The sequence below is a fragment of the Phyllobates terribilis genome, unplaced genomic scaffold (assembly GCF_046119375.1).
Source record: "Phyllobates terribilis strain yellow unplaced genomic scaffold, ASM4611937v1 Scaffold_11__3_contigs__length_659146591, whole genome shotgun sequence".
Lineage (NCBI taxonomy): Eukaryota > Metazoa > Chordata > Amphibia > Anura > Dendrobatidae > Phyllobates > Phyllobates terribilis.
In genome coordinates, this window is record NW_027362771.1 from 225999523 (window position 1) to 226071611 (window position 72089).

Consider the following 72089-nt stretch of genomic DNA (forward strand, 5'->3'; position numbering starts at 1 on the left):
TGCTGAGAGAGTACCTTGCCAACCGTATTAACGTCCTCTGTGATTTCTCTGTGCCTTTTAATTATTGGGTATCCAAGTTGGATACGTGTAATGAACTTGCTCTCTATGCCTTGGAGGTCCTGGGCTGCCCTGCCGCTAGCGTTTTATCAGAGCGAGTTTTTAGTGCCGCTGGTGAAATTATAACTGATAAGCGCATCCGCCTGTCAACTGAAAATGCTGACAGGCTGACTCTTATAAAAATGAACAAGGGTTGGATTGGGCCAGACTTCTCAACACCACCGAATGATAGCAGCTTAACATAAACTCAAATCCAGTGTCTTTTTTCGGAGGTTTATTCCCATGCACCTCTTCACACCCACACATGGGTATACGCTTCCTGATTTTGGCTATTTGCTCTTGTCCTCCTCCTTCTCCTCATCCTCATCCTCCACCACCATATCACCAGGCTCACCGGGGTCCGAGATTCAACACCCACATCATTTTTTAAAGAGTGTTTATGATGCCGGTAAAAAAAAAAAAAAATTATACAGTTTGTTCATGTATACCCCCCGTGGTAAATGTTTGTCAGCCCATACACTTAGTGCTTGGGCATTCCAAGTTTAGGAGACCCGCTCCTTTCTAATGGGAACATTTTTTTATGAGACCCTCTAAGTCTCTTCCAAGGGACATTGGAGTGCCCCCTAATTTTTGGCAGCCCTTGCATTCACAGCATAAGCCAACACTATGGGAGACCCTCTCCTTTCTAATGAGAATTTATCTTTACTGTGGCCCTGCTCTAAGTGTCTTTAAATTCTTAGTGGGGTTTTTCCTAAAATTGGTCAGCCGTTGGACTCACTGCATACCCTATAACTGTATAGCAGACCCTCTCCTTTCTAATGGGAACATGTCGTACCTTGTTACTGTGGCCCTGCTCTATGTGTCTTTAAATTCTTAGTGGGGTTTTTCCTAAAATTGGTCAGCCGTTGGACTCACTGCATACCCTATAACTGTATAGCAGACTCTCTCCTTTCTAATGGGAATTTGTTGTTACTGTGGCTCAGCTCTATGTGTCTTTAAATTCTTAGTGGGGTTTTTTCTAAAATTGGTCAGCCATTGGACTCACTGCATACCCTATAACTGTATAGCAGACTCTCTCCTTTCTAATGGGAATTTGTCGTTACTGTTGCTCTGCTCTATGTGTCTTTAATTTCTTAGTGGGGTTTTTCCTAAAATTGGTCAGCCATTCGACTCACTGCATACCCTATAACTGTATAGCTGACCCTCTCCTTTCTAATGGGAACATGTTGTACTTGTTACTGTGGCCCTGCTCTTTGTGTCTTTAAATTCTTAGTGGGGTTTTTCCTAAAATTGGTCAGCCGTTGGACTCACTGCATACCCTATAACTGTATAGCAGACCCTCTCGTTTCTAATGGGAACATGTTGTACTTTTTACTGTGACCCTTCTCTATGTGTCTTTAAATTCATAGTGGGGTTTTTCCTAAAATTGGTCAGCCGCTGGACTCACTGCATACCCTATAACTGTATAGCTGACTCTCTCCTTTCTAATGGGAACATGTCGAACTTGTACTGTGGCCCTGCTCCTTTATAATGGGAACATTTTTTTTTACTGAGACCCTCCTCTATGTCTCTTCAAAGAGGTATTGGGTTGCGTCCAAATTTTTGGCAGCCCTTACAGTCACTGGATACGCATTAACAGTATAGGAGACCCACTTGTTAATAACAAGCAACAATGGGAACAACAAAGCATAGCCGGCTGATCTGATGGCTCTCTAACAATAGCGAGGGCCGACTGCTGGCCTTTTAAGAATAGTAAAGGCCGTCTGATGTCCCTTTAAAAATAGGCTTTATGACTTTCAGAGTCCCTCCATCATGAATAAAACAGGATCTGTCTGATGATGTGTCACACACCACATTGCCAGATAAGGTTGTAAAATGCTAAAATGACATTTCCCTTTAAATGCATTTGTCTTAAAAAATAACGTAAAAAACCCCAAAACAATAGGATCTTTCTGTAGTATAAAAAACAGCATCACCAATTTAACCTCAATGTAATCACATTGTTCAGCTCCTGCACCTCCTCCTCCATCTCCGAAATTACCACATCAGTCACAAGCTGACAGCACTGCAGCACTGCCTTGGCCAAGTGGAAACAGGCTGTGCTGAAGATACCATGCTTAATGCTTAGGTGACAAACCGCCTAGCGCTGCAGAATTGTTGAAAGCTGTAACACCGCAGCCTGATTTGTGGCTCTCACCGCTGAACATACAGCCAGGCATGGTCGTGTGTGACAATGGGTGGAACCTGGTGACGGAGAAATGACAGCCGGAGTAGATACGGTTTCCCTCTTTGCCAGTCCTTTCACCGAGCTAAAGAATATGGTTGTGGTGAAATACAACTTCCACTGAGAAGCTGTTTCAGATTGAAAAACATTGTGTCCACCAGAGGATTTGATTCTGAGGGCTCACCTTTCTCCCCCACTCAAGAGCCCCATAGCAGCTGCAAATTTAGCGCTATCATGAACTCTCCTGAGGTAGAAGCCAAGGCACACCAGAGGATTCTCTGGTGGGACCGTCCAGCCCTGCCGAGATGCAGTCCTTGCTAAGAAAAGTGTGTGGGAAGGTTCCCGGACACTCTATGGCTGCTTTTTTAATGCGGATCGGACGTGCTTATGACTCACCCCCTGGGCCGTGGGGCACTCGGATCCGGGCAATTAGGGAAACGATGGGAGTAGTAGTGGCAACCCGGTTCCGTGGCTCAGGGTGGTCAGGCCAGTGATAGTCCGTTATGTGTTATTGACAATGTCCGACTACGCCACCCGTGGATTGCGGTTATTAGGAACCGCCGCTGCATGCAGACCGCTGGGGCTGATGAGGTGTGCAGCTATGGTAGTGTGACTCCCCACGGGAAGAGTGCGGCCCCAGGGCAGTATAGTGGATGGTGGGAGTGATGGTAGTGCTGGAGGAGCAAGGAGCACACAGACAACAGGTTGCAGTCCAGGGTCTTTACTAAACAGGCAAACTGACCCACAAACAGTCCCAGCTAGGAGGGGACCTGGATGTCTGAGAGCAACGGGGAAATTGGCCCTGGTCAGGGTGAGGGTGTAGGCCTACCGTGCTTTCTGCGCTCCTTCTGACTATCTCCTCCTGATAGGATAACAGCCCACGTTTCCGAGCTTCCGTGCTTTCTCGCCTGTATGGCCTGCGACGTGGGTTCCTTTCTGCTCCCAGCCTTGTACGGCTTTACTGGTCCCTTCGGTTGTGGCAGGGCCTCCAGGCTTCTTAGGCCAAGGAATGTACAGTCCCTTGCGGACTGGTTCTCTGCTGGGGGATGTGGAATCCTTCCAGCCTCAGACACCAAAGTCTGGTAAAGTTAAGTCTTTTCTCTGCCAAGACAGGCTCTCTTCGCCTCTTGTCTCTGGCTTGTGGCTCTCTCCTACTGCCACACTTCCTCTTAGGTGCAATCAACTGTCTGTCCCTGCTCCACTCTGGGACACGTCTCAAAGCTGAGACAGGCAATCCAGTTCTCCCTAACCCTGCCCTCAGTACCAGCTTTTATAGGGGCAGCCAGCTCCCCCTACTGGCCTGAGACAGGAGGCATTGCATGCTAATGTTCCCCTGACTAGAGAACCTCCCCCTTGCTCTCAGACACAGCTTTAATTACACTTGTGGCATCCAGGCAGGGTGACACATTCCCCCCTAGTGAAATTTAGTACTCCGGGACTAAACAATAAACAAAGACAATATGCATAACAATAAAACATTAATAGACAGATGACGCACAAATTGAGTTCTTAAGGTCACAGTGTGGCCTGTGACCGGGTGTCCATATCACCAGAACAACGGGAGCCTTAACCAGGTGGGGGTCTGTCCTACCCCAAGTCCTTCACAGTCTTAGTTCATTCCTGGGTTAGGCTCAGAATGCAGTCCATACAAGGTCCCGGTTATAAAAAGTCCATAACCTTTGAGTCCTTACGGTAGCTGCAAGAAACTGAAACACGTATTAATAATCACGCAGGTAACTTGGCAAACATTTCAACATTTTGCAACAGGGTTATTTACAATTAGTGCTTCCTATATTCTCCAGCGAGTGGGTATCTGTCCCTTTGTGCTCCTGGTTGACCTCCTTAACCCACTGTCTGGTGGTGGACCAACCTGGCTTTCCCCACTAGCGTTTGGGGTACAGCTACCAGCTGGGTGTACAGGTAGGGCAGGCAGCTGTCTGCGGGTTCTTTGGCTTACCGCAGGCATGGCAGGCTCACTGTCAGCAGAGGGTTGACTCTCCTGGGCTGCTGGTACAGGCTCTTCTGCCTCTGGAACCGCTTGCTCCTCTTCACCTTCCGGCTCTGGTGTTGGTTGTTGCTGTGCCGGTTGCAGGAAATGCAGGACAGGTACCACTATGGCATCATTTATGCGAGTCCAGGACTGAGGGAACTCTCCGAGAACGGTGCTAATCATTTCTTCCTTGTCCTCTGCGGGTTCAAGGTCACTCTGATCCTCTTCTGCACTACGGAGTTGCTCGGGGCACCTTTTGAGGTGGTCTCTGGAGACGACACTAGTGGTTTCTCCTCCGTCCTTGGTGATTACGCACACCTTTGGGTTGTCGTGGTCAGACTGCAGTACGGTGTAGGGTTCCCTTTCCCACTGGTCGTCAAACTTATGTAGCCTTCTTTTCCGCTTCAGGACTTGCTCACCAGGTTCTAGGGGACTAGCAGGGGCGTGTTGATTGAAGAGTCTTTCTTGCTTCTCTCTCACCCTCTCACCTGGGCCAGGCTCTTCTCCACACTCTCCTGTACCTTCTTGTACTGCAGTTGCCTTTCCGTATCCCAGTTCGCATCCGGGGAGGTGTCCTCAGGTATTAGGACTCCCATCTCCAGGTCTACGGGCAGCTTACCCGGTCTGGCTCGCATCAGGTAAGCCGGGGTGCAGTTTGTAGCGTTCACCGGGATATTGTTGTACATGTCTACCAGGTCCGGCAGTTTTTCTGGCCACAGGCTGCGTTCCTCCAGGGGCAACGTCTTCAGGAGATCAATGACTATATTGTTCATCTTCTCACACATCCCGTTGGTTTGGGGGTGGTAAGGCGTTGTACGAATCTTCTTACAGCCATAGAGGTTGCAGAACTCCTGGAAGATTTCAGCTTCAAACGCTGGACCCTGGTCTGTCAGGACCTGTTCCGGATACCCGTGTGGACGGCAGAAGTATTGCTGGAAGGCACGGGCCGCTGTTTGGGCTGTCAAGTCCTTTACCGGGACCACCACTAGAAAACGGGGATAGTGGTCCACGATTGTCAGGGTGTAGATGTATCCGGACCGGCTTGGAGCCAATTTGACGTGGTCCAGTCTCTGCACCACTTTTCTACAGCTCCTCTCATGCCGACCCAAAAGAATCTTCCTCTTAGCAGGAACTCCAGTTTCTTCCAACCAAAGTGTCCCGCTCTGTCATGGTAAGCCCCCAGGACCATAGCTGCATCTCGCCTTGGGACCACGACTTGCCAGGTCAGCTCGTGCGTCCGGTGGTTGACAATCCTTCTGCACAACTTGCCTTCGTAGAGGAACAGCTTGCTCTTCTCCTTCCATAGCTGCTTGGCTTCCTCTGGGGCATCTGGATCTAGGCGGGCGTCTTCCCGGGTCAGCAGATCTTTCACCAGGCGGACTGCAGGGTCACTATTTTGGGTCTCGGCCCAGCTGTGGTGAGGTAGGGGATTCATCATCACAGTTGTTAGATCCTCCTCCTTCACGCGGTGAGAGTGTTGAGCGGCTCCATACCGGTGAAACGCGGGGAGTTCTACCTCCTCCAGCTCTTCTGGGTCTTCGTCACCTTCAGGTAAGTGAGGCATTCTTGATAGGGCGTCCGCGTTGGCGTTGGTTTTGCCTGCTCGGTACTTGATCACGAAGTCATAGTTGGAGAGACGGGCCATCCACCTCTGTTCCAGAGCACCCAGTCTTGCATTGTCCAGGTGTGTCAACGGGTTGTTGTCCGTGTACACGGTGAACTTTGCGGAGGCCAGGTAATGCTTGAAGCGTTCCGTCACGGCCCACACCACCGCCAAGAATTCTAGCTTGAAGGAGCTGTAATTCTCCGGGTTCCTCTCGGTGGGCCTCAGCTTCCGACTGGCGTATGCGATCACCCGTTCTCTGCCCTGTTGGTTTTGGGACAGTACGGCTCCCAGTCCTACATTACTGGCATCTGTGTGGAGAATGAAAGGCTGGCCGTAATCAGGGTAGGCCAGGATCTCGTCTCCTGTGAGGGCCATCTTTAGCTGGCGGAAGGACTCCTCTTCCGGTTTATCCCACTTGAAGGGTGGCTTTTGACTTCTGGACTTGGACTGTCCGATCAGGAGGTCCTGCATAGGAGCTGCCATCTTGGTGAACCCGGGGATGAACCTTCGGTAGTAGCCTACCAACCCGAGAAACTGTCTCACCTCCTTGATGTTCGAGGGGCTTGGCCAGCTCTTGATTGCCGTGACCTTGTCAGGGTCGGGGGCCACTCCTTCCGCGCTTACCACGTGCCCTAGGTACTGGACCTTTGGTTTCAGCAGGTGACACTTCGATGGTTTCACCTTCAGGCCATAGCCTGCCAGGGCTTCGAACACCTCGGCCAGGTGCTTTAGGTGGTCCTCGTAGGTCTTCGAATAGACGATCACGTCGTCCAGGTAAAGGAGGACCGTCTCGAAGTTTCGGTGCCCTAGACAGCATTCCATCAGCCGCTGGAAGGTCCCTGGTGCGTTGCAGAGCCCGAAAGGCATACAGTTGAACTCACTCAGTCCCAACGGGGTGGTGAAGGCGGTCTTCTCCTTGTCAGCCTCGGCCACAGGAACCTGCCAGTACCCGCTAGTAAGGTCCAAAGTAGAAAAGAAGTTAGCAGATTTTAGTGCGGCTAAAGACTCTTCTATTTTAGGCAGCGGATATGCGTCTTTGTGGGTGATACGGTTGATTTGTCTATAGTCCACGCACATTCTCATGGTGCCGTCTTTCTTTTTCACCAGAACCAAGGGGGCTGCCCAGGGGCTACAGCTGTCTCTAATAACCCCAGCTTCTTTCATTTCTCTTAGCATGCCCTTGGCGTTCTGATAATCTGCAGGGGGTACAGGCCTGTGTCTCTCTTTTATTGGTGGGTGGCTCCCTGTGGGGATGTGGTGTTCTATCCCCTTTACTCTGCCGAAGTCTAGCGGGTGCTTACTAAAGACTCTCTCGTACTCCTGTACCACCTGGTAGACTCCTTGTTTTTGGTGCAGGGGAGTGGAGTCAGCACCCACATGGAGTTTCTGGCACCAGTCCTCCTTTTGTTTCTGGGAGCCATTACCCTCCGCCTGAGGAGATGGAGGCAAGGGTTCCACGGCCCTGATAGCTTTGTGTTCGACGACAAACAGTTTGGCGAGTGTAGCGTACCTGGGTAAGTGTACTTCCCTCTCCCCAATGTTGAGGATGCGGACCGGCACCCTCCCATGATGGACATCAACCACCCCCCGGGCTGTCAAAATGGTGGGCCTGCTGTCTGAGTACACGGGTTCTACCATGGCTTGGTAGTCTCTACCTCTCAACCCGATTGCAGTCCGACACCAGATCATCATTTCACTTTTGGGAGGCATGGAAATGGGGAATGGATCACTGAGTCTTACGCTACCGATCTCACCACCAGACAGTTCTACCTGCTGCCGTCTCATCAGGGCTTTTATCTCCTTGTTGAGGACTCTCTGTTGGCTGGAACTAGCATTCACCGCCACCTGTTGTAGAATTACAATTACCTCTGAAAGACAATTTTCAATTATGTTAGTACCCACAGTTATTTTAGGGTGACTTTCATGATGGTTAATGTCCACAATAATCACTCCCTGTGCCGGCAGTTCAACTTTACCAATTTTAATGGTCATCTCCTTGAACCCCATCTGCGGCGCGGGTAAGCCATTACTGGCGATGATGCTCAAGTTACTGTCTGGATACCGTGTGATATCAGCATCAGTCCAATACTGCTTAAAAAGTACATAAGGGATGGTGGTTACTTGCGACCCAGTATCCAGCAAGGCGCTCATGGGGATACCGTCCAGCACCACGGGTAAAACCGGGCGCCCCCCAACGTACTTATCACGCCAATTATAAGGGCCTGGTGATCTTATGCCTGGGGGTCGGCCCTCTGCCCCAGGTTGGACCCGTTTAAATTACAGTACCTGGAAATGTGTCCGGGCTGGTTGCATCGACGGCAAATGGGCTGTCCATCCTCTGCGTAGCGGTCTGTGGGCCTCCCTCGGAAGGACGGGATCCTCCTCTGTCGACGCCACGGGACATCCTCCGGACTTGAAGCCAGCTTGATGGGTCTTGACGGGTCCACTTGCAACGCCTGGACGGTCCTGGTCAACGCCGCGACGCTCCTGGTCAGCTCCTGGACTTGGTGGTGCAGGCCTTTCGACGGGGCTTGGTTCAGGGCCTGTGCATCAGCCTCCACAGAGTCCATAGAGGAGGGCGCCGCCTCCTGGTGGTAGGTGATAGCAGGGCGCCGGGGGTTTATAGCGCCACTGGTTGCAGATTCACGGAGCACCCTTATGGCCCTGTCCTTAAATTGGGCAAAGGTCAGGTCGGGGTTCTGGAAGAACATGAGGCATAGCTGGGCCCTGTGGGCGCTGGACAGCAGACCCTCTATGAATTGTTCTGTTAGCAGCTTATCGGTTTCCTGCACACTGCCAGGGTCAGTTTGTTGAATAGCCCTCAAGGCTTCCTGCAGATTTAGGGCATAGTCTCTGATGCTGTCCTGTGCCCGCTGCTTACATCCATAGAACCTCATTTTAATTTCAGCGGAGGTACGTGTATCAAAGGTACCCCGCAGCCGGGCCAGAATACCCTTCACAGTCCCTTTCTCCTCAATGGGCCATGATTTTACCTCCCTTTGGGCTGCGCCAGTTAACTGCCCTGTCAATATGCTGACCTTCTGTTCCTCTGTCAGGGGGTAAACTTGGAACAAACTATACAGTCTTTCCTTGAAGTCAGTTAGGGCATGGGGCTCCCCTGAGTATTTGGGCAGCCAGGCCGCTCCAGGGATGTAGGGCAAGGAAAAGGGCATCACCGCTGCTGCAGCTGCGTTGGTGGTAGTGGGCGCCTCTGTATCCGACATCTTCCTCCCCCCTAGTTAAGCGTGGCCTACCTTCCGACGATCCTCTTCTGTAGGCCGCGGCTCCGCTGCTGCTGCTCTGGACGAGGACCTTGCGTCGCGTCCTGATGACGTCAGCGTCGCTCTCTCTCCCTTCCAGGACCTTGCGCAGCGTAGGTGCGTGGGGCAGAGCTTCGGATCTCGCGCGGTTTTGACGTCCACGCCCCTCTTCTTCCCGCGCGGCGTCCTGAAGATGGCGTCCGATGGCGGGAAGCAGCTGCGGATGGCGGGAAGACGGCCGAAGACGGCGGGAAACGGTCCAAGATGGCGTCTGATGGCGGGAATCGGCTCCGGATGGCGGGAAACGACTCCGGACGGCGGGAAACTTCGCCACAGGTAAGTTACAAAAGTCTTTTTCAGGCACGCAGTACCCGGTGGTTGCGGGCACGAAATCCTGCCGACTACGCCAAAGCTGACTCGCCCCCTGGGCCGTGGGGCACTCGGATCTGGGCAATTAGGTAAACGATGGGAGTAGTAGTGGCAACCCGGTTCCGTGGCTCAGGGTGGTCAGGCCAGTGGTAGTCCGTTATGTGTTATTGATAATGTCCGACTACGCCACCCGTGGATTGCGGTTATTAGGAACCGCCGCTGCATGCAGACCGCTGGGGCTGATGAGGTGTGCAGCTATGGTAGTGTGACTCCCCACGGGAAGAGTGCGGCCCCAGGGCAGTATAGTGGATGGTGGGAGTGATGGTAGTGCTGGAGGAGCAAGGAGCACACAGACAACAGGTTGCAGTCCAGGGTCTTTACTAAACAGGCAAACTGACCCACAAACAGTCCCAGCTAGGAGGGGACCTGGATGTCTGAGAGCAACGGGGAAATTGGCCCTGGTCAGGGTGAGGGTGTAGGCCTACCGTGCTTTCTGCGCTCCTTCTGACTATCTCCTCCTGATAGGATAACAGCCCACGTTTCCGAGTTTCCGTGCTTTCTCGCCTGTATGGCCTGCGACGTGGGTTCCTTTCTGCTCCCAGCCTTGTACGGCTTTACTGGTCCCTTCTGTTGTGGCAGGGCCTCCAGGCTTCTTAGGCCAAGGAATGTACAGTCCCTTGCGGACTGGTTCTCTGCTGGGGGATGTGGAATCCTTCCAGCCTCAGACACCAAAGTCTGGTAAAGTTAAGTCTTTTCTCTGCCAAGACAGGCTCTCTTCGCCTCTTGTCTCTGGCTTGTGGCTCTCTCCTACTGCCACACTTCCTCTTAGGTGCAATCAACAGTCTGTCCCTGCTCCACTCTGGGACAGGTCTCAAAGCTGAGACAGGCAATCCAGTTCTCCCTAACCCTGCCCTCAGTACCAGCTTTTATAGGGGCAGCCAGCTCCCCCTACTGGCCTGAGACAGGAGGCATTGCATGCTAATGTTCCCCTGACTAGAGAACCTCCCCCTTGCTCTCAGACACAGCTTTAATTACTCTTGTGGCATCCAGGCAGGGTGACACACTTATGCATGTTATTTCTCAAACCGCATTGGAGATCAGGCCATTGCCCAACTCTGTAGTCATAAAATTAAATGCGCAAAGAAAGATGTGTGTGTGTCAAAGCACCACGGACAAGTGCGAGTTGATGTTGGACGGGCTGCCATTGCTTCTGCAACAAGCTGCATTAGAGGACTTCCTGGGAGAAATGACACTCATAGTAGATACGGTTTCCCTCAATGCCAGTCCTTCCACCGAGCTAAGTACAACTCTCAGCAAAAAAAGCCGTGGACTGGCTCCATACTGTCCCTGGCCACATTCACCTTTCCACGTGTTTGTGGGTAGGCGGTCCTTCCTAGTAAGTGCACTGGGGAGGGCACGGGTAATGTTGTGGGACCCGTGCTTGTGGAAGGCAGAGATGATACCGGGAAAAATAGTGGCGGCTGGGGACCGAGTATGGATACCCGGTCGCCACCGCCATAAGATTGTGGACAGCTTCTGCCTCCACGAGCCTAAAAGGCCACATTTCAAGTGCAAGCAGCTGCCCAGAAATCTGACAGTTTAGTATTGCGGCCTGTGAGTGGGCGGGTGGGTGGCTGGCTGCATACTTGCACTTGCATTCCAAGTAACAGAAAACTAAGCAGATGGTGGTCTCTATCATCATCATGGCCTCACCTTGGCACTATGAACTCTCCTGGAGGAGAAGCCAGGGCCTGCCGGAGGAGTCTCCGGTTTTCTGGTAGGTCTCTCCATCCCTGCCGAGAAGCAGCCCTGGCTAAGAAATGTGTGGGGGAAGGTTCCCGGACACTATGGCTTCTTTTTTAATGTGGATCAGACGTGCTTATGCATGTTATTTCTCAAAAAGCATTGCAGATCAGGCCATTGCGCAACTCTGTAGTCAAGAAATTAAATGCGCAAAGAAAGATGTGTGTGTGTCAAAGCACCACCGACAAGAGCGAGTTGATGTTGGACAGGCTGCTATTGTTTCTGCAACAAGCTGCATTAGAGGACTTCCTGGGAGAAATGACACACAGAGTAGATACGGTTTCCCTCTATGCCATTCTTTTCACCAAGCTAAATACAACTCTCAGCAAAAAAGCTGTGGACTTGCTCCATACCGTCCCTGGCCACATTCACCTGTCCATGTGTTTGTGGTTAGGCGGTGCTTCCCAAAAAGTGCACTGGGGAGGGCATGGGTAATGTAGTGGGACCTGTGCTTGTGGAAGGCGGAGACGATACCGGGAGAAATAGTGGCGGTTGGGGACCGAGTATGGAAACCCGGCCACTGCTGGCATGAGGTTGTGAAAAGCTTCCACCTCCACAAGCCTAAAAGGCCATATTTCAAGTGCAAGCAGCTGCCCCAAAATCTGGCAGTTTAGTATTGCGGCCTGTGGGTAAATGGGTGGCTGGCTGCAGATGGTGACCTCTATCATCATCATGGCCTCACCTCGGCACTATGAACTCTCCTGAAGGAGAAGCCAGGGCCCACCGGAGGAGTCTCCTGTTCTCTGGAGGGCCCGTCCAACCCTTCCGAGAAGCAGCCCTGGCTAAGAAAAGTGTGGGGGAAGGTTCCCGGACACTCTATGGCTGCTTTTTTAATGTGGATCGATCATTTCAAGTGAAAGCAGCTTTAGAGGACTTCCTGGGAGAAATGACAGCTGGGTAGATATGGTTTCCCAAGTCCTTTCACCAAGCTAAAGAATATGGCTGTGGTGAAATACAACTCAGCATAAAAAGCTGTGGACTGTCTCCGTACCGTCCCTGGCCACATTCACCTGTCCACGTGTTTGCGGTCCTTTCCAGTAAGTGCACTGGGGAGGGCACGGGTAATGTTGTGGGACCCGTGCTTGTGAAAGGCGGAGACGATACCGAGAAAATAGTGGTGGCTGAGGACCGACTATGGATACCCGGTCGCCGCCACCATAAGATTGTGGACAGCTTCCGTCTCCACGAGCCTAAAAGGCCACATTTCAAGTGCAAGCAGCTGTCAAAAATTTGTAAGTATAATATTGCAGCCTGTGGGAGGGTGGGTGGCTGGCTGCATACTTGTGCTTGCATTCCAAAGAATGGGTTAGGGACAACTGAACGCTGCACTGGGACAAGGACATGGACGGTGATTGTTGCAAGTCTGCAATGACAGGTGCATGGTGGGAGGCATCTTCGCATGCGCCAAGGATCACTTATGATGGGCACACTTTTAGACAGTGACCTGGGAGTCAGAAATGCTTCCAGCGGTCTTCTCCATGCTGTTCCCATGTCTTTTCAGCACTGTGTGCATGTGTCTGATGATGTGTAACACACCACATGGCTAGATAAGGTTGTAAAATGTTAAAATGACATTTCCCAGTGAATGCATTTGTCTTTGTTGAAAGCAATGCAAAAGTGCAAAAACGCATCAAAAACGCTACGTGTGAAAATAGCCCAAGGTGTGGAGGAGTATGTTTGGTTTTTGTTATTTATTTTGTCTCATATACAAGTCATTACTCTGGAAAGGATGTTCCTTACATATTTCTTAGGAAAATCCATTTTGTTTTTGTTTTTGTATGTTTTATTGTGAGTCCGTAAAAGTGGCGTAATTCTCTGACAACGTTGTTGACAGCAGTGACCTGGGAGTCAGAAATACTTCCAGGGGTCTTCCCCATGCTGTTTCCATGTCATTTGAGCACTGTTCCCATCGATTTGGGCAATTTTTAAGCCCTCTGCAGACCGCCGGGGGGAGCCGCTTGAAAAATGCTCGAGTTTCCCATAGACTTACATTGAGCTCGTTGCTCGGGACGAGCATCCGAGTATTCCAATTTGCTCGACCCGAGCAATGAGTACCCGAGCATTTTAGTGCTCGCTCATCACTAATAGTAATGATTGACTACACATGGTCGGCCACCTAGTGACAGTACATATAGAAAGCCATAACTTAGGCATTATTATTTAATCTTTAAGCAGTATTCTTATGATAGAACACAAATATACTTATAAACATGCATTATTTTTAATAGAAGTAAATTGAAAAAAGGTCAAAAATACAATTTTCTTCTTAAATAAACATACATATTATCATAACACAACTCTTTTAATGCATTTTCTAATACACTATAGCACACTATATTAACTACTCACAAGCAGTCCACTCAGGACCAGTTACCAAAAGAACTGCATGCAGTAATTTAAGACTGGATATACAATTAGCAAATCAATAGAAGATCCACAATTCTTAAAGGGAACCTGTTAGTCAATTCATGCTACCAAACTGCAGGCAGCATGAATCACAGCCTGGCTGCATGATTGCACCCAGGTACATTATTCTTTTGAAGAGCATTTCAGACAAAAATATAGCTGGCTACAATCGTGCTTATAGGCTCTGATTCATGCTGCCTGCTGTTTGGGCAGCATGAGTGTCACAGGTGTATCAGGATTGATAGACAGTCGTTCTGGATCCAGCTGTAGAAGGTCACTGCGCTTGGCCTTGCAGACACCTTCTTGATCCTTTCATCATCCTTCCCTCTCTAGGACCCAGCGGTGATCTGTCCTTCTGCTGCTAATTAACACACCCTGGCTTGATCTTTAAATACCTTTAGTGTCTCCAGAGAGTCACCAGTGGTAGAGTAAAATTCCTCTGTTCAGGTCTGGTGTGCTAGCAGTTGGCTAGATTCATCTTGGAGTTCCTTTGAGGATAGTAGTTGTGATCTCTCTGGTGTCTTCTCAAAGCTAAGTGTTTCCCCTTGTATGTTTCCCTTGTCTTGTCTTTAGTTGCAGTGGGGCTTACTAGTGCTCACCCCTCCCAGGGTCAAGTTCTAAGGACAGCCAGGGTTTAGGTATCCTGCTCAGCGATAGGTGAAGAAACTATTTACTGACGATAGGAGAGCCAGGATGTTGTTAGATCTACCTAGGGCTCTCCACTCTCCCTTTCCCTAGTTGCTGGGCTTCTCCCCTTTTCCCACACACTAAACCAAGCAGCTCTTTATGGGCAAAAGCCAAGGAAGAAACCATTGCTGAAGAAAAGGCATAAAAAGGAATGACTGATCTTTGCCAAAGACAAACCACAATCCTTCTGGGAAAATGTTCTGTGGACAGATGAAACAAAAATAGAGCTTTTTGGCAATGCAAAGCAACAGTTTGTTTACAGATGGCGCAAGGAAGCTTATAAGGAAAAGAACACCTTACCAACAATTAAGCATGGTGGATGATCCATAATGCTGTGGGGTTGCTTTGCTGCATCTGGTACTGGAGCTCTTGACCATATCACAGGAATCATAAAATCAGAGAATTATCAAGAGATTTTAGAGTGAAATGTCCTTCCCAGTGTAAGAAAACTTGGTTCGAGTCGAAGATCATGGGTGCTCCAGCAAGACAATGACCCAAACCACACATCCAAAAGAACACAGGAATGGTTGAAAAAGAAAAAATTGACTGTTTTAAAATTGCCAGCAATGAGTCCTGACCTCAATCCCAGTGAAAAATTTTGGGGTGAGCTGAAATCTGCCACTGGGAAAAAGAACCCTGCAAAAATCGATTGAGCAAACTGCAAAGGAAGAGTGGGAGAAAATTCCATCTGAGAAGTGCAAGAAGCTAATAGATGGATACAAGAAACGTTTGGAGGCTGTCAGCAATGCCAAAGGGTGTGCTACCAAGCATTAATTACGAGTGCCTTTATTGCTGCACATGCTGGTTTTTCTGTTTTTTTCTTTGATATGCCAACATGGAAGTTGAAAAACAATGATTTATTGTTGTGTTACTTTCGACCACTAATTTAAAAATCCTGAGGATATAATGTTGGTACATTTCCATTTATTTCTGAAGATATTGTACAGTCTATGAAAAAAATGAAGGGGTGCCAATAGTGATGAACAGCACTGTAGGCTAGGACTTAAGACATATGGTAGTGTTTGCATTGAATGTAGGTGAAAGGTTAGGTTTCCCCAGCAACAAACTGCAGGGTCAGAGAGAGAGTTAATGTTGGGTCCAGCCCATAGGGGAAAGGCTTAGTGCTAGGGCAAGTGTCCTACTTTTTAGAGTTAGAGTCTGAAGAAGTGACAAGTGTCCAGTGCTGCCGTTTGGGTGAACTACAGCAAATGAGGTGAAGGGCCAATGAGTTAGCGTGACCGTAAACAGACGGAAGAGACAAAGTGGCCTCACACCTTAAAGCGGTCCTTCAATAGGATGACGTGTCACTAGAAACCCTGAGCTTGATAAACGCGGAATGTACAGACCTAAAGAGGACTGAGTCTGTGGGACTAGTTAGGGTCCCGAACTGTAGATTCTGGTGTACTGATAGGACACGGAGCCGCTGAACTGGTGTAGAGAAACTCGCTGAACAGGACTGTGGCGACAAGCTAGGCTGTGACGAAGTAGGGCGAAACAGTGTGCTATACTGGCCCTGAAGTAGACTACAATGGAAGGAAATGATGTCTGTGAAAAGGCTTCTTGCTTTGAATGAAACGTGCTTAAGACTGTACTAGCTATCCCTTTTACATAACCCTCATTTAGTTCAATAAAGTCCCCATGTTTGAGCAGAATTCTCCTTTATAAATTTGTGAAACTCATGGTCCTGGCCAGACAATACAATTGGCTACCGGTGGCCTGCATGGGCACAAGGCCGTCGCAACACTAACACCCAGCCAGGACCCACAATTGTCTGTAACGTGCCAGGGTGTCGGACACTCGCCTACCGCTACCACCCTGGACACCGTTACAGATTCCCAAGTCTGCAGTCACATAGAGTGACTGCAAACTTGTACCCTAAGGCCGGGCAACTGCTTTAATACAGTTTTTAAACTAACAGTAACAAGTCTTTTTTTTTCATGTCAAAGGCATCTTTAACGAATGTTCAAAAATATTTTATTTACACTGCCAGTTTGCATACAAAATACATTGTAACTCTAATCACTGTTTCGCTTTTCCTTTCTTTCCAATATGATAAATTGACTGTTTCAGGCATATACAGAATATTTTAGGCACAAGTTTTACATCTGAATAAGAATAAAGAATTTCTACCAGCTATCATAATTCAAACACAGAGGTTTCTTGTTTGTTCCCATTAGCATGCTTGGTTGCATAATAATCTATGTTCCTTCTAAACTGCACATGGAGTCTGAAGAGTAGAAAGGAAGCAGAAATTATTGATCAGATCATGATGTATTTATGAGTCAGGTGATTAGTGATTGTAGGAATAAAATTTCCACTTGTCTTTCTCCATTTCAGTCCAAGGTGCATTTAGGAGATGTGATTAAAATGTAATAATAAATTATCCAACTCTTTAACCGACTTCCTACATGTGTGCTTGTCATAGTCTGTTAACCATATGCTTATTGTCTTAAGGTGCATATACTGTACATTGGCCGATTGCAGCCATTAAATAACCACTGATCTGCTAGATGTAAGCCACTGTGGTTGTTTTTTAGCCTGTTGACACCGGCTCACTGCACTTTCATGCTCACAGAATGATAGTTAATGTGATTGTTCTTTGCTCATAGAATATCATTGTTCTTGGCATCACGTCTGGTTTACACAGAATGAAGTGCTGCCCAGAATGATAATGTTTAAGTGAGCTTCAAAATAATTTCACCCAATGAACGAGCATTTTGCTTGTTCATTGGATGATCGGCGGCCTGTTTATAAATGTTGATAATTGGGAAATGAGCATTCATAGAAACATTTGTTCCCTTATATTGACCAGGATAAATGCACCCAGTAATCCCTGATAACAGTGCAGACCCTTTGTTTCACTTTTTCTTCTGAAGTATGACTTAGGCTGGTGTCACACAATCGTATAAAAAATTGTTCCGATGTTGATCCTGAAAAGTAGGGCGAATGTCATGCGAGAGTCATGCGAGTTGTAACAATGCTACTCACTTGGGAGCAGGATGAGGTATCACAGGAACTGTTTCTATTTAAAAGTCCGGCTGGTTTATTTCACTCCTCATAAACCACAACGCAGGAATACTTAAATACAGCCCTTGTTCGGTACAAAGTGAAACATAAAGTAAAAAATACATACAATACTGCGGGTTTGCCCCCTTGGGTTAGAGTTCAGCTTCTTAGTCCTTTAGCAAAAGCACACAATCCTGGAGTTCTGTACACCTCCAAACACAGACCAAGTGTGAGACAAACTGGTCCCATTTTACAATGTGAACCACACCCAGGGGTGGAGATATGGTGAGCGGCCGTCCCGCCCCAACTCTTCAGCTGCTCACATTAAATTTGACCCTGTCATGGCCGATTAACCCCTCAAGGTTTAATTCACAGAGGACAACCACCTTTGTGATACATTTCTCCCATACACTATGGATACTTTGTCACAGTAAACAATGTTTGTGTTTGTTTTCACTCTCACCCCCTTAATCCTTCACTTCTTTCAACCACCCCTAATCCCTACACCTAGTAAGGAACTTTTCATCTCTCCCTCCATTCTCCCCACCCATCTCACCTCCTCCTCAGAGCTATTCCACAACATACAATCCTTTGTCTCCAAACACAGACAGCCACCTCATGCCCTCTCCTGCTCCCACCTACTAACGCTTTCTCTGCTCCTCCTTACTGCCGGCGACATCTCTCCAAATCCTGGCCCTCCTCACCACATCCCTACATTCACTTCCACCTCCTACCCACGATCTATCCCAAACTCTTGTAACCCTTCTAACCTTATACCCATCCACCCAGCCCCCGCTTCCCCAGTTCCACTAACAGGAGCTCTATGGAACGCTCGCACTGTCTGCAATAAACTTTCCTACATTCACGATCTCTTCATCACTAACAAGCTTTCCTTCCTCGGCATCACTGAAACCTGGCTCACCCCCTCCGATACAGCCTCTCCTGCTGCACTTTCATATGGCGGATTCCACCTCTCCCATACTCCCCACCCCACCGGCAAGCACGGTGGAGGAATAGGTTTCCTCCTCTCAGATAACTGCTCCGTCACCCATATCCCACTGCCGCCCTCAATTACTCTCCCCTCTTTTGAAGTGCACTGCGTGCGCATCTACTCCCCATCCAACCTCCAACTGGCTATCATCTACCACCCCCCAGGATCAACCACCATTTTCTTTGACCACTTCACCACCTGGCTCCTTCATTTCCTCTCCGTTGACATCCCCACTATCCTCATGGGCGACTTTAACATCCCCATTGACACTTCCCTCTCAGCTGCCTCTAAGCTTCTATCCCTCACTTCCTCCTTTGGTCTTACTCAGTGGTCTTCCACACCCACCCACAAAGACAGCCACACACTGGACCTCATCTTCACCTGCCTCTGTTCCCTATCTAACCTCTCTAACTCACCTCTCCCTCTTTCTGACCACAACCTACTCACATTCTCTTCACTCTCCTCTCCGGGGCAACAATCCCCACTCCACAAACTTGCATACCCTCGTAGAAATCTCAAACATCTTGACCTACACTCTCTCTCTGAATCCCTCCTCCCTCTTACAGACAATAGTTCCTTACATGATGCAGATGCTGCTGCCACTTTATACAACACCACAACAGCTGCAGCTCTCGCCCCCCTCACACATACCAAGGCTCGCACAATCAACAGACAACTCTGGCACACCAGCCTAACTAAAGAACTGCGACGGGCCTCCAGGGTTGCTGAACGTAGATGGAAAAGGTCCCACTCCCATGAGCACTTCATCGCATTCAAACAGTCCCTTACTACCTTCAAGTCCACACTCACTGCAGCAAAACAAACATACTTTGCATCTCTCATATCCTCCCTGTCTCACAACCCTAAACAACTATTCAACACCTTCAATTCTCTCCTCCATCCCCCAGTGCCTCCTCCCTCTCCTCTTATTTCAGCCGAAGACTTTGCCTCATTCTTCAAGCAGAAGATTGACACCATCAGACAAAGTTTTTGCCTAAAGCCCCCACCGCCCCTCCCCACACCTACTCAACCCTCCTCCTCCAAAACTACATTCTCCACCATTTCTGAAGATCAATTTTCCTCCTTACTCTCCAAATCACACCTCACCACCTGTAAACTTGACCCAATCCCGTCCCACCTCATCCCAAACCTTACCACTATCTTCATCCCAGCCCTAGCCCACCTCTTCAACCTGTCACTAACAACTGGTGTTTTCCCCTCATGATTCAAACATGCCTCAATCACACCCATCCTCAAAAAGCCCTCCCTTGACCCATCCTCCGTGTCTAGCTATCGCCCCATATCACTTCTCCCCTATGCCTCAAAACTACTGGAACAACATGTCCATTCTGAACTGTCCTCCCACCTCTCCTCCTGCTCCCTCTTTGACCGCCTACAATCTGGTTTCCGACCGCACCATTCTACTGAAACTGCACTGACTAAAGTCACAAACGACCTACTGACCACCAAATCTAAGCGACACTACTCTGTCCTCCTCCTCCTAGACCTGTCATCTGCCTTTGACACAGTGGACCATTCCCTCTTACTCCAGACTCTCTCATCTCTCGGCATCACAGACTTGGCCCTATCCTGGATCTCCTCATACCTAACAGACCGGACATTCAGTGTCTCCCACTCACACACCACCTCTTCATCTCGCCCCCTATCTGTCGGTGTCCCCCAAGGTTCAGTTCTAGGACCCCTGCTCTTCTCCATCTACACCTTAGGCCTGGGACAGCTCATAGAATCTCATGGCTTACATTATCACCTCTATGCTGATGACACACAGATCTACCTCTCTGGACCCGATATCACCTCCTTATTAACCAAAATCCCACAATGTCTGTCTGCTATTTCATCCTTCTTCTCTGCCAGATTTCTAAAACTTAACATGGACAAAACAGAATTCATCATCTTTCCGCCATCTCATTCAACCCTCCCAACTGACCTATCTATCAACGTCAATGGCTGCCCACTCTCCCCAGTCCCTCAAGCTCGCTGCCTTGGGGTAACCCTGGACTCGGAACTCTCCTTCAAACCACATATCCAAGCCTTTCCACTTCCTGCCGACTCCAACTCAAAAATATATCCCGGATCCGCACATTCCTAAACCATGAATCTGCAAAAACACTAGTGCACGCCCTCATCATCTCCCGCCTTGACTACTGCAACCTCCTGCTCTGTGGCCTCCCCTCTAACACTCTCGCACCCCTCCAATCTATCCTAAACTCTGCTGCTCGACTAATCAACCTGTCCCCCTGCTATTCCCTGGCCTCTCCTCTCTGTCAATCTCTTCACTGGCTCCCCATTGCTCAGAGACTCCAGTTCAAAACCCTAACCATGACATACAAAGCCATTCACAACCGGTCTCCTCCATATATCTCTGACCTAGTCTCCCGTTACATACCTGCACGCAACCTCCGATCCTCACAAGATCTCCTGCTCTACTCCCCTCTTATCTCCTCCTCCCACAACCGTATACAAGATTTCTCCCGTGCTTCCGCCCTACTCTGGAACTCTCTACCCCAACGTATCAGACTCTCGCCAACCGTGGAAACCTTCAAAAGGAACCTGAAGACCCACCTCTTCCGACAAGCCTACAACCTGCAGTAACCACCGCTCCACCATACCGCTGCACGACCAGCTCTACCCTCACCTACTGTATCCTCACCCATCCCTCGTAGATTGTGAGCCCTCGCAGGCAGGGTCCTCGCTCCTCCTGTACCAGTCGCTGTCACATTGTGTTCAAGATTATTGTAATTGTTCTTGTATTATACCCCCTTTTTCACATGTAAAGCGCCATGGAATAAATGGCGCTATAATAATAAATAATAATAATAATGTGTCTGGCAGCCACCTTACAGAGTACACTGCGATTTTTCTCACCTAGCATCCGTATGACATCCATATGATATGCGTATGCATTCTGTATGCAATGAATTTTTAACATCATGTTTTACATATGGTAATTCTTTATGTAATTTAAAGCTAGCTTACAAAGCTAATAAATCAATTTTTTACAAAGATATACACATGTGGTCAAAATTTTTGGTACCCCTCGTTTAATGAAAGAAAAACCCACAATGGTCACAGAAATAACTTGAATCTGACAAAAGTAATAATAAATTAAAAATCTATGCAAATGAACAAATGAAAGTCAGACATTGCTTTTCAACCCTGCTTCCACAGAATTTAAAAAAAAATTAAACTCATGAAATAGGCCTGGACAGAAATGATGGTACCCCTGAAAATAATGTGACAAAAGGGACATATTAAATCAAGTTGTGTCCACTAATTAGCATCACAGGTGTCTACAATCTTGTAATCAGTCAGTGGGCCTGTATATAGGGCTACAGATACTCACTGTGCTGTTTGGTGACTTGGTGTGTACCACACTCAACATGGACCAGAGGAAGCAAAGGAAAGAGTTGTCTCAGGAGATTAGAAAGAAAATGGTTCTGTGACCATTGTGGGTTTTTCTTTCATTAAACGAGGGGTGCCAACAATTTTGACCACGTGTGTAGATAGATAGCTAGATAGAATAACTAGATGCCCTTTAGATATATAATTTCACAGCCCCGTACATATAATAAACTTGCACGCTTTTGTGCCTTTCATGTGCCAGTAAAGGGTGTTTCACCTTATTTAACCTATTAAATAAATAATTAAATAATGACATGGGGTCCCCTATAGGTTTGATAACCAGCAAAGGTAAATCAGACAGCTGTGGGCTTTATATTAGGCTGGGAAGGTCCCTAGTTATTGGGCCCTTCCCAGCCTAAAAAAAAGCCCTCAGCCACTCTAGAATTGGTGCATCAAATGAGTTGTGCCAGTTCTGGTGCTATGCTCTTGCCGATTGCTCTGGTGTGGTGGCAATGGTAGTTGGGGTAGATGACAGCTGTAATTTGTCAAAAATCACAGCTGCTATCAATCCTTGCGGTTAGTATTTGAGAGGTATTTATCAGACACCCCCATTACTAAACCAATAATTAAAAATAAAAACACACACAGAATAAAAAAATTAATTTGAATGAAGTCTCCCCCACACTACCCCTCGTTCACCAATTTAATGAAAAAGAATAAAAAAAAACATGCAGATCCGCCGTAATCCTCCGAATCTGATGTAGTCCAGAAATGGATACCTGAAAAACATAAAAAGAGAGAAATAAAATCAAGAGACAGTCCCTCATTCACCAATTTATTACCACAAATGACTTGTGATATTATATATCAACAGGACATCTAGGTATCTATATATCTATCTAGCTATCTATCTAGCTATTCTATCTATCTACAATGAGGAAAATGAGTATTTGACTCACTGCTGATTTTGCAAGTTTTCCCACCTACAAAGAATGGAGAGGTCTGTAATTTGTATCATAGGTACACTTCAACTGTGAGAGACAGAATCTAAAAATAAAAACCAGAAAATCACATTGTATGATTTTCAAATAATTAAATTGCATTTTATTGCACTAAATAAGTATTTGATCACTTACCAACCAGCAAGAATTCTGTCTCTCACAGACCAGTTAGTTTTTCTTTAAGAAGTCCTCCTTCTCTGTTTATAATTACTTTTATTAATTGTACCTGTTTGAAATTGTTACCTATATAAAAGACACCTGTCCACACACTCAATCAATCACACTCTAACCTCTCCACCATGGCCAAGACCAAAAGAGCTGTCTGAGGACACCAGGGACAAAATTGTAGACCTGCACAAGGCTGGGATGGGCTACAGGACAATAGGTAAGCAGCTTGGTGAGAAGGCAACAACTGTTGGCACAATTATTAGAAAATGGAAGAAACAGAAGATTACTTTTAATCTTCCTCGGTCTGCGGCTCCATGCAATATATCGCCTTGTATGGTATGGATGATTCTGAGAATGGTCAGGAATTAGCCAAGAACTACATGGGGGCGATCTGGTCAATGACCTGAAGAGAGCTGGGACCACAGTCTCAAACATTACCTTAATAAAACACTACACCGTCATGGTTAAAATCCTGCAGGGCACGCAAGGTCCCCCTCCTCACGCCAGAACATGTCAAGGCCTGTTTGAAGTTCGCCAATGACCATCTGGATAATACAGAGGATACATGGGAGAGAAGGTCATGTGGTCAGATGAGACTAAAATATAACGTTTTGGTATCAACTGCACTAGCCATATTAGGAGGAAGAAGGATGAATACAACCCCAAGAACACCGTCCCAACAGGGAAACATGGTGGGGGAAACATCATACTTTGGGGGTGCTTTTCTGCAAAGGGGAAAGGATAACTGCACTGTATTGAAGGGAGGATGGATGAGGTCATTTATGGCTAGCTTTTGGCCAACAACCTCCTTCCTTCAGTAAGCTTCCCACATGACAATGACCTGAAACACAGCCAAGGCAACTAAGGAGTGGCTCCGTAACAAGCATTTCAAGGTCTCCAGACCTGAACCCAATAGAAAATCTTTGGAGGGAGCTCAATGTAGCCCAGTGACAGCCCTGAAACTTGAAAGATCTGGAGAAGATCTGTATGTAGAAGTGGGCCAAAATCCCTGCTGCATTATGTTCAAACTGGGTCAAGAACTACAGGAAACATCTGACCTCTGTAATTGGAAACAAAGGTTTCTGTAACAAATATTAAGTTTTGTTTTTCTATTGTAATAAATACTTATTTCATGCAATAAAATGCAAATTGATTATTTAAAAATCATACAATGTGATTTTCTGGATTTTTTTCAAGATCTTGTCTCTCCCAGTTGAAGTGTACCTACGATAAAAATGAAAGACCTCTCCATTCTTTGTAGGTGGGAAAACTTGCAAAATTGCAGTGTATCAATTACTTATTTTCCCCACTGTACCTAATTTTTTTTTTTTAATATATGCAATATCTAGATGCAACATGAAACAGGGTTTCAAAGTAAACTATTTAGTCATAAAGCCCAGTACAGTGATACAATGTTTTACATTGTAACTCGGATGACTATTGGCTTTTTGCGTGTACTCTAGAGATAAAATACTTCTGCCATACATTTTACCTTGTTTGACTTCAGCAATGACAATTGCATTCGCAGACTGGTACCCTTGACACTAAAGATTTAGCGAAAATGCAACCGTGGAGCTTTTGTAGTCTCTCCAAGAATGTCATTTGTTCTTTCTTCCAGTTTTTTCTTTAAGCCATTAGAAATAGCAACAGAACCCTGGAAGAAGCTCTTGGTAAATCAATTCACAGCAAGACATCAGTAATCACTTTCTGGTGTCTTTCAGCCATCTTTTAAAAGAGCACCCCACTGAACATCTTGCATTTGTGACTCATGCCTTCGAAGTGATAGATATGAAAGGAACGGCACAGCTGGAAAGCTGGAAAGAGCCTTAATGAATATGTGCCTTTCACATGATTGTTAGTTTGGATACACGCACTGCTAGCTTTGTAAATGAAACTCCAACACACCAGATTTCAATATTTAAATGTCAGGATAAAATGTGTACTTACTCCAACTTTACATTGGTAATTAGGAAAGCAATTTAACTACATTCTTGTCAAAACCATAACTTTACTGTGCGTGGTGACATTGTTAAGTACTAATTAGCAATGTGAGATATTCTTAAGAGAAGAAAAAAGAACTGCATGACTTAAGGGAAATTATACCCCAAAGATAATATTTGTGTGGAAATAATAAAGTCACAGAGTGGGATGCTTTTTAAATACAGGTTAACAAAAGCTGTGTTTATTTCTGGATTATATGTTTTCTAACATTTTTCACATTGCCATTTCCTTGAAGGCTACTTTGTGAAGCAGTGGAAATTCATATAATAGGATTCTTCTTCATCAAATCATTCATTGGGCTGTGGGCAGGGTTACTGTGTACGGCAACATGGGTAAGACCACACAGGGCACCCGCGAGGCAATCGAGATCTGGTAGCAATCTATCCAAAAAACTGTACCATCATGGGATTCTACCACAGATTTCAAAATTAATTGTTAATAGATGTGATTTTGCAGAAATGTTGTTTACCTTCAAAATTGTGCCACTATTAATGTTTGTTTTGAAAACTGTGCTAATGCAGACGCAACTTTTTTGTCCAGCTAAAAACCTCATTTCAACTGGATTCATTTTTTCTGTACATTGTACAGAGTTTAATCCAGAAAAGTGGGATGATTTTTTTCTCACTTGTCATCTGTATTCAATCCGTTTTTTTACAGCAGCAGTTATTAATAATTTACAGGACCATTTACAGTTTTCTAAGTTACAGAATTACAATGTATCTGTAAAAATCAGATGCTACACTGTGGCCCCGTATGGCATCCGATTTTTTTTTACGCACCCATAGAATTAGATGGGTGAGTCTCATTCGATTTATGGAAAAAACTAGTGCATGTTGCAATATTTTTCACACGCAGATTCGGTCAGTGACAAGAAAATTGCACATTTGCATTGCCCCAATCGAATAACATTGGTCTGAATGCGGTCTGTTATTTTTATGGAAAGCACTCGGACTGAAAATACGCTTGTGTGAGTGAGCCCTGAGTCTGATGTATATACAGAAGCTCAACAAATGCTTAGCAGTAAGAGCATGCAGGGTAAAAATGCCCTCCCTTAGGTCACGTTCACACATTCAGTATTTGGTCAGTATTTTCGATCAGTATTTGTAAGTTAAAATCAGGAGTGGAACAATAAGAGAAACATTTTCACCCACTCCTGATTTTGGTTTACAAATACTGATGTGACCTTAATAGTGTCACACATTCAGTAGCTGCCAATCAAATCTACTGTGCAGTGGCAGGATGCCCACAGGAGTGTTACTGATATCCCAACGTGTGCAAGGAAGAGAAGAGGGATGGCTCCATAATGTAATATATATAATCGTCTTATCCCGTCTGTCTGTCTGTCTGTCCAGGAAATCCCGCGTCGCTGATTGGTCCGGCCGCGGCCTATCAGCGACGCGGGATTTCAGAAAAAGATGGCGGCCGTTAGCGGCTCATCTGCCGCACGGAGGTCAGCGGCGATGCAGCCGGGAGATGCCGGCGCTAGGCAGTCATCTCCTGGCTGCTCACAGAAGAAGAACCCCGACCGGCGGCGCCGCTGACCTCCTTGCGGCTACCGTCGGGAGATCAGCGGCTAGCGCCGCTGATCTCCCGACGGCAAGTGTGAAGGGAGGACCGGGGAGCGGTGCCGCCGGTCGGGATACTTCTGCTGCGAGCAGCCGGTCATCTCCAGGCTGCTCGCAGCGGAAGTACCCGCACAGGCAGCGCCGCTCCCCGGTCATCACTAATACGATTCGCCGGCCGCGACCAATCAGCGATATTGGCGCCAAATTTAAACACCGCTTTGCTGATTGCGACCGGTCGACCACATACATATTCTAGAATACCTGATGCGTTAGAATCGGGCCACCATCTAGTTTTAAAAGAAAACTGTCATGTCCCCAGATGATATATATACAGTTGAAACCAGAAGTTTACATACATTATATAAAAAGACACATATGCATGTTTTTCTCAATATCTGACTTGAAATCAGAATAAACCTTTCCTGTTTTAGGTCAATTAGGATTACCATAATTTTTAATATTTGCCAAATGCCAGAATAATAGTGTATGTAAACTTCTGGTTTCAACTGTATATATATACAGTTATATGAAAAAGTTTGGGCACCCCTATTAATCTTAAGCTTATTGTTTTTGAAAAATTGGTGTTTTTGCAACAGCTATTTCAGTTTGATATATGTAATAACTGTTGGACACAGTAATGTTTCTGCCTTGAAATGAGGTTTATTGTACTAACAGAAAAGGTGCAATCTGCATTCAAACAAAATTTGACAGGTGCATAAGTATGGGCATCTCACCAGAAAAATTACATTAATATTTAGTAGATCCTCCTTTTGCAAAAATTAGAGCCTTTAGTGGTTTCCGTTTAGCTTTTAATGAGTTCCTGGATCCTGGATGAAGGTATTTTTGACCATTCCTCTTTACAAAACAATTCCAGTTCAGTTAAATTTGATGGTCGCCGAGCATGGACAGCCCTCTTCAAATGATCCCACAGATGTTCAATGATATTCAGGTCTGGGGACTGGGATGGCCATTCCAGAACATTGTAATTGTTCCTCTGCATGAATGCCTGAGTAGATTTGGAGCGGTGTTTTGGATCATTGTCTTGCTGAAAGATCCATCCCCTGCGTAACTTCAACTTTATCACTGATTCTTGAACATTATTGTCAAGAATCTGCTGATACTGAGTGGAATCCATGCGTCCCTCAACTTTAACAAGATTCCCGGTGCCTGCTTTGGCCACACAGCCCCAAAGCATGATGGAACCTCCACCAAATTTTACTGTGGGTAGCAAGTGTTTTTCTTGGAATGCTGTGTTTTTTTGCCGCCATGCATAACGCCTTTTTGTATGACCAAACAACTCAATCTTGGTTTCATCAGTCCACAGGACCATCTTCCAAAAAGAAATTGGCTTCTCCAAATGTGCTTTTGCATACCTCAGCCGACTCTGTTTGTGGCGTGCTTGCAGAAACGGCTTCTTTCGCATCACTCTCCCATACAGCTTCTCCTTGTGCAAAGTGCGTTGTATAGTTGACCGATGCACAGTGACACCATCTGCAGCAAGTTGATGCTGCAGCTCTCTGGAGGTGGTCTGAGGATTGTCCTTGACTGATCTCACCATTCTTCTTCTCTGCCTTTCTGATGTTTTTCTTGGCCTGCCACTTCTGGCCTTAACAAGAACTGTCCCTGTGTTCTTCCATTTCCTTACTATGTTCCTCAGAGTGGAAACTGACAGGTTAAATCTCTGAGACAGCTTTTTGTATCCTTCCCCTGAACAACTATGTTGAATAATCTTTGTTTGCAGATCATTTGACAGTTGTTTTGAGGAGCCCATGATGCCACTCTTCAGAAGAGATTCAAACAGGAGAACAACTTGCAAGTGGCCACTTTAAGTAGCTTTTCTCATAATTGCATACACCTGGCTATGAAGTTCAAAGCTCAATGAGGTTACAAAACCAAAAAAAGTGCTTTAGTAAGTCAGTAAAAAGTAGGTAGGAGTATTTAAAACAAGAAAATGATAAGGGTGCCCATACTTATGCACCTGTCAAATTTTGTTTGAATGCAGATTGCACATTTTCTGTTAGTACAATAAACCTCATTTCAAGGCAGAAACATTACTGTGTCCAACAGTTATTACATATATCAAACTGAAATAGCTGTTGCAAAAACACCAATTTTTATAAAACATTAAGCTTAAGATTAATAGGGGTGCCCAAACTTTTTCATATAACTGTCTATATATATATATATATATATATATTTATAAATAAATATTTACACACAAATATTATGGAATGATCATGAATTCTATTTCCACTTCTGCCTGCCTTAGTTTTTCTATTTTATTTATATCAACTTATAAATTTAGGTGCAGTGAAAGACATAAACGTGTAACTTTATGACTTATTTTGCAAGAAGAAAACATTTGAAAGGGCATCAAATAACCAAGCTCTTTAGGAGTGCACTGGCATTTCAGACCTTAAGTATCATTAAATAAATTTTAAAGCCTCCTGCAAAGAGTAATATACTAATAAATTATTATTGCAACAGACATGCTGTATAAATAAACTGACAGAACATTGAAAAGAAGAGGACATCAACTGTCTATAGAGTATAAATAATGGACGAGTCAGATGCAATAAGTAAACTGCATAGTAAATGTTTTATTTGATTAAAATCACTTTGCGGCTTTCTTCAGAATAAGTGATTTAGAATCTGGTATCATTGAGACTGTAATTACCTTAAGACATAAATAAAAGCTGCATGTTAATGATCTTGGCGGCGCATTACCTTTTTAATTCTGGCCAAGGCACAAAAGTACAATCATTGGATGCTGTTTTATGACTACACGCTGTTAACTTCTGTTCTTTATTAAAATAATTTACATAATGTGTTTTTGATAGCAATTCTTAAAAAAACCTGAACATAGTGATTCTAGATTTTATATTTGAGTAATTATCTCAGCTTAAAGGGTTTTAACCAAGCTTGGAAGTTATCTCCTGTGATCAGGAAGTTCTCCTATGAGGTCAAACCCTAAGATAGCAACAAAAGGAGCATATACCCTGTTGGAAGTAAGTAAAAACAATAATGCATATAAATAACATAGGGTACTTAGTAAACACTTGTTGTTAATCAAAAAAGCATAAAAGCCGTCCCACCACGACAAGGTGTACCCCAATCAGGATTGTCATATTCTCTAATATTAAAACCTCACCTAGTGTCAGCCAACCTAAATCTAGATGGGAGAAGAGCAGGACAAGGGCCCAACTGTACAGAAGTCCAGTCATGGGACATATAAATAAAATGCCCAGATCAGAAAAAAGGGGGGCCACACCATAGTTTATATATATATAAGATGAAATTGTCTGCTCACCTCCTCCTCTGTTTGCCGTGTCCTCCGGGCTGCACAGATCTACTGGGCGAAAGTCGATATGCACAAAATAATAAGCATCCAGCGCGGTTCCTTTTCCCCGGAAAGAAATTGTGAAACTTGGACTTCTTTATAAGACTTTTAAACAGACATACAGATGCAACTCCATGATTAAGACCTGTTTGGGTCGAAACATATTGGTTTCTATGCCTTTTTTGCAATCATGCGTGTATCCATACTGCCTGACCTTGTTGTCACTTGTTTTTAATATGAAGAAATAAACAGATGTCTTAAGAAACCTTGTATTTCCTGTGATCATTTGTCCAAAAAGGCGCTGGTTGCTTATTATTCTGTGCACACCATAGTTTGTACTCATTACAAGCGACTAAAGCAAATCCAAAGAAATGAGATGGTGTATAAGTTGGTATATATGCAAAGTAGAAGAGCATGTTTACACTGGCCATTTAACAGACAAAACCTAAGATAGAAACAAAATGAACATATACCCTGCTGTAAATAAGTAAAAAGAAGTAGTGTATACAAATAACATAGGGTACTTAGTAAACACTGTTTTTTGATCTATGTTATTTATATGCACTAATACATTTTACTTACAGCAGGATATATGCTCATTTTGTTTCTATCTTTGGTTTTCTCTGTTAAATGGCCAGTGTGAACATGCTCTTATACCTTGCATGGATACTAATTTATACTCCGGCTGTCACGGGTGTGTTAGATGTCACAGACAGTCGCTGCAGTTGGTTGCAGGAGTTCTCTTTGTTTGGCATTGCAGACACCTTCTTAGATCTGTCTCACTCTAGGACCCAGCGGCTACCTCCTGCGTGCTAATTGACACCCAGGCCTGGGTGTTTAAATACTTCCTGTTTGTTATAGGGAGGTGCCAGTGATATTCACATATTTCCTTGTGAAAGCTTGGAGATCGTGCTGTTTTTACTTCCTCTCTGGTGCTAAGAGGACGTGTGTGCTTTCTCGTCTCCGCCCATGAACATCCCTGATTTGCCACGCTGTCACGCAGATAAAATGTGCGTGACAGTGTGGCAAATCAGGGATGTTCATGGGCGGAGCTGATTTTTTGGCGTGAACAAGCCGGAACCCCGAACACGAACCAGTCTGATTTGTTAAACATTAGGGAATAGCGAACAGTTAGTACATTGTGCAAAGTAAATACAAATATTTTAAAAACCCAACGACAATGAGGAAATGTCACATTGCATATCTAAAAATATTGTAACCAAAAGGACTGTCCTTTTTCTCACTTAGTGTTAAAAGTGCAGCCATAAAGAACACAGCACATCTATGATACTCCTGTTAGCTCTCTGTGCCTGCAGCAAAAAACAACAACCCAAAACTAGTAGAAAACTTACTTAAATCAATAAAAACAGAATGGCCATAATTAGGATTCCAATTTCAGATTTTTATTAATAACCCAAACATGTTCAGTTTTATGGATTAGAGATGAAAAAATCAGCCAAGATTTGAATTTGCAATTTTCAATTTGAAATTCAGTGTGCAATGAAGTTATTCTGGATGAACTGAATGTTACTTATTATGCTTTGGGGTTTCTCAAGACTCCAGACCATAATTAACATAAGATGTAAAAGAAAAAGAAAAAATGAAAAATGAATGCTCACCTGACCGCTCACCTGTCCTGCCATCCCCACAGACCTTTATGTGGTCAGTACCTCCTCTTTTTCCCTTCCCCTTTGCCCTGACTTAAGGTTTGACTCTGAAACAGCTGGAAGTGACGTTAGAGGCCTGTTCAGAAGCCGAGGGCTGGAGTGAAGAGGCCAAAGACGATGCACGTGACGGAGCAAAGGGAAAAGAAGAGGAAATAAGGACCCGACGGTGGGCTGCGGGGTCGGTGGGACAAGGGAGTGGTGAAGTGAGTATTATAATTTTTTTTTAACCATTTGCCTATCCCTCTACAGTATAGTAAATGATGGCTGCCATTTTGATGAATTCATGTGGAATGAATTTCAAAAAATCTGTATTCTAAAGAATTCATTTGGCTCATCTCTATTACTAATATATGCATACAATTTTTTTTGCCTTTTGCAATAAAATCTTGAATTTAAATGATAGTTAAATTCAGTTTGGTTACATAACCCAAAGTACAAATGAATAGCTTCAATACGTTTCTATGTGCACATGGAGCACTGGGTATTATAATATGTAACATCTGCAAACTAAAAATAGCATTGGAAGTCGGCATGTTCTGTAAAGAGCAAGAAGCTGGCCTGTCTATGCACAAGGGCACACTCCAAGAGCAGCTACATGAATGTCTCAATTATTAATGAATTTTATGCACAGCGCTTGAAACAATTTTTGCTTGACCTCAGATGAACATCAAAAGAGGACATTAAAGCACATTTACTTTTTAATAAGTAGCCCATTTAATTTTCAGCCATGAGGCAGCCATGCAAATTGCAACATAAATATAGCACACACAAAATACACTCAGGAAACTAAACTTTCACTCAAATAAAGGATATTATGATGCATCAAGAACAGTGTCCACACTCTACTTAGAAGGGTAATGGATTGCTAATGGGTACTCTTCAATTATACATGGCACCAAGTGTAATCATTGTAAGTACCAGAGTCGCGAACATGCAGGCGCCTCGCCAATACTGGACTTCGACTCCTTCTCAATTACAGTGTTTGAGGTAAGAAGTAAGAAGTAAAAAGGCCTCTGGTTCGGAAGTAGATGCAGTCTTTCAATACAGAGGTAATAAGTATGGTACTGTTTGGGGGGCTAAACAATTGTATGGTTGTGATCCAGTGGTCAGAAGACTTAATACACTATAACACCTTATAGAATTAGAATGGAAAAGAAAATAATTTAAAGGGAAATATAATACAATTAATGTCTCTTAGCTCCTATATAACAAACATTATATTTATAGACCACCATAGCAGCAAATCAGATTAAAGGGCATCTGCCACCATAAAAAACAGCTTTGAACAACTATAATGTATAGATAAAAGAGGCACAGAATACAAGGATGCAGTTCTCCTATCTGTACTCTCTTACTCCTGCAGCAATGCTGAGTTTACACTTGTCGATCACTGTTGTCAAACGACCGCTAATCTGAGGTTGTTTAATGGCCAGTTTAGAATGACCAACCATTCTAAGTGCACAGAACAATCATTAGTATGATGTTTGATGCACATAAAATATCAAGTTGTTGGCAGCACATGTCCTATTTGCACAGGACATGTTATTCTGATAATGATGCTTTTTAAGCCATTGCACCCATCAAACAAGTGTTTTGCTCTTTTATCAGGTGTTTGTTAGCCTATTTAGATGGCATAAAAGAGCTGGCTGTGCTACATAACCGGCATCTACCTCTAACTACAGTGATCAGCACTAATGCTGATTGCTGCTATTATCCACTTATATGCTGCTGACAGTAGCACTGACAGCACAATCACTGACAGTAGCATTTAAGCATTGTAAACTGGTCTGTGCATTTGTTCACACAACCATTGATTCACAGGCAACGTGATCATGGGGTGCCGAAGGGTCGCCATGGCATCCAGGGGCCTGCAAAAGGCTCACATCGCTCCCTTGTTCATTCTTCTGTGAAGTTCAGCCACAGATTGGGCTTTACAGGACACTGCGACTTTTATTATACTGCAATACTCTGGTATATACTGCAATGCTTTGGTATAGCAGAATATACAGTCATGGCCAAAAGTTTTGAGAATGACACCAAAATTATATTTTCACATGATCTGCTGGCCTTTGGTTTTTATTAGTGTTTGTCTGATGTTTATATCACATACAGAAATATAATTGCAATCATATTATGAGTACCAATAGGTTATATTGACAGTTAGAATGAGTTAATGCAGCAAGTCAATATTTGCAGTGTTGCCCCTTCTTCTTCAAGACCTCTGTAATTCTCCCTGGCATGCTCTCAATCAACTTTTGGACCAAATCCTGACTGATAGCAGTCCATTCTTGCATAATCAAAGCTTGCATTTTGCCAGAATTTGTTGGTTTTTGTTTGTCCATCCGTCTCTTGATGATTGACCACAAGTTCTCAATGGGATTAAGATCTGGGGCGTTTCCAGGCCATGGACCCAAAATCTCTATGTTTTGTTCCATGAGCCATTTAGTTATCACCTTTGCTTTATGGCAAGGTGCTCCATCATGCTGGAAAAGGCATTGTTGGGCGCCAAACTGCTCTTGGACGGTTGGGAGAAGTTACTCTTGGAGGACATTCTGGTACCATTCTTTATTCATGGCTGTGTTTTTAGGCAAGACTGTGAGTGAGCCGATTCCCTTGGCTGAGAAGCAACCCCACACATGAATGGTTTCAGGATGCTTTACAGTTGGCATGAGACAAGACTGGTGGTAGCGCTCACCTCTTCTTCTCCGAGTAAGCTGTTTTCCAGATGTCCCAAACAATCGAAAAGGGGATTCATCAGAGAAAATGACTTTGCCCCAGTCCTCAGCAGTCCACTCCCTGTACCTTTTGCAGAATATCAGTCGGTCCCTGATGTTTTTTCTGGGGAGAAGTGGCTTCTTTGCTGCCCTCCTTGAAACCAGCCCTTGCTCAAAGAGTCTCCGCCTCACAGTGCGTGCAGAAGCACTCACACCTGCCTGCTGCCATTCCTGAGCAAGCTCGGCACTGCTGGTAGTCCGATCCCGCAGCTGAAACAGTTTTAAGATACGGTCCTGGCGCTTGCTGGTCTTTCAGGGGTGCCCTGGAGCCTTTTTGACAACAATGGAAGCTCTCTCCTTGAAGTTCTTGATGATGCGATAGATTGTTGACTGAGGTGCAATCTTTGTAGCTGCGATACTCTTCCCTGTTAGGCCATTTTTGTGCAGTGCAATGATGGCTGCACGTGTTTCCTTAAAGATAACCATGGTTAACTGAAGAGAAACAATGATACTAAGAACCAGCCTCCTTTTAAAGTGTCCAGTGATGTCACTCTTACTTAATCATGACTGATTGATCGCCAGCCCTGTCCTCATCAACACCCACACCTGTGTTAATGGATCAATCACTAAAACGATGTTAGCTGCTCCTTTTAAGGCAGGACTGCAATGATGTTGAAATGAGTTTTGGGGTTAAAGTTCATTTTCTGGGCAAATATTGACTTTGCAAGTACAGTAATTGCTGTTAAGCTGATCAGTCTTTGACATTCAGGAGTATATGCAAATTGCCATTACAAAAAATGAAGCAGTAAACTTTGGAAAAATTACTATTTGTCTCATTCTCAATACTTTTGGCCATGACTGTAGTACAATCAAATGATCACCAGCTGAAGTCACCTAAGGGTACTGAAAAAAGTGAAAAGTAAAATAACAAAAGTTTTTAAAAATAGTTAAAAATTACCCCCCGAAAATCATAAAATTCAAATCACCTTCCTTTTTCGCCAGTTAAAAATAAAAATATATATATGTGTATATATTTGGTATTACCACATCTGTAAAAAGTCTGATCTGTCCAAATGTGAAATTGTTTAAATAAAGTAAATGTTATAAAGAAAAAAAAATGAAAAGTCACATGTTTTTGTCACCACATCTTCCAAAGAAAGAAATGAAAAATAGGCAAGTATCCCAACATTTTATAAAAAAATTTTCAGATCATCTGTCAAAAAATTAGCAAAAGATCAGAAACCGGCACCACGCGCGCTGATCGTACCTTTCAATGCGGAGCTCTGGAATCAGTGACAGGTGAAGCAGCTACCCTCGTCAGTAGGTGCAGCACCTCCAAAGATGAAGTCCATAGAAACTCGAACAAGTAGAAATGCACGGGGTGGCACACTGCATAAGGTAAAATCTTCTTTTATTCACAAACAGGTAAAAGCATGGATGCGGGGGAACGGGTGCACAGTCAGACGATGGCCATTTTGCGTGCCAAGCACTCTTCTACAGGTCTGGGTATGTAGTGACTTGGGGGTGGGAGGAAATTTAAATGGAACAACCACGCTCCAGTAACTATGTCAACACAACATGGGTGGAAAGGAATGGACAATATTAAAATCTTCACATTAATATCGTAAAATCACAAGAATTCCACCATATCCAGTTTCTCATTAAACCAGGCGGGCCCTGTACGCGAGAACAAAGAATCCATTTCGCCTCTCTACAGAGGAGAATTTTATTCAGATTACCTCCCTGATTAGGTAGCATCACCCTTTCTAAGCCCACAAATCGCAGAGCTTCAGTATTTCCGTGATGCATAGTGCGAACATGCTCTATTAATCTTCTCGAGCCTTTCCCTGAATATATAGAATTGTAATGCTCTCCGAAGCGTATGACTAGTGGTCTGATGGTCTTACCGATATAGAATTTACCACAAAGGCAAAAAATCATGTAGACTGTATATTGTGTTCTGCATGTAATAAAATCCCTCACTACGTGACTAATTCCACCAAAATTGATGGGATTAGAAGTTAAATGAAAATTACAGAAGCTACATGAGCCACATTTGTGGTTCCCTGTCATTACTGATTTATTCCACCAACTGGAGGTAGAATTCTTTTCTATGCGGTTTCTTACCAATCTGTCTTTTAGGTTTGGACCACGTCGGTAAGTAATTAAGGGTTTACCTATCTCAATATGTTGCAGATCCTTGTCTGCACTTAAAATATGCCAATTTTTGGTAATGGCTGACTGTATTATATGATCCATAGGGCCAAACTCAAAATTAAAGACAAATCTTTTGTGATGACTACTGCTTCTATTGTCCTTGACTCGAGATGAGTGTAAGAGAGAAGTTTGTAGGAACTGACTGGCCCGCTGATAGGCTTTGTTTAAAACATCATCCGGATAACCCCTCTGTTTAAATTTCTCTTTTAATTCCCAAGCCTGTCTGACATAAGATTGAGTAGTATTATTGATTTTTCTTAGACGGAGAAATTGACTATAGGGTAGAGAGGTCTTTGTGTGCATTGGGTGTGCGCTGTTGAAATGGAGGAGGGAACACATATGTGAACAAGACATTCATGTCGTTTTCGCTGTTCAAAAATAAGCCCTCAAACAGTTTCATTGATGGAAAAATAAAAACATTATGGGTTTCAGAAAATGGCGGTACAAACTACATTTTTTTGCCAATTTCAGAATTTGAAGCCACTAAAATAGTAAAAAAAAAGCTACACATGTTTAGTATTACCATAATCGATACTGCACTGATAGGAAGAATCATTTTGCTGTGCAATTTTTAGGCTGTGTGCCCACAATGCGTTTTTAATGCGTTTCCGCAGCGTTTATGCAGCTGCGGAAACGCATTAAAAACGCATGGTAGAAGGGCAGCAATGTTCCCCAATGATAATCCGCATGTGCTGTGCCCATGCTGCGGATTTTTCCGCAGTGTTTATGCTGTGCTCAAAAATCCGCAGCATGTCCATTAATTTTGCGGAAACGCTGCGTTTTCGCCGCCATTGACTTGCATTAGAACGCGCCAATTCCGCAACACTGCATTTGTACTTGCGTTATTGGCGCGTTCTAATGTGCGGATGGTACCCGAGTGTGGAGAAGATGAGACTTTCCTCCACACCCAGGTACCATAAAAAAGCTGTAAAAACAAGAATAAAATAAAAAATAAAGATATATTCACCTTCCGACGGCCCCCGGTCTCCTTCCCTCTGCTTGCGTGCAAGACTAAAGGACCTGAGGTGACATCACAGTCATGTGACCACAGGCCCTTCAGCGCAGTGTCTCGCGATATCCCGGCAGCCAAGAACGAGCCAGGAACGAACGCGGCAGCACACGTCGGGCCATCGGAGGGTAAGTATAGCTTTATTTTTTTATTTTTAAACATTCTTTTACGGTCACACTATATAAATCCATGCCGGTTGCATGGATTTATATAGTGTGACCTAGTTGTCAAGCACTTTCCAAGTGATGCTAAAATTGCCTGGAAAGCGCTTAACAACCCGCATGCGGAAACGCATGTGGAAATGCATGTGAATCCGCATGTATTCCGCAGGAAAAACGCATGTATAATCCGCATGCGTTTTTTCTGCCAGGGAGATGCAGAAATGATGCAGAAATTTTCATGGGCACATAGCCTTAATACAGACTCAACGATGTATAAATGAAAGAAAATAATGGAAGAATGCATTTTTCACCATTTCACCACATTTGGAATTTTTGTCCAATTTCCCATTATGTGGTAAAATGAATGATGTTTTTCAAAACTACAGCTTGTCTAGCAAAAAGCAAACCTTCATACGTCTACAGTCATGGCCAAAAGTATTGAGAATGAGACAAATAGTAATTTTTCCAAAGTTTACTGCTTCATTTTTTGTAATGGCAATTTGCATATACTCCTGAATGTCAGAGAGTGATCAGCTTAACAGCAATTACTGTACTTGCAAAGTCAATATTTGCCCAGAAAATGAACTTTAACCCCCAAAACACATTTCAACATCATTGCAGTACTGCCTTAAAAGGAGCAGATAACATCGTTTTAGTGATTGATCCATTAACACAGGTGTGGGTGTTGATGAGGACAGGGCTGGCGATCAATCAGTCATGATTAAGTAAGAATGACATCACTGGACACTTTAAAAGGAGGCTGGTTCTTGGTATCATTGTTTCTCTTCAGTTAACCATGGTTATCTTTAAAGAAACACGTGCAGCCATCATTGCACTGCACAAAAATGGCCTAACAGGGAAGAGTATCGCAGCTACAAAGATTGCACCTCAGTCAACAATCTATCGCATCATCAAGAACTTCAAGGAGAGAGCTTCCATTGTTGTCAAAAAGGCTCCAGGGCGCCCAAGAAAGACCAGCAAGCACCAGGACCGTATCTTAAAACTGTTTCAGCTGCGGGATCGGACTACCAGCAGTGCCGAGCTTGCTCAGGAATGGCAGCAGGCTGGTGTGAGTGCTTCTGCACGCACTGTGAGGCGGAGACTCTTTGAGCAAGGGCTGGTTTCAAGGAGGGCAGCAAAGAAGCCACTTCTCTCCAGAAAAAACATCAGGGACCGACTGATATTCTGCAAAAGGTACAGGGAGTGGACTGCTGAGGACTGTGGCAAAGTCATTTCATCTGATGAATCCCCTTTTCGATTGTTTGGGACATCTGGAAAACAGCTTATTCGGAGAAGAAGAGGTGAGCGCTACCACCAGTCTTGTCTCATGCCAACTGTAAAGCATCCTGAAACCATTCATGTGTGGGGTTGCTTCTCAGCCAAGGGAATCAGCTCACTCACAGTCTTGCCTAAAAACACAGCCATGAATAAAGAATGGTACCAGAATGTCCTCCAAGAGCAACTTCTTCCAACAGTCCAAGAGCAGTTTGGCGCCCAACAATGCCTTTTCCAGCATGATGGAGCACCTTGCCATAAAGCAAAGGTGATAACTAAATGGCTCATGGAACAAAACATAGAGATTTTGGGTCCATGGCCTGGAAACTCCCCGGATCTTAATCCCATTGAGAACTTGTGGTCAATCATCAAGAGACGGGTGGACAAACAAAAACCAACAAATTCTGGCAAAATGCAAGCATTGATTATGCAAGAATGGACTGCTATCAGTCAGGATTTAGTCCAAAAGTTGATTGAGAGCATGCCAGGGAGAATTACAGAGGTCTTGAAGAAGAAGGGGCAACACTGCAAATATTGACTTGCTGCATTAACTCATTCTAACTGTCAATATAACCTATTGGTACTCATAATATGATTGCAATTATATTTCTGTATGTGATATAAGCATCAGAAAAACACTAATAAAAACCAGAGGCCAGCAGATCATGTGAAAATATAATTTTGGTGTCATTCTCAAAACTTTTGGCCATGACTGTATGTAGATAGAAAAATAAAATGTTTGATTCTCTGAAAAAGGGAAGGAAAAAATAAAAGTCGCAAAAATTTAAATAGGCTGCATTCTTAAGGGGGTTAATATATGCTATTTTTAGGTCACTACTAGTGTTGAGCGATACCTTCCGATATCAGGAAATATCGTATCGGATTGGATCGGACAGATACCCAAAAAGTATCAGATATCGCCGATTCCGATACCGGAAACCAATGCAAGTCAATGGGACACAAATATCGGAATGACAATAAACCCTTTCTTTCCTTGTAGGTTAATTCTACATGAAGTAAAACAACTAAGAATAATGTAGAATGTATTACACGAAAAGCCGGCAATTCAGTAGCGGCATACACCGGTACCCGACAATTTACAACAGAAAGAATAGAGCATCACACATAGATTAGATAGATAGAAACATGTCAGTCACATATATATGAAGTACAGTGACAGTGTTGCTTACTGTATTTGTCATTTAGTGTAAAGGATTTATTAAAAAAAATAATAGCGTTTTCATGCACCGTCTCTTTAACCCCTTAAATACCGGGGACGTATTAGTACGCATATTTGCGTACTGCCCGTTCAGTGAGGGCTGCTGCGCTGAGCCCTCACTGAAAGGAGCACATGTCAGCTGATTCTTACAGCTGACATGTGCCCGCAACAGCCGCGGGTGGAATCGCGATCCACCCGCGGCTGTTAACATGTTAAATGCCGCTGTCAATCTCTGACAGCAGCATTTAACGCGCGCTTCCGGGTAGCGCGTCATAAGCCCCGCCCACCGGCGGCCCCGTCACGTGATCGCGGGTCGCCGATGGGTGGGCATGACAACCCAGGGTCTGCAGCAGACGCCTGTGGTTGTCATGATCTTGTCGCTATGAGCGCCACCTAGTGGTCGGCGCTGATAGCACAGGACCATTTCTGCTGCATGCAGGGGACCTGCTCGTCCCCTGTATGTAGCAGAGGCGATCGGATAGTTGCTGCTTCTAGTCTCCTATGGAGACTATAGAAGCATGCAAAAAGTAAAAAAAAAAAGTTTTTAAAAATATAAAAAAAAAAATAAAAAAATATAAAAGTTTAAATCACCCCCCTTTTGCCCCATTCAAAGTAAAATAATAAAAAATAAACCCCACATATACATATTTGGTATCGCCGCATTCAGAATCGCCAGATCTATCAATACAAAAAAGAATTAATCCGATTGGTAAACGGCGTAACGAGAAAAAAATTCTAAACGCCAGAATTACGTTTTTTGGTCGCCGCAAAATTGCAATAAAATGCAATAACGGGCGATCAAAACATCGGATCTACCCCAAATGTTATCAATAAAAATGTCAGCCCGGTGCGCAAAAAATAAGCCATCAACCGGCCCCAGATCACGAAAAATGGAGACGCTACGGGTCTTAGAAAATTGCGCTATTTTTTTTTTTTTACCAAATTTTGGAATTTTTTTCACCACTTAAATATAAAAGAACCTATACATGTTTGGTGTCTATGAACTCATAATGACCTGTAGAATAAGTAGGGCAGGTCAGTTTTAGCATTCAGTGGACGTGGTAAAAAAAATAAATAAAAAACAACTGTGGTATTGCACTTTTTTTGCAATTTTACTGCACTTGGAATTTTTTTCCCGTTTTCCCGTACAGGATATGGTAAAACTAGTAATGCCGTTAAAAAGTACAACTCGTCCCGCAAAAAATAAGCCCTCACATGGCCATATTGACCAAAAAATAAAAATGCTATGGCTCTGGGAACAAGGGGAGCAAAAACGAAAATGCAAAAACGGAAAATGCTCCGGGGCTTAAGGGGTTTTAAAAAAGCCGGCTGGCAATTCAGCAGCGATACCCGACAATTTACAACAGAAAGAATAGAGTATCACACATAGATTAGATAGATAGAAACATGTCAGTCACATATATATGAAGTACAGTGACAGTGTTGATTACTGTACTTGTCATTTAGTGTAAAGGATTTATTAAAAAAAATAATAGTGTTTTCATGCACCGTCTCTTTAAAAAAGCCGGCCGACAATTCAGCATCTGAACCCGACAATTTAGAATAGAAGGAATAGAGTATCACACATAGATTAGATAGATAGAAACATGTCAGTCACATATATATGAAGTACAGTGACAGTGTTGATTACTGTACTTGTCATTTAGTGTTAAAATAAATTATTTATTTAAAAAAAAATTGGCGTGGGGTTCCCCGTAATTTTAGGCTCTAGCGGAGGTTAAGCAGACAGCTGGGGCAGATGTTTGAAGCCTGGGAAGGGGGTAATACCCACGGAGCTTCCCAGGCTACTAATATCAGCCCCCAGCTGAATACCTAGCCTTTACTAGCTATAAAAATGGGGGACCCCCCAAAAAAATGACGTGGGGTTCCCCCTAATTTAATAGCTAGCAAAGGCTAGGCAGACAGCTGGGGGCTGACATTAATAGCCCAGGAAGGGTGCCATGAATATTGGCCCCCTCCCAGGCTAGAAACACCAGCCGTCAGCCGCCCCAGAAATGGCGCATCCATAGGATGCACCAATTCTGGCACTTAGCCTCGCTCTTCCCACTGCCCTGTAGCGGTGGCAGTGGGGTAATGGGGTTGGGGTTGATGTCAGCTTATAATGCCAGCTGACATCAAGCCCAGGTTAGTAATGGAGAGGCGTCTATAAGACACCCCCATTACTAACCCCATAGTCAAAGTTAAAAAAAAACACAAACACCCAGAATAAAGTCCTTTAATTGAAATAAAGACACAATTCTTTATTGTTCTAAATTAAACCATACTTACCATCACGCCCATTCCAGCTGAAGCCAACGACCTCCTGCAATAAAAGAAAAATAATAAAGCAACCTCATCCTTACCTTTCCATGGTTCCCACGACGGCTCCAGCTCTGCTACATCGAGATGGCAGGCTGGAGCGCAGCAGAAAGCTGCCATCCAGCCTGTCATCCCGCAGACACTGAGAAGCGCAGGCTTGCTTGCGCTCCTCAGTGTCTCTCTGTGACGGCATCCAGATGAGCCGACAATGAACTCGGCTCACCTCATGCACGTCACTGACAGCGTGGGAGAATTCTCACGCTGAAGCACTGAGTGCAGGAGAATTTTCCCACGCTGTCAGTGACGTGCATGAGGTGAGCCGAGTTCATTGGACATGACCTCGGCTCATCTTTATGCCGTCACAGCGAGACACTGAGGAGCGCAAGCATGCCTGCGCTTCTCCGTGTCTGCGGCATGGCAAGCTGAATGGCAGCGTTCTGCTGCGGTCCAGCCTGTCATCTCGATGTAGCAGAGCTGAAGCTGTCGTGGGAACCATGGAAAGGTAAGGATGAGGTTGGTTTATTATTTTTCTTTTATTGCAGGAGATCGTTGGCTTCAGCTGGAATGGGCGTGACGGTAAGTATGGTTTAATTTAGAACAATAAAGAATTGTGTGTTTATTTAAATTAAAGGACTTTTTTCTGGGTGTTGTGTTTTTTTAAAATACTTTACTAGAAATTCATGGTGGTCATGTCTAATATTGGCGTGACCCCATGAATTTCGGGCTTAGGGCCAGCTGATAATGCCAAGCTGGCCCTAACCCCTTTATTACCCAGTGAGCCACCGCACCAGGGCCCTGGATGAGTTGGGTACAGCGCCAGAAGATGGCGCTTCTATGAACGCGCCATTTTCCGATGTGGCTGCGGACTGCAATTTGCAGCGGGGGTGGCCCAGAAAGCTTGGGCCTCCCAGCGCTGCGAATTCCAGCCCCCAGCTGCCTAGTTGTACCTGGCTGGACACAAAAACAGGGCGAAGCCCCGTGTCAATTTTTTTTAAATTATTTCATGAAATAATTTTAAAAAAAAGGGCTTCCCTATATTGTTGTGTCCGGCCAGGTACAAATAGGCAGCTAGTGGTTGGGGGCAGCCCGTTCCTGCCTGCTGTACCTGGCTGGACACAAATATAGTGCGAAGCCCCACTTCAATTTTTTTTTAATTATTTCATGAAATAATTAAAAAAAAAAGGGCTTCCCTATATTGTTGTGTCCGGCCAGGTACAAATAGGCAGCTGGGAGTTGGGGGCAGCCCGTTCCTGGATGCTGTACCTGGCTGGCATACAAAAATATGGCAAAGCCCACGTCAAAATTTTTGGGAAAAATTAATTAAAAAATAAATAATAATTTAGGGACTGCATCTTTATTAACCCCTCAAGTGTCATTTAGTGTTAAAATAAAGGATTTATTAAAAATAAAATTGGCGTGGGATCCCCCATAATTTTAGTCTCTAGCGGAGGTTAAGCAGACGGCTGGGGCATATGTTTGAAGCCTGGGAAGGGGGTAATACCCACGGAGCTTCCCAGGCTACTAATATCAGCCCCCAGCTGAATACCTAGCCTTTACTAGCTATTAAAATGGGAGACCCCCCCAAAAAATGACGTGGGGTCCCCCCTATTTTAATAGCTAGCAAAGGCTAGGCAGACAGCTGGGGGCTGACATTAATAGCCCAGGAAGGGTGCCATGAATATTGGCCCCCTCCCAGGCTAGAAACACCAGTCAGCCGCTCCAGAAATGGCGCATCCATAGGATGCACCAATTCTGGCACTTAGCCTCGCTCTTCCCACTGCCCTGTAGCGGTGGCAGTGGGGTAATGGGGTTGGGGTTGATGTCAGCTTATAATGCCAGCCGACATCAAGCCCAGGTTAGTAATGGAGAGGCGTCTATAAGTCACCCCCATTACTAACCCCATAGTCAAAGTTAAAAAAAAACACAAACACCCAGAATAAAGTCCTTTAATTGAAATAAAGACACAATTCTTTATTGTTCTAAATTAAACCATACTTACCATCACGCCCATTCCAGCTGAAGCCAACGACCTCCTGCAATAAAAGAAAAATAATAAAGCAACCTCATCCTTACCTTTCCATGGTTCCCACGACGGCTCCAGCTCTGCTACATCGAGATGGCAGGCTGGAGCGCAGCAGAAAGCTGCCATCCAGCCTGTCATCCCGCAGACACTGAGAAGCGCAGGCTTGCTTGCGCTCCTCAGTGTCTCTCTGTGACGGCATCCAGATGAGCCGACAATGAACTCGGCTCACCTCATGCACGTCACTGACAGCGTGGGAGAATTCTCACGCTGAAGCACTGAGTGCAGGAGAATTTTCCCACGCTATCAGTGACGTGCATGAGGTGAGCCGAGTTCATTGGATATGACCTCGGCTCATCTTTATGCCGTCACAGCGAGACACTGAGGAGCGCAAGCATGCCTGCGCTTCTCAGTGTCTGCGGCATGGCAAGCTGGATGGCAGCGTTCTGCTGCGGTCCAGCCTGTCATCTCGATGTAGCAGAGCTGAAGCTGTCGTGGGAACCATGGAAAGGTAAGGATGAGGTTGGTTTATTATTTTTCTTTTATTGCAGGAGATCGTTGGCTTCAGCTGGCATGGGCGTGACGGTAAGTATGGTTTAATTTAGAACAATAAAGAATTGTGTGTTTATTTAAATTAAAGGATTTTTTTCTGGGTGTTGTGTTTTTTTAAAATACTTTACTAGAAATTCATGGTGGTCATGTCTAATATTGGCGTGACCCCATGAATTTCGGGCTTAGGGCCAGCTGATAATGCCAAGCTGGCCCTAACCCCTTTATTACCCAGTGAGCCACCGCACCAGGGCCCTGGATGAGTTGGGTACAGCGCCAGAAGATGGCGCTTCTATGAACGCGCCATTTTCCGATGTGGCTGCGGACTGCAATTTGCAGCGGGGGTGGCCCAGAAAGCTTGGGCCTCCCAGCGCTGCGAATTCCAGCCCCCAGCTGCCTAGTTGTACCTGGCTGGACACAAAAACAGGGCGAAGCCCCACGTCAATTTTTTTTTAATTATTTCATGAAATAATTTAAAAAAAAAGGGCTTCCCTATATTGTTGTGTCCGGCCAGGTACAAATAGGCAGCTAGTGGTTGGGGGCAGCCCGTTCCTGCCTGCTGTACCTGGCTGGACATAAATATAGTGCGAAGCCCCACTTCAATTTTTTTTTAATTATTTCATGAAATAATTTTAAAAAAAAGGGCTTCCCTATATTGTTGTGTCCGGCCAGGTACAAATAGGCAGCTGGGAGTTGGGGGCAGCCCGTTCCTGGATGCTGTACCTGGCTGGCATACAAAAATATGGCAAAGCCCACGTCAAAATTTTTGGGAAAAATTAATTAAAAAATAAATAATAATTTAGGGACTGCATCTTTATTAACCCCTCAAGTGTCATTTAGTGTTAAAATAAAGGATTTATTAAAAATAAAATTGGCGTGGGATCCCCCATAATTTTAGTCTCTAGCGGAGGTTAAGCAGACGGCTGGGGCATATGTTTGAAGCCTGGGAAGGGGGTAATACCCACGGAGCTTCCCAGGCTACTAATATCAGCTCCCAGCTGAATACCTAGCCTTTACTAGCTATTAAAATGGGAGACCCCCCAAAAAAATGACGTGGGGTGCCCCCTATTTTAATAGCTAGCAAAGGCTAGGCAGACAGCTGGGGGCTGATATTAATAGCCCAGGAAGGGTGACATGAATATTGGCCCCCTCCCGGGCTAGAAACACCAGCCGTCAGCCGCCCCAGAAATGGCGCATCCACAGGATGCGCCAATTCTGGCACTTAGCCTCGCTCTTCCACGCTGCCCTGGTGCGGTGGCAGGGGGTAATAGGGTTGGGGTTCATGTCAGCGCCAGCAGCCATGAAGCCCAGGTTAGTAATGATGGGCGTCTATAAGACACCCCCATTACTAACCTACAAAGTGTTAAAAATAAAAAACACACTACACCCAGAAAAAAATAATTTATTTGAATTAAAACACACCATTTTATTTAATTGTTAGTTTACTAAAAAAAAAATAGTTACCTGTCCACGTTCCTGCGCTGATCTCCCATGCACAGCTGTCACATCTGGAGATGGTGACAGCTGTGCATGGCTGCTGTAAGCTCACGCTGCCGGGAACACGTCCGCTCCCGGCAGTGTGAGCCCCTGACTGAGGTCACCGGAGTGCATTCAGTCAGCGCAGCTCCGGAGACCTCCTTTACGGCACTGCTGTACCGTGGGAATTTCTCACGGTACAGCAGGGCCGTAAAGCAGCTAACCGGAGCAGCGCTGCCTGAACTCCGGCGAACCCGCTTATGCAATGACGGGGCTGCTTTACGGCCCCATCATTCTAGCGGCGGCGGCGGTTCAGAGCGGTCACATTCTATGTGGCTGCTCTAAACTGGAGATCTTCGTGGGACACTCGTGGACTACTACGGAGGAGTAAGGATAAGGTTGTGGTTTATTATTTTATATTTTATTACAGGAGATCGATGGCTTCGGGGAATTAGGTGTCTAGGTGAGTATAGGTGTAGTTTTTTATTTTTCACTTTATTTTAGGTGGCGATCGGCGGGGACAGGTAATGTATAAGCTAATTTATTGTAGGTAACCACTGGCCACCAATGAAATGTATTTAAAATTTATTGGGGACCATGGGGCAGTTTAAATAGCAGGATCAGGCTGATGGGAACTACTGCTCCCATCGAGCTGATCCTGCTGGCACGAGTGGACGGGGGACAGACATAGGCCGATGGGAGTAGTAGTGTCACATCGGCCTATGTTTGCCTGCACGCGCACACCCGCACACATTGCACACATCGCACAGACACCGCGCACACCCACACACATCGCACAGACACCGAGCACACCCGCACACACCCGCAGACATCGCACAGACACCGTGCACACCCACACACATCACACAGACACCCACACACACCAATCATGACGGGTCTGATGGTCTGGGAGGTGAGGCTGACCTGTGCGGCCGTGGGAAAGTTCATGTGAGTTCATGCAATGCAGTCAAGCATGAACTCACATGAACCTTCTGAGGGCACCGCGGCTACTTCAAATGAACAGCTGATCGGCATCACCTGATACCTCAGCTGTTCATTTGAAATAACCGGCGGGAAAGCGCAGCACAGAACGGGAAAGCCGGCGGTGAAGTCTTTTCACTGCCGGCTTCCCCGCCCGGGTCCTTCGCTCCCCGCTCCTTGGTGCTGTGCTCCCCGCCCGGTCCTAACTTACGATCGGGATGGGAGGTGGCGAGGGGAGCGGAGGATCGGGGTGGGAGGCTGCGGGGAAGCAGTATGGGGCTGTGTGATTGTTTAAAAGCCGGCGGCTTTTTACCGCCCACCGGCTTTTAAACAATCAGGAGAATTCTCTCATGCTGCGATGGCATTCTGATGACAGGCTGGATCGCAGCTGAGCGCTGCCATCCAGCTTGTCATCCTTCAGAGACACTGCAGAGCGCAGGCATTATGGGAACTTCCGATTCCGGTATTCGATATTCTAAAAGTATCGGAATTAAGTATCGGAATTCCGATACCGCGAATATCGGCCGATACCCGATATTTCAGTATCGGAATGCTCAACACTAGTCACTACTAGAGATGAGCGAACTCAAACTTATGAGTTTGGGTTTAATACCGGACAGTTAATGTCAGATGCTAAATGCCGAACATGGACTTCTCTCGGAAGTTCGCTGCAAAGTTCGGACTTCTTTGGGGAAGTCCATTCAAGAGAGAAAGAGAGAGACTTTGGACTAAAGTTCGGGTCATGTACCAGAACCCAAACTTCCATGAGTCCGTCTATCTCTAGTCACTACCAAGACCACCAGCAGTGTTTTAATTCTGACACATTTCCTAAACAGTTAACATTATCATTGAAATTCATCCTGTTGAAATTCACTGACAGCTACATTGGTGTCAAAGATTCACTATGAGGATATTGTATCATTCTTTGTTTTCCGAAGCAAAAAAAGTAATTTTGTCTCTTCTTCAATCTGTGACTTTGGGAAGGTCAAACACAAAATGAGACGCAGCTAAACTGAAAAAAGCTATTCTTCAGTGTGACAGACATTTTTCTTGGTTTGTAGCATGTTCAATTGTTTTCCTTTAACTTAAATGACCTCTCCTTCTCCAAACAGTTCTTTACGGAGAGAAGCCTGACAGTGTTTGTGTGCACAATAATATATGGGTGATAGCTAAATAGAACATTGGCATTGTCACAGCGACGATAATAAAACAGCCAGGAAAGTATGTGTCAAGTAGGTTTGAAATATAATATGAGCTTAAAGGAAAGCGTCTAGAACAGCTTCATTTAAAGGGAACATGCCAGCACATTTTTACATATGGATGTGCCAGTCATGACAAATCAGGCTGGAAATGCGCTGTCAATGTGCTTGGACTGCTTCTTCCAAACGCATTGATACGCCTACAGTGCACGTCTGGCATGATTTGCATATTGCTTCTTCTCAATATATCTCATGCTTGGCATCTCAGATCTCTACAAAAAAGTATCATTTTTATTGGGGGACAAGCACCTATACAGATATACCACTACTTTCATATGTATAATCATATTGTCAGGTTCCCTTTAAGAATTTACAGATGAGTTCTTATTTGTAAACCTTTATAAAACCAAAATCAAACAAATGGTTCTTCTACATTGGGGGGATTGGGGAAAAAAACTTGCTTTATGTTTTCTAGAAAAAGCATCCTGCCTCCCTGAAACAGCCACTGTAATCCTGTAATTTATATAATGCAATATATTGTGGGAAGTAGGGAAAGGAAGTCAGGAGAGCATACTACTGGAAGATCAGCAAGTACAGTACACACCACATGCTGTTCAGAGAAATAAGGGTTTCCCAGTGGATCAAGCAACTTGGAGGATCAAAAAGTGGAAGCGTAGTACAGGTATTATGTACTATATATTACTGTGCATTTATTATTTTTTTCATTCAAACAACATGGTTTTGGACTATAAATATAAACCTGCAAAAAAATGAATAGCCACAAAAAATGTATTTATAAATATAATTTTATTGATACATGCAAATATTAAAATCTGCATCAAAAACGTGGAGGGCAACACACAAAAGAAAGTTCATGACAAGCACATAAGGTATGGGTATAGTGGAAGTAGTCAGTATTATAATGTCTAATAACTGAAAGGCTATATATAAAAGATATACCGGTAGTATAATAATAGAAAGTGCTATAAATTATGCAGTGGATGAAATAAGTATTAAACACGTCACCAATTTCCTAAGTAAATATATTTCTAAAGGTGCTATTGACATGAAATTCTCACCAGATGTCAGTAACTACCCATCCAATCCACACAGGCAAAGAAATCATACCATAGATGTCCAGAAATTCCGTTATGTGCAATAATGAGTGTTTCTTCTATGAACTTTTATTCATTCCATAAATTTTCTGCTGGTTTCAGGTCAGGTGATTGGCTGGGCTATTATAGCAGCTTCATTTTCTTTCTCTGAAACCAATTCAGAGTTTCCTCAGCTGTGTGTTTGAGATCATTGCCTTGCTGAAATATCCCATTCATTTCATCTTCATCATATTGATAGATGGCAGCAGATTTTTATCACAAATGTCTCAGTACATTTGAACATTCATTCTTCCTTCAGTCATATGAAGTTTGCCAGTGCCATATGCTGAAAAACAGCCCCACACTATGATGTTCCCACCTCCAAACTTCACTATTGGTATGGTGGTTTTGGAGTGGTATGCCGTGCCTTTTGCCATTCAAATATGGTGTGTATTATGGCACCAAAAAAGTTCAATTTTGGTCTCCAGACTATATTCTACCAGTATTTCATAGATTTGTCTAAATGTTGTTGAGCAAACTTTAAACACGCTTGAGCATGCTTTTTTTTCAGCAATGAGTCTTGTGTGGTGAGCGTGCATACATGCCATGGAGGTTGGGTGCATTACTTATAGTTTTGTTTGAAACAATTCTACCTGCTGATTCCTGGTCTTTCTGTAGCTCTCCACAGGGGGTCCTTGGCTATTGGACAACACTTCTGATAATTCTTTTCACTCCTCTATCTGAAATCTTGCGGGGAGCACCTGGTTGTGGCCGGTTTATGGTGAAATTATGTTCTTTCCACATCCGAATTATGGCCCCAATAGTGCTCACAGGAACTTTCAGTAGTTTAGCAATTCTTCTGTAACCAATGTCCTCAGTATGTTTTGCAACAATAAGGTTGCGAAGGTCTTGAGACAGCTCACTGGTTTTACCCATCATGAGATGCTTTTTGTGTGGCACCTTGGTAGTGAGACACCTTTTTATAGGCCATCAGTTGAACCAGCTGATATTATTTCTCATTTAGTGGCAGGATTACTGTCTAGTTATGGATATATTTCAACTGATATCATGACTTTCCATGGCTTTTTGTACCTCTCTTTCTTCATAAGTTCAATATTTTTTTTCCTGTGTTATTTCTCATTATTACACATAATTTATGGACATCTATGGTTTGATTTATTTTCTTGTGTGGGTTGGATGGTGTGAAGACATGGAGTCTTCCGTGGCCATAATACTACTCAGACAACACAGGGTGAGGGTAAAACAGTGTGGAAATTGTTTATTGAACCACCAAACAGACAATAAATAAATAGAACAGTCCCAGCAAATACCCAAGATGGTGCAAAATTGCAGTCTCACCTTATCACTGGCCCGCCTGGGAATAGAACAGCTGCGACTTTAGGACTTCCAGGGCCAGCTACCTCATCCAGTGGCCCCCCCCACTTTTGGTGGGCCCCCACAGAGAGAAGGTAGCAGCAAGCTTAAGAAGCTGACAGTTCATCGAGGTACAAGGCCAGGAGACCCGAGGGACCCACTCTGGCCTCTCTGAGAGTTTCCATGGGGCCAGATGATTGGCTAGTCCCAATCTGGCTTCTCTGAATGTCTTCATGGGTTCCAGGCGACCAGAGGGTCCCACCTGGCAATCCCAAACAACATATCTATGGGGCCAGGTGACTTCATCGTCGCAAAGTGGTCTCCCCAAATGTATCCATGGGTTCTCTTGATGGTCAATGAAGCAGATCTGTATCCTTCCAGTCAGGGCCGCATACCTTTAGGCCGGAATCATGTAGAATCCAAATCTTTGTCTCTCTGGATTGAGCAAGCTGCTGTTCTGAAGAGTCTGACTGATCTTTGATACTCCTTGTAAAGTCTCTCTTTCAATTCTGACTGCTACAGAGGCATATGTCCCTTAAAAAGTTACAGTTGTCCTTTCAAGTACAAATCCACAGGTCAAGGATTAGGGAGGGTATTATTCCACAGGTCTCAGGTCTCATTGTTTGTGCATTTAATCAATTTACATAGTTGGTATAGCAGGGGGCTCTTGTAAATCAACATCTAGCTGGCTTTAGTATAATATGTAATTATCATATTAACAAACATTATTGTTTCCAGATGAAGAGAAATCAACATTCAGGTTTATACACATAATAGTATGTCCTTCTTGACCAGCCACAGAAATACACATACATTCACAAGTCAACACAAACACAATAGTGTATTTCTCTTCGCTTAACAAATCTAGACGTCTGGCTGATTAAGATAAGAAGCTGTTTAGTCACAGATGGGTTGTTACCGACATCTGGTTAGTATTTCATGTCAATAGTATGTTTAGAAATATATTTACTTAGAAAATTAGTGACGTGTTCATACTTATTTCACTCGCTGTATAGGTCCACCAAATGGATTAAAAGTAGCATAAATTAATAATACAGAGAGGATTCAATGCAAATATCAAATTACAAACATACCATGAGTGAAAGACCGACACAGAAATCAATATCTCTGAACTCCGACATACCTTTTGCCTTGGCTTTCTCAACGAGTCAACATGCTTCTGGACTTATTAAATACATTTTCATCTGCCTAAAAAAATGACATATGACAATGACATCTGTCCTTTTTGCCACACCCTGTGATCAAATTTTCTTCTGCTATTTACTGTCCCAGTAACAATGTATTGCAGATGACTTTCTCCTTCATATTACACTTTTTTCAATCCATCTGTCATAAGTCTTGCTTTACATTTGCAAAGCTACCTTATTTGTGGCAGATGTATTTTTCTATTAAGAGGGATGTTTCTGATTTAGAAACTGAATAATAAATGTCATTGCTGACAGTTAATTTTAATGTAAAAATTATGGCAAGTATAACATTGAATGTGAATGCTTGTATAAGCTATATAAAATAAATTACCGTTTCTTTTCTGGGTATCACTGAATCACAATATATTTTTTATTATCTAGTATACACTGAAAACATAATTGATAAATTAGCATGTGTATAATTAGATGCGACTATCAGAGAAGCTTTTTTGGTAGTCTAAAAACATTATTCAGAATGTTATTTCTCATCAGAATTGCAAAATTTAAACTGTGCCCGAATTCAATGTAAAAATAATAGGTTCAATTAAATCATTTAATTTTTGTCCAATACATTAACTGCTATTCGTATTGACTATTTAGTACAGTGCAGATACGTTATGCATCAATACCAGGGGCGGACATATCATTGTTACAACCTGTGTGGCCGCACAGGGACCCAAGAGGTAAGGGGGCCAATTTCTACCTCCAAAGCAGGTGCAATTTTGTTTTTTTGTCCGCCGGAGATCAATACAGTATTAGGACTGACAATTACATTTTAGTGTTTTAGTCACTTGAAAGTTCTAGCGACACAGATCTATTGGCAATAGTACAATTTGAAACTTCTGTACCCCAGTGCAAAATTTCCAACAGGGACCACAACTATCATGGATCTATATAGTATTGGTCTTCTCATATGGGCTAAAGGGACATTTTGGGCCCCTTCAGGCACTTAATATAGTTATGACCCTGTCTAGTGATGCCACTGACTACATCCACTCCATGCACTAATTCCAGTTTCATCTGCAGTTCTTCAAGACTTCTTCCAGATGAATGCATACTCTATGTGATAGTGTCACAAAATAGTTAAATATTTAAATAGATATAAAACTGTCCTTCCAGTGGAGCAATGTCATAACTTAACTTCCAATAACACTTAATAACTTTAAAACTTATGCTGTTTATGCCCTGGTAGAAGTTGGTTACTGTGAGTCCTGCTGATATATTATCATACTATATGACAGGAATAACCTTTAACCTAAAAAATCCAGTATGGCATGAAACAATAGGACATATTTTATCAATACTCTCTAATTTGTAGACTGTGCAAACTAAAATTAGTCTTAATTTTCAGATAAGCCACAACCCCTTTTTCATAAAGCTCATAACCCCTTGTCAGACAAGTCATAAAAATGTCTAAATTACATCACAAATATGGTAAAAAAAAAGTTTTTGCTGCAAATTATCTCAGAACTTTGTCACATTTAGCTTGTTTGAAATGTGTCGTGTGTAAAGAGTAAAAAGTTATAAAAACCTTTTAAATAAAGCCAAAAAACGAAGTAATTGTTAAAGCTATGTTGGAATTGCATCTGTTAACTTCTGCTAAAACTTTGAAGCCCTAACTCTCTTTTATTTTTCAAATGGTTTGGGTTTTCAGGCATATAATAATCAGGAATGTTAGCACAGCAATGTTCTGTTCTGCATGGAAATTAGAAGTGCATAATAACTCTGTCATTAACATAATTGACAGACACGCATGCCTTTATTACAGTATTTCTTATAAACAATACAACTGTCTGTGTTAAAATGAACTTGAACCAATCGTAACTTTTTGTGATTATCTGAAAATATGAAACATTGTCTCCATTCTTTCACACTGACCATGGGAGATTTTAATAATTACTGTGATGGTACTCACTTTACTATTAGATTAATAGGACACACACCATGCTTACCCATTTTGCTTTTTCTATACATTTATTATAGGATTATAGATAGCTGTCCTTAGGGTATGTACACATTCCAGGTAGATTCTGCCTGAAAAAACTTCTAAAAATGTTAAAATAATGAACTTACATTGCAATGTAAAAAACCTTGCTGTGCATATGCTTCATCTTTTTGAGCTTCTTTTAACTGGCTTCGAAAGTCATGACGTGACTAAAAGAATTGACCTGACCTTTCTTCAGACGGCTTCTGATTCAAAACTGTTCAGTAGCTTATATCAGAATGCACAAAAAAAATACAGGCGAAAATGACGGAAAAAAAGGAGTGAAAAGATGCCAGACAAAGACATTTCAGGACAAGAGATGCCAGTGGTCCTGAAGTTTCTTCCTCTAGCAAACCTTACCAGGTATGCTGATTTCTAAAAGATGTTGTGTGCACATACCATTAGGTTTTACCTTGGAATCTTGTTATGTCCTATTTCTGAAAGGTAAACCTGGACGATAAAGAAACAAAACAGAAGAAGAATTGACACATTCAAAATGTGGTGCTGGAGAAGAATGTTATCAATACCATGGATGGCAAGAACAAATAAATCAATTTTGGAACAAATCAAACCAGACATGTCACTCGAAGCAAGGATCACCAAGCTACGACTTGCCTACTTTGGACACATCATACGAAGAGAACAATCATTGGAGAAGGACATCATGGTTAGAAAAATAGAAGGAACACAGAGAAGATAAAGAGCAGCAACCCGATGGCTTGATAATATCAAGATAACTGCAAAGAAAACCCTAGTGGACCTATCTAGAATTGCATAAGATCGATCTTCCAATAGAGCGTTCATCCATCAAGTCACCATAGTAACATAATAACATAGTTTTTAAGGTTGCACTAGTGACTTGTATAGAGGTAAAATTATGTTCTCCTCATAAGCATCTATGCCTCTTTTAATTCATCCCATTATTTTATTTGCCTTTGCAGCAGCTGCCTGACACTGGCCACCAAACGTGAGCTTTTCATCCACCAATACACCCAGGTCTTTTTCAGTGACAGTTTTGCCCAATGTTTTACAATTAAGCATATAATTATACGTTTTATTTCCTCTGCCCAAGTGCATTACCTTACATTTATCCGCATTAAAGCTCATTTGCCATTTATTAGCCCAAGCTTCTAGTTTACATAGATCCTCCTGTAATATAAAATTGTCCTCCTCTGTATTGATTACCCTGCAGAGTTTAGTGTCATCTGCAAATATTGAAATACTACTCTGTATGCCCCCTACAACATCATTAATACATATGTTAAAAAGAAGCGGGCCCAATACTGACCCCTGTGGTACCCCACTGTTAACTGTGACCCAGTCTGAGCGTGTTCCATTAATAAACACCCTTTGTTTCCTATCACTGAGCCAGTTCTTAACCCACTTACATATTTTTTCCCCTATCCCCATTGTTCTCATTTTATGTATCAACCTTTTGTGTGAAACCATATCAAAAACTTTTGAAAAGTCCATATACACAACATCCACTGCATTTCCTTGGTCCAGTCCAGAACTTACCTCTTCATAAAAGCTGATCAGATTAGTTTGACAGGAACAGTCCCTCATAAACCCATGTTGATATTGGGTCATGACTCATGAGGTTATTCTTCTTCAGGTACTCTAGTATATCATCTCTTAGAAAACCCTCCAGGATTTTACCCACAGTAGAGGTTAAGCTTACTGGCCTATAATTTCCAAGTTCGGTTTTTGTCCCCTTTTTGAATACTGGCACCACATTTGCTATACGCCAGTCCTGTGGTACAGACCCTGTTATTATGGAATCTTTAAAGATTAAAAATTATGGTCTATCTATGACTTTACTTAATGCATTGAAGTAATGCATAGCGAGTGTGATCAAGCTGAGTGTGACCGCGTGCTCACATCTCGCACAGCAATATGCACCCATGACCGGCTGTTCAAGGATTGCATACATGTGGCAAGATGTACAGTGGATAGCATTGTCAATAATGGAGCTAATTTCCTAATGGGGATTGCACAAGACAGAAATGTTAAGTAAAAAGAAATCTAAAGAATTAATAAAATACAGACAGCAATGCAGTCCAAATTCCTCCCTTCCAAACTCCCTGAATCCAAAGTCACTGAATCACAAGTCACACACTTACTTCCGTTTGCACTTACGCTCCAGTCACATTCGGCTCATTCACACTCGCTAAGGAGGAAGATTTAAAGAGGTTTTTTTATCCCCTTTAGCAGCAATCCAACCTACAGCTCAATGCACTTCCAAAGGACTGGAGCCCCAACCAGCTGGCACTTGTAAACCCTTAATTATGACCACTCACCCATAATTAACCCCTTGTGAGTATAGCTACACCTCAGGAGCCAGAGGTTGTTAAATAATAATAATACAATGCTGCAGTGGTCAAGTCCTGTTGAACTAGTACTACTATAGACTAGACTACTGCTTCTTTCCTGATGAGTCAGTAATATTCTTTACCTGATTACTCTGTGGTATAGTTTGTGTCAGTGGTCATCCCAGGTTGTACAGTTAGTTTTTTTGCTTGTTTTTTCATTTAAATCAGTCACTTTTTATTGCACAAATTAAGAAAAATAAATAAAGTAGATGTTACAATAACTGTATACATAAGTATTATATATCACAGCAGAATGGGCACGTAATGCAGCTTTATATCACAAAACAAAGCGTAAAAACCTTTATTCCATATGTGCTAAAACTATTGAACACAAGTCATTAAATATCTGATGGGTTTTGGAAGAAAACATCATTATTCATATCTATGAAAAAGGATGTTTATTTCTTAAATGCGTCAGATGTTTGATGACCTTATGTTCATTAGTTTTAGCACATATGGAATAAAGTTACACTAAAGTTTTGTCAAGAAAGATGGAGTGCTGGCTTTTCTCTTACTGGAATATATTGACAAGTTCTGCTCAAGCTGCCAAGCACCCTGGATGAACCAAATACAGGTGTTGTGAGCTGTTGGTTTTCTTATGTTGGAAAGCATAAAAAACTTCCCCCCACAACTTCTTCCCTCCCACCCTATTCCCGTGATCACCTTAGATTATAGGGCCCACATGTACTTCCCATTTTCTCTTAACCACATCTATGGAGTCCCCTAAAATAGTTAATAATAGTGACTTGTAAATCATGAAAAACAGGTCCTTGGTCTTTTTAGAACAAAATTGTACCAATGCTTTGATCAACCTCCATCTCTTGAAGTTGGGCAAAGTGTCTCAGCTGCAAAAATCTATAAAAGTCAGAGGATTGGAGACCAAAATCTTATCTCAATTGCTCAAAGGATCCAAAATGCCCTTCCAAGAAAATATGATAAACATACTTTAGTCCTTGTTTTTGCAAATCCCCTAAACCCTCCAGCTGATGAAAGTCCCACAGAAATGGATTGTTCCAAATGGGCATATATTTCAAGCAACCCAGCATACACAACCATATTTTGCAAACCCACCACATTTTATGTATGAGCAATAAAGAGGAATACTGTCTAAATCTCTACTTGAATTTGTGAGTCTTTAGTAATTCCAAAAGGTTTTACCTACTCCCAAGTATATCAACACTTTAGCCCCCAGTTCATAAGTCTCCATTAGCTCCCACCCCTTTAAATGCTGAAATTTAGAGGCTAGATATTACTCTCAAGTATGCGGTAGCACAAGTCCGGCTAGTTTCTGAAACAGTAACTGAAGCTTTTTCAATTTAACCCCTTCATGGCCTATGACGCATAGATGCATCATAGGTCGTATTCCTGCATTCCATGCAGGCTCCAGCGCTGAGCCTGCATGTTTTCAGGCACATGATGGCTAATCTGATCAGCTGTCATTTGCCCCCAATAGCCGCGGCTGTCAACATGTTAAATACCACTGTAAATCTCTGACAGCAGCATTTAATTCGCGCTTACCGGAAGCGTGTCATAAGACCTGCCCATCGGCGCCCCTGTCACATGACTGCCGGACGCCGATGGGTTGTCATAACAACCCGGGGTCTGCACAAGACCCTTGTGGTTGTCATTGCTGTTCTGCTATGAGCATTGCCTGAAGCCATGCAGCTGCTAGAATGGTCCAGCCAATCAACTGACCTTAATCCAATAGAAAATTTATGGAAGGAACTACAGCTCAGAGTTCATAAAAGGAGTCCATGGAGCCTTCAGGATTTGAAAAGTGTTTGTGTGAAACAATGGGCCAAAATCATGCCTGAACAGTGCATAAGACTAGTTTCTCCATAAAGAAGGCATCTTGAAGCTGTCATCACCAACAAAGGCTTTTGTACAAAGTATTAACCCCTTAAGCCCCGAGGGTGGTTTGCACGTTAATGACCAGGCCAATTTTTACAATTCTGACCACTGTCACTTTATGAGGTAATTACTCTGGAACGCTTCAACGGATCCCCCTGATTCTGAGATTGTTTTTTCATGACATATTGTACTTCATGATTGTGGAAAAATTTCTTCGATATCACTTGCGTTTATTTGTGAAAAAAATGGAAATTTGGCGAAAATTTTGAAAATTTTGCAATTTTCAAACTTTGAATTTTTAAGCCCTGAAATCAGAGAGATATGTCACACAAAAGAGTTAATAAATAACATTTCCCACATGTCTACTTTACATCAGCACAATTTTGGAACCAAAATTTTTTTTTGTTAGGGAGCTATAAGGGTTAAAAGTTGACCAGTGATTTCTCATTTTTCCAACAAAATTTACAAAACCATTTTTTTAGGGACCACATCACATTTGAAGTCACTTTGAGAGGTCTTTATGACAGAAAATACCCAAAAGTGACACCATTCTAAAAACTGCACTCCTCAAGGTGCTCAAAACCACATTCAAGAACTTTATTAACCCTTCAGGTGCTTCACAGGAATTTTTTGAATGTGGAAGAAAAAAATGAACATTTAACTTTTTTCACAAAAATGTTACTTTAGACCCAATTTTTTTTATTTTCACAGGGGTAACAAGAAAAAATGGACCCCAAAATTTGTTGTGCAATTTCCCCTGGGCACGCAGATACCCAATATTTGGGGAAAAAACACTGTTTGGGCGCACGGCAGGGCTTGGAAGGGAAGGAGCGCCATTTGACTTTTTGATTGTAAAATTTGCTTGAATAATTAGCGGACGCCATGTTGTGTTTGGAGAGCCTCTGTGTGCCCAAACTTTGGAGCTCCCCCACAAGTGACCCCATTTTGGAAACTAGACCCCCCAAGGCACCTTTCTAGATGCATAGTGAGCACTTGGAACCCCAAGGTGCTTCACAAATTGATTCGTAAAAATGAAAAAGTGAAAAAAAAAAACACTTTTTCATTTTTACGAATCAATTTGTGAAGCTCCTGGGGGTTCCAAGTGCTCACTATGCATCTAGATAGGTGCCTTGGGGGGTCTAGTTTCCAAAATGGGGTCACTTGTGGGGGAGCTCCAATGTTTGGGCACACAGGGACTCTCCAAATGCAACATGGTATCCGCTAACAAATTGAATGGAAAATCGTCTCAAATTGTTAGCGGACACCACGTTGCATTTGGAGAGCCCCTCTGTGCCCAAACTTTGGAGCTCACCCACAAGTGACCCCATTTTGGAAACTAGACCCCCCAAGGCACCTTTCTAGATGCATAGTGAACACTTGGAATCCCCAGGTGCTTCACAAATTGATTCGTAAAAATGAAAAAGTGAAAAAAAAACACTTTTTCATTTTTATGAATCAATTTGTGAAGCACCTGGGGTTCCAAGTGCTCACTATGCATCTAGATAGGTGCCTTGGGGGGTCTAGTTTCCAAAATGGGGTCACTTGTGGGGGAGCTCCAATGTTTGGGCACACAGGGACTCTCCAAATGCAACATGGTATCCGCTAACAAATTGAATGGAAAATCGGCTCAAATTGTTAGCGGACACCACGTTGCGTTTGGAGAGCCCCTCTGTGCCCAAACTTTGGAGCTCCCCCACAAGTGACCCCATTTTGGAAACTAGACCCCCCAAGGCACCTTTCTAGATGCATAGTGAGCACTTGGAACCCCCAGGTGCTTCACAAATTGATTCGTAAAAATGAAAAAGTGAAAAAAAATCCACTTTTTCATTTTTATGAATCAATTTGTGAAGCACCTGGGGTTCCAAGTGCTCACTATGAATCTAGATAGGTGCCTTGGGGGTCTAGTTTCCAAAATGGGGTCACTTGTGGGGGAGCTCCAATGTTTGGGCACACAGGGACTCTCCAAATGCAACATGATATCCGCTAACAAAATGTCGGCTCAAATTGTTAGCGGACACCATGTTGCGTTTGGAGAGCCCCTGTGTGCCCAAACTTTAGAGCTCCCCCACAAGTGACCCCATTTTGGAAACTAGACCCCCCAAGGCACCTATCTAGATGCATAGTGAGCACTTGGAACCCCCAGGTGCTTCACAAATTGATTCGTAAAAATGAAAAAGTGAAAAAAAAAACACTTTTTCATTTTTATGAATCAATTTGGCGATACCAAATATGTGTACTTTTATTTATTTATTTATTTTTATAATAATATTTATTGATGGGTACATTATATTTTTATTTTTGGTGGATTATTTTTTTTATTTTTTTTTTATATTTTTGCAATTTTTTTTTTTTTTTTTTCCACTTTCAGACAGTTTATACACTTTATTACTTTGTCCCACTCTGGGACTTTCACTTTTTTTTCTCTGATCGCCTGCATGGCACAGGAATGCAGCACCATCCCTATGCCATGCAGGCTATCAGCGGTGCACAGTGTGAAGATTGTTTGGAGATGCACTGCGCATGTCCAAACAATCTTCCTGCTGTCTGGTGACCCGGATGTTGTCATGACGACATCGGGTCGTCATGGCAACACCCGGGAAGCCTTTGCAGACTGCGCTGGAAGCCGGAAGAGGAGGTGAGTATCGGCGATCACCTCCCCTTGCCCCCTCAATGCCGCAATCGACTTCGATTGCAGCATCGCAGGGGTTAATGTGCTGGGAGCGGTGCAGGACCGCTCCCTGCACATAGTACCGGGTGTCAGCTGTGACAATCAGCTGACACCCGGCGGCGATCGCGCCCGCACAGCCTGTGTGCGCGCGCGATCGCGATGACGTACTAATACGGGTCCGGCTCTTAAGTCCCAGGGCACAGACGCGTATTAGTACGTCAGATGTTGTTAAGGGGTTAATTACATTTCAGTAAGTGTTCAATACTTGTGTCATTTCTGATTATTACACATAACTTAATTGTTGTTACCGACATGAGAATTTCATTTCCAAATTCAAAACCCTAACTTGCAATTGTTTTTTTTCGCTTGAAAAAGATGCTAGTACAGCGTTGAAAAGCGTTGTGGAAATAAAAAACATTTAACTCATCTTAGTCCTAAGGATTCTTTATTACAGCAGCGCAGCCTGATATCGTGTTATCGTCCAAATTGTTCAATTATCCTGGATGAGATCATCCCCGGATACGATGCAGCAGCAGCTGATATCTTCAGGTGTTCATAGGATATGTGCCTTCATAACACCTGCTCAGGTGAACACCTTCCTTTTACTTTCCCTTGCAGCTAAAAGGGTATCATCCAATGGCCTTGTACGCTTTTATTCCCCTACAGGTTTTTTTTTTAACTTTGCCATACAAAGCCATCCACAACCTGTCTCCTCCATACATCTATGACCTAGTCTCCCAGTACATACCTGCACGCAATCTCCGATCCTAACAAGATCTTTTTCTCTACTCCCTTCTTATCTCCTCTTCCCATAATCGCATACAAGATTTCTCCAGTGCATTTAGTTGGCATTTCCTAGTATAACAGTATTAGGCCACATGCACACGTTCAGCATTTGGTCAGTATTTTACATCAGTATTTGTAAGCTAAAACCAGGAGTGGGTGATAAATACGGACGTGGTGACGTGTTTCTATTATACTTTTCCTCTGATTGTTCCACTCGTGGTTTTGACTTACACATACTGAGGTAAAATACTGACCAAATACTGAACGTGTGAACGTGACCTTACAGACTCTCCTTCTTTGTGAAATGCTGCCCACTTGCTAGTGCAGCCTCTTTTATAAACTGCAGAGTTCTTCTGTTCTCAGAATAAATAAGGCTGATGGACAGGTGTGGCAACATGCTTCTTCATCACTAACAAGCAAATTGCCATTCAAGCAGAACCTGTAATACTAATAATTGACACAAAATCATGTCCCCAACACATTTGTTAAAATACAGATCAGGCCTTCTTTACATGTACGTGTCTCCAGTATCTGTGGCATCCGTTTTCACACGTACCGGAGACATGTATCCATGCGTACCCATTAAAACCTACGGGGCTGCGCACATGTCTGTGTTTTCACATGGAGCTCATGTTCGAGTGACTCACACATAGACATGTCCATTTTTTCCAGAAGCACAAATGACTAGGCCCAATAAAAATCTATTGTTCTGTGTAAACACGTACAGCACGTGGATGACATCCGTGTGCTGTCCATGTGATACATAATGGAATAAAATGCATTCAAGAAATTCTTGTTTTTTTGTGTTGATGATGTGCAAAGATAATAGATAGATAAATAAGTAGATAGATACATAGATAATAGATAGATAAAAAAACACTTTAGAAGAAAAAAAAGTTCCCATGCAGGTCTGACATAGTTCAAGTGAATTGTCACGGGTGTGTCAGATGTGACAGACAGTCGCCCTGCAGTTGGTTGTAGAAGATCTCTTCATTTGGCATTACAGACGCCTTCAGAACTGTTTCACTCTAGGACCCAGTGGCTACCTCCTGCCTGCTAATTGACACCATGGCCTGGGTGTTTAAATAGTTTCACTTTGCAGCAGGAGGGTGCCGGTGATACTCACATGTTTCCTTGTGTATGCTTGGAGCTCTCAGAATGCTAACTCCTCAATGCTGCTAGGAAGGTCCTTGGAGTTATCTTTCTGAAGTCGGCTAAAGCTAAGCTACTTTTCCCCGTGTTTGACTCCCTTGTTGTCTTTAGTTTTAAGTGGGGATCGATTAGATCTCATCCCCCCTTCCCTATCCAGGGCCAAGCTCTAGGGAAATACAGGGTTTAGGTTCGAGTGCAGTGATTTGTGAAGAACCAATATAGGGACGTTAATGGAGACAGGGTGATATCAGATCAGCTTAGGAGGTCTCCACTCCCCCCTTTCCCTAGAGTCTGGGCTCCCTTTCCCCCCTTCCCTTTGTTTTGCACTTAGTCTTTCATACACCTTGTATGACATGAATCCGATGTAATCCAAGCGAATCCAACAAAGTCCATTGAATCCTCGGTACTAAGCCTATGGAGCCTTGTTATGACGCTCCATAGGCTTTGCAAACAGCCACTTCAGGGTCATGCTGCTCTTTGTAAGGAGGATTCACTGAATTTCATTGGATTCGCTTGGACTACGTCGGACCTGCCTGGGAACTTTTTTTTTTTAATGAAGTAGTAAATGATGGAATGTGTCTTTGTTTTATTTCTCTGTGTTATGTGTGTATGTTTTTTTCAGGTTTCCATTCGCTGCACTAGCGTGAGATTTTTTTTTTAAAATAAAGAAGTGAAACAGGCAAAGTGTCGGGGAGTGTTTATTTCAATAAAGTATTTGTTTGTGTGTCATTCGTTTTTTCCCTGGGTTAGTAATGGGGGTGTCTGATAGACACCTCTCTATTACTAGCACCAGAGCTTGATGTCACCTGTGTCTTTGGACACTTCACAGCTATCATCAATCCCAAACACTATTACCCCGATTGCCAACGCATCAGGGCAGCGGGAAGAGCCAATGTGAAGTGCCAAGAATTGGAGCATATTTTTTTTAACATAAGTCTGTATTAAAATGATAAATAAATAAACGTTTAAATCCTGGGAAAGTCATTAAATGCTGTCTGCTCTTAAATGTGAATTAAATAGATTTTGTCAGTGGCATTTGACCAAAACAGATGAAGGAATTTGTCCATGCTTGTCTGTCATATGCTCACTTAAATATTTTAAAAATGCAGTTGCCGTGTTAAAAAGTATTTACCTCCCTTGGTATTTCAGTATAATTTGCCTTTGTAAGTAAGAATGAATAATCCTGGTGTGGCAACACTAAAGTAAACTTCTACAGAAGTCCAAATCTAGGCTTGTTAATACAGATTGAAATGATAGCCTATTATAGAACATAAAACTCTTCTACAGGTGATAACAAGTGAGTGAGAGGAGTATCTCTGGAAATCCTCACATGTTTCAGCTTGAATTAATTTCATAATGCCGGTGAATAGATAAATAGAAGAATTATCTTGTTTTGAAATATGCACTGGCTAGTAGAGATTGGCAAATTTGTTCAAGTGGAATTGAATCCTACTTGAATCTTACAAAAATCCATATTCTCCAGTTTACTGGTTTTTTTTTGTAATTTGCTTTATGCCACCATTTTTCTGAACATTACCAGCAAAAAGTTTAAAAAAAATAATACTCACTTCTCTGCTCACCTTCAGCTGCTCCCTTTCCCCAATACAGTCCTCTTCTGACCATTGTCGCCTGCTTAAACCCCAGACCTCTTCAAACTAGGCTGTGACTTTTTTATCTACATCTTATGTTTATAATGTTCTGATGCCTCTACAGAGCCTAGAACATAATAATAATAATTAAATTTGCAGAGAAAAAAAATTGAACAGCGTTTGTGAACAGCTGAAAACTGCTGTTCACAAACGCTCTCCATCCAACCTCAATGAGCTTGAGCTGTTTTGCAAGGAGGAATGGGCAAGAATTTCAGCCTCTCGATGTGTAAAACTGATAGAGACATACCCCAAGAGACTTGCAGCTGTAATCGCAGCAAAAGGTGGCACTACAAAGTATTAACTCAAGGGGGCCGAATAATATTGCACGCCCCACTTTTCAGTTTTTAATTTGTTAAAAAATTTTAAAATATTCAATAAATTTCGTTCCACTTCACGATTGTGTTCCACTTGTTGTTAATTCTTCCCCCAAAAATTTGAATTTTATATCTTTATGTTTGAAGCCAGAAATGTGGCAAAAGATAGAAAAGTTCAAGGGGGCCAAATACTTTCACAATGCACTGTAAGTTTATTGTCATATAGAAGGTGCTTCAAATTTGTATTTTCAAAATGCAGAAAAAAATATGAGTGAATGCTTCATGAATTTACAACAGCTGCTACACAACTTTTTTTTTATAGGTTCTAATCTGCAGTACCCAGGAGTGGCCACTAACCAGTGTGATGGAGCTGTGTTGTTTTGCTGTACACACACTGTTTACATCCTGCTGCTGCCAGAGCTGGTAATAGCTGATTTGTGGGGCGCCAAGTGTCAGACCCCCACCAAATCTGATACTGAATCCCTATCCTATATATATATATATATATATATATATATATATATATATGAAAACCCTTTTAGGAGTTGTCTTACCATTAAATATCATATTTCTTGTAAAGATTACAAAAAATTATCAATCTTTGCCATTTAACCTGGTTAGGATGAAGAAAGAAGTGACTATATTGAAAACTGTTAGAGGGGAAAAGAGACTGAATTCACCCTCAGGAGCCCAGATTAGCACCAGCACCAAAGGCTATGTATGGAAACAAATAAAATTTTGTCCAGGACTAAATTAATGATGACTTACCCACAGTGGCATTGTGTGGGTCACCAGTACCTGGGGCAAGGCAAGTATTTTGTGCCCCCTAACCAGTGGACTGTTAGCACTTCCTTCTGCCAGTCCAGTATTGGACACATTATTTTCTAAGCACGTGTACTTTTATTTTATTTTTTAAAAAGTGAGGTATTTATAGTTTCGTCTACAGTTATTTTCTGGGGTGGTGTTGCTGAAATCCTACATAAAATGTTTAAAAAAATGAAAGTGCCACTAATTTGTTTTTCATTTCACCATTGGATGGGTATCTAGTAAAATACTTACCAGTTGCCATCTTTTGTTGTTCCTAGCGTAACTCTGGTCCTCTTCTGCACCACTTGACCTGAGTTGTGTCTGGCCTGTCACTCCAGTGTTTGCTCGGTTGACCAGTAGTCACTTCTGATTGTAAGTCAATAAGACTCAGAAAGAGGCTCTCATAGACTTATATTAAGAGGCTTAAGAGAAATTGTAACCAATAACAGTGACTTCCGGACTGTCAGAGCTGCAGTCACAAGATGGCGGAGAGGAAGCAGTAGCAGACAACCTGTCCCCTCCAAAAATACTATTTACTCTGTTGTGTGTGTGTGCAGAGCAAACTGTCAATCAATATACTGCAGGGGAGTGAATATAGCACACTCACTATGTACTCATCAGAGAATGTAACAGCCCTCTGCACCGCCCTGATGACTGAAAACAAGCGGCTAAGGGGAATGTAAGACTTTATTTTCTCTCTGTAGCCTTACTTCCAATAAGGCAGCGAAACTTGATTTAACCCCTTATCGACATCCGCCCTACATGTACAGCACAGGTAGCAGGTATTGTAACATCCCTGGCGGCTTGCTGGCATGGCTTACCACCTCCCACCATGCAAGATCGCCATCTTACCTATCAGTCCAGGCTGCACACTTTGCTCCAGTACCTGCTGTGTGCATGTATCTTGTCTGATTGCTTAGGGCGGCGGCGCGGTTACTGCCTGTTTCTTATAGTTACTGTGTGCACAGTCCTAATGCATCCCCAGCCTATTGCTGTGAGTCACTGGATACTTAAACCCCCTCCACCCAGTAGGAGGTGTCTGAGCAACACTTTCTTTCAGTGTGTTCTGTGCAACTGAGTTGCCAGGTCCTGTCCTGTATCTTGTTTTTCTCCGCCACCCTAGGGGCTGTATACCCAGGCCTGTTACCTGTATCTGTGACTTCTATTCTGTTCCGCCACCCTGGGGGCTGTATACCCAGGCCCGTTACCTGTATCTGTGACTTCTAGTCTGTTTCTGCCACCCTGGGGGCTGAGTTCGCAGGCTCGTTCCTGTATCTTGTTCCTGGTTCAGTTCCTGTCTGAACAGTGTCCTAGCCCATTACTTGTTTGTCTCTATGTCCGTATCTTCCCTTTTCCTGCAGTGTCTGAACCTGCACCTAACTCCAACTCGTTGTCTCTGTACTTCTGTTTGTGAGTTTAGTGTCCACTCACTACTTCATTGTAAGCACCTTGTGTGTATTTGTTCTGCTCTGCTTGTCTACCGCACTTGCGGGTTTTGCTCTGCTCTGCTTGTCTACCGCACCTGCAGGTTTTGCTCTGCTCTGCTTGTCTACCACACCTGCGGGTTTTGCTCTGGTCTGCTTGTCTACCGCACCTGTGGGTTTTGCTCTACTTGTCTACCGCACCTGAGGGTATTGCTCTGCTCTGCTTGTCTACCGCACCTGCGGGTTTTGCTCTGCTTGTCTACCGTACCTGTAGCTCTGTTCCTGTATCCCAGTCTGTACTGGTCCCTATCCTGCCTGCGTTTCTACCTGCCAGTACCCACCTGTCTGCATACCAGCCGTGCCTGCCAGTACCCACCTGTCTGCATACCAGCCGTGCCTGCCAGTACCCACCTGTCTGTATGCCAGCCTAACCTGCCTGTTCCTGCATTCCCCAGTGTGGGTCAACAGCTGTGCCCACGGTCTGACCTGGAGTAGCACCTGGTCCCTCTGCTCGGTTCCTCCCTGGTTCACGGAGTCGACTGAGCCACCGTCTGACCTAGGTCGGACCGAGTTGATACTTAGTCACGCCCCTCCAGGCACTCTTCGGTTCATGGTCCAGTGGGATCACTAACCATGCTCACGCCAGTCAGTCCGGGCGTGTGCGTAATAGGTGTTAACAAATACTAATGTAAAATACTGACCAAAATGCTGCCATGTAAATGTAGTCGGTGGCTGAGGATAAGGTATTTCAGATGGCCATTTTCAAAAGTCTTAGACCTTGGTTTTTTAAGAGTGGCACGTCGTACACCAGGACCGTGCAGGATTAAGATGTGCCAAATTCATTAAGAGGTGCACACCACACAATGAATTCAGCACATCTTATTAGTGATGTGTGCATCTAGGCGCCACCCCAGAAATATTACTCAAGTCAACCGAAATAACATATCTCGGGGTACAAAATGCTGGCACTTTTGCTGAATGATGGTCCGGCATAGCCACACTCCATCTCAGCCCCTCAACAGCTCCACTGCTTCAAACTGACATTAAAACACCAAGAAATAACAAAAGTCACACAATTTTTACGCAGCTCCACGTTGCATAAAATATTGTGATTTTTAAGGGGTTTTACTTCACTTTTTTGGCAAAAACACTTTGATAAATTTCCCACCTGTTCGTCGTGACTGATATGTGAAGGCTATAGTTTTTGACATTGGGCTTTTATTGATGTGGTCCACATGTTTGATATTACATGAATTACTTTTTAATGACAGCCCCTAACAGGGGCGGACACAGACTGTAGTGGGCCCCTGTGCAAGAAATTTTGGGGGGCCCCCCCTGCCCTTCATAAGGCAACAAAGTTATGTAAACATAACCCCCCATGTGCATCTCTCACCCCCCCATGTGCAGCTCTCACCCCACCCATGTGCAGCTCTCACCCCCCGTGCATCTCTCATCCCCCCCATGGGCATCTCTCATCCCCCCCATGTGCATCTCTCATCCCCCCATGTGCATCTCTCATCCCCCCCATGTGCATCTCTCATCCCCCCCATGTGCATCTCTCATCCCCCCCATGTGCATCTCTCACCCCCCCATGTGCATCTCTCACCCCCCCATGTGCATCTCTCACCCCCCATGTGCATCTCTCACCCCCCCATGTGCATCTCTCACCCCCCCATGTGCATCTCTCACCCCCACCGTGCATCTCTGATTCCCCCCACTCCTAGTTAATTAATTGTATTTAAAAAAAATAAAACTTGTTATACTTACCCCCATGCAATCCCTGCAGAATCCTGGCGCTCGTCCACGTCGCTGCCACCAGGTTCTCCTGACGTTCGGCCATGTGACGGCGCCACATACATAGCCATCAGCTTTTGTTTTGGCCAAAAGATTTTTAAAGCCGCCACCACGATAAGGTAGACTCTTCTGGGCGGGCCCTACTCTAACCTATTAAAATTTTCTTAAAATATCCAATACTCTTTTTAGATATATTTTTATTTAGTTTTCTTTAAGGGAATGTGTCATATACATTTTTTTTTTAAGTGACCAATAATACCACATACAGGGAATACCGCCACACCATGACCAGACCACATATTACCACAATATAGTGACTGAATAATACCACACAGAAGGGAGAAAAACTGCCACACCATGACCAGACCACATATTACCACTAAATTACGAATATTACCACCACATTACTAATATTACCATAAGTGTCATTATACACGGGAGCTCTATACATGGTATGTATAACGTAAGTGTCCAGGTAATCTAGTGATCACCAGTGAAATTATACACAGGAGCTCTGTATATAGTGTCAGTGTACAGGTAATACAGTGATCACCAGTGACATTATACACAGGAGCTCTGTATATAGTGTACAGGTAATACAGTGATCATCAGTGACATTATACACAGGAGCTCTGTATATAGTGTCAGTGTACAGGTAATACAGGGATCACCAGTGACATTATACACAGGAGCTCTGTATATAGTGTCAGTGTACAGGTAATACAGTGATCACCAGTGAAATTATACACAGGAGCTCTGTATATAGTGTACAGGTAATACAGTGATCATCAGTGACATTATACACAGGAGCTCTGTATATAGTGTCAGTGTACAGGTAATACAGTGATCACCAGTGACATTATACACAGGAGCTCTGTATATAGTGTCAGTGTACAGGTAATACAGTGATCACCAGTGACATTATACACAGTGTACATGTAATAGACTGACTCACCGGTGACGTCTCTAGGTGAAGTCATTCATCTTCGCTTTTCTCCTTCATCCAGCACAGACCGCCATCACGTCTTCCAGCCAGGACTCGTCTCTGCATAAAATAACACAGTTATCTAGAGCACATTCCCCAACTTCTACATTACGCAGCTGAATACAGACGTGCATCCACCATCAATATATGGTTAGTTATTATGCAACCTACCATTCCAAATATAAATTGTAATCCACCACTGTGCCCCCATTAACTGTAAATAGGCACTTAATATATAATTTAATTAGAACCTCTACTCTTTCCGCCAATTTGTTACCAGTCACACTCCTGCATCCGCAACGCCCCCTACTCTATACTTCCTGCTCCCCGCATTCAATATTTACATGCACCCCCTGCCCCAATTCATTATATCATGTCCGTGCTCTCCCCACCCCATCATCATTTATCATTTACTCTCCCCCACCCCACATTCGTTATGTGCAGCTCATTATCCCCCTACTCCCAATTCCCCCATGTGCAGCTCTCAAACCCCCCCATGTGCAGCTCACATCCCCCCCCATGTGCACATCTCTCACCCCCTCCCCCACATGTGCCCCTCTCTCATCCCCCTCCCCCACATGTGCCCCTCTCGTCCCCCTCCCCCACATGTGCCCCTCTCTCATCCCCCTCCCCCACATGTGCCCCTCTCTCATCCCCCTCCCCCACATGTGCCCCTCCCTCATCCCCCTCCCCCACATGTGCCCCTCCCTCATCCCCCTCCACATGTGCACCTCTCTCATCCCCCTCCACCACATGTGCACCTCTCTCATCCCCCTCCACCACATGTGCACCTCTCTCATCCCCCCCCACATGTGCATCTCCCATCTCCCCCCCCCACACATGTGCATCTCCCATCCCCCCCCACCACATGTGCATCTCCCATCTCCCCCCACACACACATGTGCATATCCCATCTCCCCCCACACACACATGTGCATCTCCCATCTCCCCCCACACACACATGTGCATCTCCCATCTCCCCCCACACACACATGTGCATCTCCCATCTCCCCCCACACACACATGTGCATCTCCCATCTCCCCCCCACACACATGTGCATCTCCCATCTCCCCCCCACACACATGTGCATCTCCCATCTCCCCCCCCACACACATGTGCATCTCCCATCTCCCCCCCCACACACATGTGCATCTCCCATCTCCCCCCCCACACACATGTGCATCTCCCATCTCCCCCCCACACACATGTGCATCTCCCATCTCCCCCCCCACACACATGTGCATCTCCCATCTCCCCCCACACACACATGTGCATCTCCCATCTCCCCCCCACACACATGTGCATCTCCCATCCCCCCCCCCACACACACACATGTGCATCTCCCATCTCCCCACCCCCCACACACACACACACACACACATGTTCATCTCCCATCTCTCCACTCCTAGTTAATTGTATTTTTAAAAAAAATAAAACTTGTTATACTTACCCCCATGCGATCCCTGCAGAATCCTGGCGCTCGTCCAAATCACTGACAGCAGGTTCTCCTGACTTCCGGCCATGTGACGGCACCGTCACATGACCGGAAGTCAGGGGAATCATGAAGGCGCTGCTGCAACAGCGCAGCTCAGCGCTGAAATGTCCCGGATCCGGCGCATAGCATGGGGCCGGGGGCCCCATGAGGAGAGAGACGCACAAGAGGGGGGCCCCCGAGGGGGCCCCTACCGGCCGGGCCCCATACTGGAGTCAGGGCAGTCATGCCCTGATGGCGGCCCTGCTGGAGGCTGGAGGGGCCCCCTCTCCCTCGGGGCCCCCGTTCAATGAACCGGCTGCACGGGCGGTAGTTCCGCCCCTGTACTTACCCCCATGCGATCCCTGCAGAATCCTGGCGCTCGTCCAAATCACTGACAGCAGGTTCTCCTGACTTCCGGCCATGTGACGGCACCGTCACATGACCGGAAGTCAGGGGAATCATGAAGGCGCTGCTGCAACAGCGCAGCTCAGCGCTGAAATGTCCCGGAT